This window comes from Castor canadensis, chromosome 16 (genome assembly GCF_047511655.1).
Source record: "Castor canadensis chromosome 16, mCasCan1.hap1v2, whole genome shotgun sequence".
In the NCBI taxonomy this organism is placed as follows: Eukaryota; Metazoa; Chordata; class Mammalia; order Rodentia; family Castoridae; genus Castor; species Castor canadensis.
The window spans coordinates 38,602,132-38,673,278 of NC_133401.1; the positions used below are offsets into that span (position 1 = coordinate 38,602,132).

The 71,147-nt window shown below is 47.1% G+C and overlaps 1 protein-coding gene and 1 long non-coding RNA gene across 2 annotated transcripts; one reads left to right on the plus strand and one right to left on the minus strand.

The window, feature by feature from the left end:
- Positions 1–399: 399 nt before the first annotated feature.
- Positions 400–14,145, minus strand: Stc2 (stanniocalcin 2). Its single transcript, XM_020183618.2, has 4 exons — positions 13,586–14,145; positions 11,554–11,696; positions 8,597–8,808; positions 400–3,110 (listed from the first exon to the last, which is right to left on the minus strand). The coding sequence occupies exons 1-4, from the start codon at positions 13,734–13,736 to the stop codon at positions 2,708–2,710; spliced, it is 909 nt and encodes a 302-aa protein (XP_020039207.1). The 5' UTR covers positions 13,737–14,145; the 3' UTR covers positions 400–2,707.
- Positions 14,146–17,776: 3,631 nt separating this feature from the next.
- LOC141418166 (uncharacterized) lies at positions 17,777–46,365 on the plus strand. Its single transcript, XR_012442881.1, has 4 exons — positions 17,777–19,208; positions 21,476–21,707; positions 22,274–22,588; positions 44,961–46,365. It is a non-coding gene; the product is annotated as an uncharacterized lncRNA (long non-coding RNA).
- The last annotated feature ends 24,782 nt before the right edge of the window (positions 46,366–71,147 follow it).

Below are 71,147 nucleotides of genomic sequence, written 5' to 3' on the forward strand. Positions count from 1 at the left end.
TGCTCTTCTTGGTCCTTTCCTTTCAGAATAACAGGGCTATTTATTGATACAAAGGAGAGGTATTCAGATGATCTTGTTAAGATGCAAAGCTCAAAATAAGCAGTGTATTTTTTATTTGCAGATCCACATCCTTCCTCAAAGGAAGACTCCTGAGTAAAATTGTACGAAGCCCAAGGAGAGGGCCTATTTTTAATAACGACTTTGCTTACATTCTAGGTTGTGCAAAAGTTCCCATCAGTGTTAACAGGAATTTGAATAATTTTGAGCAAAAGAACCTGAGAACAAATACTGTCATATACATCCAATCATCGCATAAGGAATCAGAATGAAATGATATTTCTGACTTTTGAGGAAAAAAAAAAACCCACGGCATGAAGAATAAACAGATCAGTCAATGGGTTCAAATGAATGTAATAAGCAATTTTATGTCTTTGTGGGGAAAACACAGATAATAAATACAAATGACAAATATTTACAATAGAAGCAACAAATGGGACGTCAGTAGGTGAACACGTAAGACATTTACACATCCAGCACAGGAGGGCGAACAAATGAACCGAGGACCCAGCAACGCGGGAGAAGTTACTGCTTTCGCTTTAGAGTGATGGAAGGAGAAACTGTCAACGTGCCACAGTGGCCATGGCATCGCCGCAGTTTATGTTAGGTTCCCACGGCAGAGCCTGGCATACCGGACCTCTTCCCTGACCACACGAAGGGCACCAAGTCCTGCTCCACTGTTTGCTGCAGCCCAGATCTTTTGGGCACTTTATCTGATATGTCACTGATTTATTTCCAACATGGACTACGCAAGACTGAGAATGGATTCTGAGTTTATAAATTCTAGTTGTGTTTGGGTGAAGGGATCCTCTAGAACAAATCATTTAAGTGTAAACAAATTTAGTTCTGTCTCTGGCCTCCAGTTGCTTCCAGAGAGAGCTAATGGAGTAGACAGATAAAGCAAGATGCACATTTTTTTGGCCCAGTCTCTAGAGTAGGGATCAACAAATGATGGCCTGTGGGCCAAATCCAGCTGAGTGCCAGTTAAATAAAACTTTAGTGGAATTGTGTCTTTGGCTGCTGCCTTTGGGCCTACTGACAAAGCCAGTTAGTTCCATCAACAACTGAATGCAGCCGGGCACCAGTGGCTCACTCCTGTAATCCTAGCTACTTAGGAGGCAGAGATCAGGAGGATCAAGGTTCGAAGCCAGCCCGGGGAAATAGTTAGCGAGACTCTATCGTGAAAAAAAAACATCACAAGAAAAATGGCTGGTGGAGTGGCTCAAGGTGAAGGCCCTGAGTTCAAATCCCAGTACTGCAACAACAACAAAAAAAAGAAGCTGAATGGACCATAAAACTGAAAGTGCTGTGTTTACTCTCTGACCCTTTATGGAAAAAGTTTATCCACCCCTGATTTAGAAAGACCTGGCCCAGGACACCTGTCTTCTACTTACAATAGCAACACCTGTTTGAGGACTGGCTGCGACAGGATAAGCTTTAATTTGATGGCAGAAATGTTTTAGGTAACTCCTATGGGTCTCCTTCCTATCACAATCCTCTCCCCTTCCCATTATATTTGAGCTCCATCTCTCCCTTCTGCCTTTCTTTTGCCACCTTGACTTCCCTCCTCGTTGCTAAATTTCCAGTTAGGCTCTGAAAAGTTTCTGTCCCTCAGTATCCTCAATGTCAAAGGGACAGTTACTAAGCTGTCTCCATTCTTGTCTCTCCTTTTCTATCTGACACATACAGGCCAAGTTTCCAACTTGGCTTCACAATATCACCTGTAGAGTGCTCATGGACCTTAGATGAAGGTCAAGGAGAGACAGAAACTTCTAAGGGAGTCTATTAGACATCCCGCGTGTGCTTTTTCCTCTGGTATGAGCTCTGACCCAGGTGGGGTCGAGCCTATGTCAGACACAGTGCTGCTGCGTTTGCTTTTAAACAGCACTTAAAACATTCGGCCCCGAAGCTGACCTGGGGGATTAGATTCTTCCCCCTTTGAGTAGGTTTCATGACCCAGTTGCTTTGTGTTTGAAAGCCATTTATTCAGACGACAGATATGTAGATGTAATTAGATAAATAAAAAAAGTGAAATTGAGATTTGAAGCAGTGGTTAAAATAACACAGGGGCCACTCCCTCAGACAGTGTCCCCTAGACAGAACAATGGCTCAGAAAAACAACATATAGAGAACACACTCCCCCTGTCTGCCTCAAGCAGTTCCGAACCACAAGGTCCCATGCGTGACACTGAATTTCAGTGTGGCACCAAGCACCACCATGGTCCCTGCCTCTTTTCCACCCTTCCCCTGCATTGCCAGCCCCATGTTTCCCACTCCTGCCCAGGGCGCAGACAGCACCAGAAGCTGAGGGCGAGGCCTAGCCCCCCTGCAAGGTCAGCCGGGTGGGTGGTTAGCTCTGCCCTAACCCTCCCCCTCACATCCCCCATGCCAGAGTGCACTGAAGCCCGCCACCTGCCTGCTCCACAGATGGAAAGGGACAAAGTTACAAGGCTCCCTTGAGTACACACCGCTGACACCCTGCAGCCCCAGGAGTCTCCGTCTCACCTGTTCAGACACCTGCATGAAGTCCACAATTCCCACAAAATCCTGCGTGTGACATCCGCCCTCTTTAATGGTAAATGTTTTGGAATGTCCACAGATAAGAAAATGGACAGCGTGGAGAAAAGATTTCATGGTCTGGTCTTTCATTTCACCTCCGGATATCAGAGTACTCAGATTGCTCGTCCTCCCACTCACTGCTTCCAGAAGGTCCCTGTGTGCCATGGCCCCCGGCTCTGCCCCGGGCATGGGCATTTGGGTGGCTCTTGTTCCCTCTCTCACCCTTGGTGCCTCTGCTGGCCTCCCTGCTGCTGGGATCTGAAAAGTGGTGGCCTGTGTCCCCATGGTGGGCCCTGGAGAGTCTGGCTCTGTCCCCGACGGGATGGTGCTCAGGTGGCACTGTGGGAGGTCTCTGGATGGCTGAAGTGCAGAAGCTCAGGATGGAGCACAGGCCTCCCCAGTTCTGCTCACACTGAGCCTGGACACTGTGGGTGACAGCCTCTTTCACCTCCTCCCCACAGGTCAGCAGCAGGTTCACGAGGTCCACGTAAGGTCTAGAGATAAGAGCAGAGGGAGAAAGACTAAGCATGGAACAAGTCCAGAAGGGGGCGTGAAGAGCTGTGACAAAGGCCATGCAGGAGACATGGGGCCAGTGCTTAGGCTGGGTTTGGTGGAAGACCCTTCCGGCCTCCACCATCATTTGTGGATGGCCTATGGCAGGCATGGGAGAGTCCCAGGTGTGGGAGCAGTTATAAAGACAGCCTGAGGACGAAGGGACAGGGAGAACTCACAGAGGCACGGGTAGAAGCCCAGGGCGGAACACTTAGGTGAGCATTCCAGGAGCGCCCTGTGCAGGGTCCAGATGACAGAAGCTAGGTGGGTGGGTGGGACTGGTGGCAAGCACTTGGGCAAATGGTGGGGAGCCTTCAAAGCAAACTGAGAGGAAGTCTTTTCAGTCAGGCAGCCACAAGAGTTCAGGTTTGGGGAGGGCTCCTGAATGGTGTCCATGAGCCCTGCTTTGCTTTACAAGGACACCATAGCTTCCCCAAGTCTGTCTGTTTTTCCTGGGTGCACTTTCCTCTGCATCTGGAGGCCTCTGCAAGAGTGGAGAGGGGCTTGGGCTCTCTGGGTTATCATGTCCCATGGGACTCTGCCTGTCTGGGTAGCAGAGGCAGAAGCAGGGGAAGCAGCCACCCAGCCATCTCACCTTGTCAGTCTGGGCTTCCCAAGCATTGCAGTAAGGGCAGGTGGTCAGGGCTCCTGTGTCTGAGATGAGGACCTCTCTGTGAAATAAGTACACTCAGATCCTGGGGGCAGAGCAGCCCTGACCATTCTTTAGGAAAACTGCCTAGAAGCCTTTATTCGAGGGTGGAGGATGTGTGCAGAAGGCAGGAGCAGTGGGCCTGTCTGGTAAAGGGTGTTCTCAACAGCGTGCTCTCAGGGCCCACTTGCTGAGCCTTTCTGACCTCACTGGTCTTTTCTGGGGTGAAGGGGTGGGGTTGAACTCAGGCCCTGGCACTTGCTAGACAAGTACTCTACCACTTGACATCCCTACCCCACTTCAGGTTTTTTTTTTTTTTTTGGTGCTGGGATTTGAACTCAGGGCCTCCACCTTGACCCCCTCCACCAGCCCTTTTTCTGAAGGGTTTTCTCAAGACAGGGTCTCACCAACTATTTGCCTGGACTGGCTTTCAACTGAGATCCTCTTGATCTCTGCCTCCTGAGTAGTTAGGACTACAGGCATGAGCCACAGCACTTGGCTTTTAGCTTGTTTTTAAGACAGGTTCTTACACTTTTGTCCAAGCTGGCCTCAGACTATGATCCTCCTGTCTCTGCCTCCCAAGTAGCTGGGATTACAGGCATAAGCCACCATACCTGGCCTTCACTGTCTTTTTTAAAACCCCCAAGCAAGGGAGCAGGGGGAGGGGGAGGGTATGGGATGCCTCATACAGCTAACTCACATTCTTCAGCAGACCTCAGCTAGCAAGGTTCTGGATATACTGGCCTTTGGGAACCCTGGGCCAGGAAGGCTTGGGGTTGGGTTGAGAGGAATGTTCTCGATGATGGAGCTTGAGCTGCTGTTTTCTTTTTGGTGGCACTGGGCTTTGAACTCAGGGTTTCACACTTGCTAGGCAGGTGCTATACTGCTTGAACCACTCCACCAGCCTATTTTTGTGATTTTTTTTTTTTGAGCTAGGGTTTTGAAAACTATTTGCCCAGGGCTGGCTTCGAACCATGATCCTCCTGATCTCTACCTTCTGAGTAGCTACAATTATAGGCGTGAGCCACTGATGCCTGGCTTTGAGCTGATTGTTAAGGTCTGCTTATGCCTCTGACTTCAGAGTCTGAGTGCGGCTGATGGGCCTGGTGTTTACACTCTGGAGACAGGCATCCCGCCAGTGACAGTGTGACACTGCCTCCTTGGGCCACCCTGAGGAGGGCCTGCCTGCAGCAGCACAGGACTAAGCTCTGTGCATGTGTGCCTCCTCCCAGCACTGCCTCGGGGGCCCAAAGTCCCTAAGCCCACCTGCTAAGTGCAAACCAGGTTTTAGCAGCTAGCTATACCTGCTGTCCCCTGGGGCCAGCTGAGCACACTGAAGGAGCTGTGTCTGTCTGTTTGGGATTTGAACAGATTCTGTGCTTCAGGCTTCTTTTCTCAGAGTAAGGGGATGCCCCTGGGAATACACAGCTGGCCTTGGGACCTCCTCCACCTGGGTGTTTGACTGCCTGCCAGGTGAACTTTGGAACCCCAAGGGGGATCCAGATCTCAGAAGGCAGGACTGGGCCCTGCTCTCCTCTCCCCTCGGCCCCCTTTCTTAAGAGGAAGCTGTATGCTGCGGGGATGGTCGAGTATGCCAAAGTGAGTTAATCTAAGCCATGTTTCAAGCTGGCACAGTGCCTCCTCAGCTGTAGGCTGGGCCCAAGCCCGTGTCTAATGACAAAACCCAGCTCACTCAACTGGGTGTCAGCGAGGCTGAAGGATTTAAAAAAAATTCTTGGAGGGGGTGTGCCTAAGGCTCCAAACCATCGGTGGCTGCCAGCACCGAGTGACAGAGTGTGCAGAGGCCATGGAGGTTGGCTGCTGCTGGGGGAGGCAAATGATAAGGAGAAAGTGGGGAGGGCAGGAAGGGGGAAGGGGAGCAGAGCAGAACACAGTTGAAGAGAGCTGTTTTAACCACATGTGTGTATTTTGGGGTGGTGTGGATTCTGGGGTGACTGATTCCTTCTTTTTAAATTGAAAAGTAAATTTGGTTCTCATTCTCATTTGTGACTGTGCCATATATTCTGAGATGGTCTTCTTGATACTTGGGGACTAAACAACTCAGGCAATTTAGCTTGAAGTACAAGCGGTTACACCACATAGCTAAGGCTTCAGAACAGGTAAGGTGGTTTCAGGGAGCTGAAGTTTGGTGACAGTCATTGCCCAGAGGTTCTGGCTTCACAGGAAAGAAGACCTGCAGTGACCACATGGTGTGTTCTTAAAACACACTCACAGTTCTGATCAGGGTGGGCCACCTGCATCCCACAGCAGGGCAGAGTGGGCCAAAGGCTCATTCTTAATGGGGAATCCTTTGGAAAGAAGGACCCACTGCTTTACCGGCCATGTTCCCATAAAAAGACACTAGAAAGCCACAGGTAGGAACAAATTCTACCCCAAAGAAGACTTTTTTAAAAAAAACAACAGACTTCTTCTTGCAATGTGGAAATGTATCATAGACATACACAGACTCCCATCACCAACTCTTGAGGCCAAAAAACTGGGAAAGGAAAGGGTGACAGGGACAGTGGGGTAGGGCAAATGAATTTTACGAAGTTTCTCAGCTATGGGCCATTTGCCTTTTCTGGAGTACCTCTAAGGGAATTTCACAGTGCTCTCTGTGCACAATGGGAGTATATTTGAGAAAAGGAAAAAACCTGCCATATTTGAAGACCAATAAGGACCTAGCAGGCCTAGTAAGGCCAGGATAGGCCAGGAGCAGGAAGGACTGAGTTTTGACAACTGTCTTATTTCTCACAACTGGTTTAGTCATATACAGTAAGCCCTCTGCATCTAGTTTCAACCAACCAAAGTCAAAACTGTTTGGAAAAAAAAACCAAAAAAACTTCTCCTGTACTGAACATGTACAGACTTTTGTCCTGACGTTATTCTTAAACCAACTATCTACAAAGCATTTACACTGTCTTAGGCACTATACATCATAAACAGACGGTTTAAGGAAGACAGGAGGATGTGTGTAGGTTGTACAAAAACATTATGTTATTTTATAGAAGGGACCTGAGAACCCAGGGTGGAGGGGTGTCCCGTGGATCATGAGTGACAACTCTGTATCACCGATTTCCAAGCTAAAAAGTAGGAATCAGACCTCAGAGCAAGTTTTTTTAAGCTCAGCTTCACTGTTCCCTGCTAAGTGGGAATAGTCATATCTATATTATGTTGTTGGGAACAACATATGTGATGATCTATAGAAAATCCCTAGCCAACAGCCTGGCACATTGAAAACCAGTTACTATTATTGTTGACGCTCTTGTTGCTATTGCCTGTTTATAGGTATTTGGAAGAATAAAAGCATTTCATAAGGCATTAGTATGACTCAAGGAAAAGGCAACATAATTTTGCCTTTTTTTTTTTGGCAGTACAGGGATTTGAACTCAGGGCCTTGCACTTGCTAGGCAGGCACTCTACCGCTTGAGCCACTCCACCAACCTTGTTTTGTGTTGGGGTTTTTTTGGAGATAGGGTCTCCTGAATTGTTTGCCTGGGTTGGCCTCAAACTGTGATCCTCTTGATCTCTGCCTCCTGAGTAGATAGGATTACAGACATGAACCACTGGTGCCTGGCTATAATTTTGCTTTTGATAAGAGCTGCCTGCAGAGTTTCACCATGAACCTTATAATCCTAAACTGGAACAGGGGTTTTGCAAGACACTGAGGACCTTATAACCTAATGGGCAGAGATAGGAGATGGCTGTTGGCCTCCACCATCTAGGTGGCACAGGTGGGGTGGGGGTAGCCTGTTAAGTGGAATGAACTGAGAAGCACGAGTTCATCAAACTGTACTGATCGGCCCAGCGAGTCACTATGGAAAGTGGCACCAAGCTGGCCATGACATGGGCTGGACTGCTCCCTCAGCTGGTGACCTTCTGCCTGCATCCTGGGGGAAGGAGACAGTACAGCCTTCAGGGCTGTGGACCATACTTGATGTTAGAGCAATCGTGTACAGCGTGCTTTACTACTCTGCAAGAGACAGGATCCCATATAACGTTTAAGGAATGAGAGGTCCTGAGTTTATCACTGAATTACGAGTTGTCGAAGAAGTTAAAGCTCACGTTTACCTGTTTTAGCATAAAAAGGTAAATGTGATTACAGTTTTTGGTGTTTGTTTTGTATGTTCTCTGGTAGGGAGTAAATTAGTTAGAGAAGGTGGATTGACCTTCTAAGGGAAAGGAGAGCCTGTGGAGGGAGGAAAAAAAGTGATTGCTCTCAGTTTGGGCTAGATTAGAGGCACTAGACTGTACTGCCTGGATTCTAGTCTCTTCACCTCTCACTAGCTATGTGTCCACCTTAGTGGGTCTCAGTCTTCTCAGCTGTGAAGTGGACATGACAGACACACCTCACTTACAGAACTGTTGTGAGGAACAGGTGAAAAATTCACTTGGTAAATGTCAGTAACAAATGTTGTTGGGTATCAGCGGTCAAGGACACCATCAAAGCTATTTGGAATATTAAGAGACCTGTTAGGACTTGGCTAAGGGGAGGACCCAGAGTGTTTCTGATGCTACACGTTTTATGCCGAACAAAAATAATGTTCTGTTTCTGTTGACTGTGATTTCAAAACTGACGATGGACACGGCATGCATGTTTCTTGAAAGCCAGTAGGAAAGGGGGTTCCTAGGGGAGTTGGTGTAGCCTTCTGAGGTCAAGTACAACCGTTTCCACTTGAGGGGAGTTCAGCCTCCAAAAGCAAGCTCCACAAACTGAATGCAACAGCTGTGGTCACCCCTTGCGCCCCCCTTCCAGGTCTCCCTGGAGGCGGTACTCACTCGTGCAGCAGTAGGTCCTTGAAGTGGATCATGTCCACTATGACCCGGATGTTCTCCTGTGCTGCGGAGCACAGGTTGTGTCTGAGGTAGCATTCCCGCTGCAGCTGGAGCACCATCTCCTTAATGGCCGGGCACTTGCGGCTTATGCAGCCGAACCTGTGCCGCAGAGCGTGGGCCTTACATCTTAAGGCATCCTTGATGAAAGACTTGCCCTGAGAGTGGAGAGGAGGGGACAGACACAGAAGATGGAGACTCTGTCACACGCCTGGACACTTATGTTCTTGGGCTTTCCAGGAATTTTATTTCACCAACAATCCCAAGGTGCTGCCTCAGACTGCCATCTGCTAGGCTACATCGGAGGTACATCCAGAGTGACATGACACCTCCGGCACCAGGCCAAAGAGGATGTTAGCCCTGTCCACCAACAGATCTGCCTCCTTCCTCCCCAGCTGCATTTGGAGTTTCCCTTGAACCGAGGCTTCAGTGGCTTTCTGTTCTCATCAGGGCAGCCCGCTGTTAGCTGCCTCGGGGTGACTTCTTTGGAACACCAGGGGAATCAGGCCATAAATCCTTATGGATCTCTGCAAGATTTCTTCCCAAGTGGAGGGTGTCAAGTGACACACTTTCCCTAGGACTCTGGGAGTGTCACCAGATGGAGTGCTTGCTCTGTGGACCTCCCTTCTGCCCCAGTGCCTCCAGTTCAGACTCTTGTCTCCTCCCATCCTCCAAGGAGGCACATTCTTTGCCTTTCAACTGTTAGGACTGTTAGGATTATTGCCTCTAAAAGGCCCGCCTGGCACCCGGCCTGGCAGCATGTGAGTCTGAACGCCCAACTGACAGCCCCTCCCCCACGCCCCTGCCTCTGAGAGGCCAGGCAGCCAGGCATACATCTGGCCCGCAGTTCTCTTTCCTGGCAACCCCATTACACTGCTTATCCTAGAAAGGAGACAGCTGTTGGGGGTGTGGAGGCAAGCTCCAGCTTTTGCTCCCTTATCAACCTCCCTGGCTCTGAGGCATTGTGGGATACCTAGACAGGATTCCCTGCCCCGTCCATTACTATAGAAACAGGCTGTCATTGGCGAGGTCACCCCTCTGCTTTTAGACAGGCCTGGAAGTCACTGAGTTGGGGAAAGTAAACGTGTTTAGGTTGGAAGTGGGAAGCCAGCCAGCACATTTACTTTGGTTCTCCTGTTAGAAGCAACTGAAATGTCTACAGATCATGTCTGATGACTGAAAACCATGTGGCCCACGCATCCTCCCAGTGGCCTCCTCTTCTTTGACTCTCCAGCAGGAGCCAAATGGGATGGAGGGCAGGGTGTACCAATTTATTAAGAAGTTAATGTACAACAAGGGGATTGGACTATGAGCACATGATAAAAGCGAGAGCACACAAGGGAGGGGTGAGGATAGGTAAGACACCTAAAAAACTAGCTAGCATTTGTTGCCCTTAACGCAGAGAAACTAAAGCAGATACCTTAAAGCAACTGAGGCCAATAGGAAAAGGGGACCAGGAACTAGAGAAAAGGTTAGATCAAAAAGAATTAACCTAGAAGGTAACACCCACACACAGGAAATCAATGTGAGTCAATGCCCTGTATAGCTATCCTTATCTCAACCAGCAAAACCCCTTGTTCCTTCCTATTATTGCTTATACTCTCTCTACAACAAAATTAGAGATAAGGGCAAAATAGTTTCTGCTGGGTATTGAGGGGGGGAGCGGGAGGGGGTGGAGTGGGTGGTAAGGGAGGGGGTGGGGGCAGAGGGGAGAAATGAACCAAGCCTTGTATGCACATATGAATAATAAAAGAAAAATGAAAAAAAAAAAAAAAAAAAAAAAAAAAGAAGTTAATGTGTTGAGAATCAACTTGAGAGGGTTGAGAAAATATTCGAGGGCCAAGGCAATGTTCGTGGTGTTTTTCCCTCACATCCTGTGGGATCACCCCTCAATAGACATCTTTCCTCCGGATTTCCTATTATGTTTCCTAATTCCAGTTAATCCAGAAAGGATTCTTCATTAGGAAGCCTCAAGGAGTTCAAAGTTCTACCTCTTTCCTCCCCGGTTTCTGTTTCCCCTTCTGCTACTTCACATCCTCTGCAGTTTCAGATGCCAGCCCTGCCACATCCCCTTTGGTTCCCAGGCACTGCTTTGTCAGGCTTTCTACAGGATGTCAGTGGACGGTGACTGGTGACGTATATAAATCATGCCTGAACTGTTGGCCTCCTCCAAACGTTGTCACCGTGCTTCAATGACATGGGACAGGAAATTGAGATATAATGGGGTGTTTCAGCAGGGCACACAAGGGCCAGGGAGAAAATGAAGGTAAGTCTAATGCCACGTGACATTTGAACAGGTATTTGGGCTGTTGGTACTGGAACCATAATATTACTTGTTGGGTTCCTTTCCTGCCCTGAGCAGCAAACTCAGCTTTTCTCTTGGGGCCCTGAGGTAGCTGAAGTGGGTCAGACACTGACTATAATTATTATATAGAGCAAAAGGAAAGTGTGCAATGCAACTCATTCAGGATTTTTGACTTTTCATTGGGAGAGCAGTCTGCTAACAGAGAAGGATTATGCTCATTTGGAGGACCTGAATTATCCAGCTTGCCTCCCCACACATACACTGCAGATGATGGGGTCTCAGTAAGTGAAAAGAGCTTTTGGAAGGTGGAGTTGGGGTCCTCCCCCTGCTCCTTCGGGGTTCACTGCTCCTACTGTAATGGGCTTTGAAGACTGAGTTTTGAATGGCCAGACACAATGTATCACCTTAGAAGGTTTTATCATTTACTGTAACTTCAGCATGTGGTTTGTGTAGGAGTTAGCCTACATGGCAGCAACATGTACTCCTGGAGGGGCCACACCACAAAGAGCAGCTCGGGAGATCTGGCAAGTCTCTTTCCAGTAAGCTTTTCCAATGCTGTGTGAACCCCAAACATTCTTCATGCTCATATTGTTTTTACCTGGGCGTCAAATTTTCCAGCGTTGTGCAGAAAAGTCATGCAAATCCCATGTAAGCCCCGAATCTCACAGGAGTTGTTTTCGAAACATTCGAACACACCACATCCCACGTCACCGGCATTGACCAAACAGTGCTGGATCTCAGCTAAAATGAAAATGACATTCAAATATATACAAAACCCTCAGCCAAATAAAAGTTAGTAAAGGGGAAAATGTTACTAATGACTGTTTCAGCATCTAAACGGCCAGAGAAACAAAATTTCATCTTACTGCTACTCAGAAATATTGGTACTTGTAAAAATTAGCCCCAAATTACAAACATCACAATCAAAAGTTAGTTCTGAGCATTCTCTTTTATCCTTCATCCTTTCCATCTTATTAAAGGATTCGTGGGAACGCTTGGTTTGAGAGCAGAAAACAGCTTAGCCTTTTAAACCCACAGACAAAACCACGATTTTAAGATGAACACTGAATTTCATCAACAAAACGCCCTTCTGCACTTAGATTTGTAGAAGTTGCAGCCATTAAATCCCAGCCACTTCCTTCCTGACCCCCAAGAGAGCGTCCAAAAAAGCAGTTTCAATTCAGCTTTATGATTCAACACCTAAAAATCAAAACAAAATTCCTATTAAGGCAGTGCCTCCAAACCATCCGCATTAAAAATACCAGGCTAGGGAAGCTGCGGCTTTTGAGCAGGGGGATGGAGTCAGATGGGGCTCGCCTTGCCATCGCCACTATTCCCGTTAGAGGTCCCTTTTAATTAGGGATCGGGTGTGAGATAGCACTTAATCCCCGTGGCCCTGGAACCTGCTGCCCTCTGAAAGGCCAGACAGGGGAGTTAACTGTCAAGCTGCCTTGTACTTTTTCCCTCCCTCCCCGCCCCCCCCCCCGATTCTCTGATTTAAAACGACCACAAAATTACATCAGAAAAGTATATTTTGGAAGAAGGGCGGGGTCGGAGCAAAAAAAAAAATCCGCATTCAGATTAAATCTAGCGAGAGAATGAGGGGCGTGTATTTTTTTCACCAACTACGGAGAACCACGTTCAGCTCTCAAAGAAAGCGCCAGAGAGGGGGAGGGGTGGGCGAGGGTCTTAGGGTGCGGGTCCCCGGCGGCGGCATGTGGCAATGGGAGGGTTGGGGATGACCCCACGCGCGGCCCGGCAGGACCGCTATTCACCCACTTGGGGCGTCCCTTCTGGGCGTTAGTGCATTTCTGCTCCGGCCATGAGCGCACGCACGCCGCGTCCGCAGCGTTCGCACGACCCCCCAAAATAACAGCGGGGATCAGGGGACGCAGAACGGAGCAAAGAAGCTGTACGTTTTTTCTTTCTCTCCCCGGAGCTGAGAACCGGGCCAGACCGGTGTGCCTCACGCCAGGATCGACTCTGCAGCTTGTGGGTGAGCAGACAACCGGTGGAGGAGAGCCGACGCACGGTTCGGGTCGTGTCACCATTTCTTCGCTTGCTGACCTGGCCAGCACCACCGAGGTACACTTTGCGAACCCCCGTCCCCTTCCGAAAGCAATGATCCCAAGGGGAAAGTTCTCGCTGCATTTTATCTCGCCAGCAAAGTTCTGGGTTGTCGAGCATCTTTGGGGGTTGGTGGTGGGGGGAAGCTCGCCAGCTTTGGAGAAGTTCTCCAGGTGTAGGGCGCAGCCCAGCTCCGGGGACCCTTCGTGCCTCCCATCGGCCAGCCGGGATGGAGAAGTATGGTTTGCAATGGGATCTGGGACTCGAGGACAGGCGCTGGCAGTGACAGGCACTGCCTTCTTTCCCCTCAACCCCGAGGGAGGACAGCAACAAGTCCTGCCCCAGCCATTTCATCACCCTACTAGCACGTGCGGATTCCGGGCGATCCGAGCCCGGAGCAGACCTCTCCTCGCCTAGCGCTCCCCTCTGCACGTCCCGCGCCACGCCGAGAGTTTGCACCGCCCGGGGTGGGCGCCCGATTCCCGGCGAGACGCCCAGGGCGCGCAGCGTGTGTGCAGTGTTCCCTCCCAGCAGCTCCTGGTCGCCGGGGCGCACGCATTTACCTGTGTTCTGCAGGGACAGACGGCCTTTCTGCTGCGAACCCCTGTCTTGGGGACCTTCGGGCGGGTTCGTGGCGTCGGTTCCCCGCGCCGGATCGAAGGTGGCAAACACCAAAACCAGGGTCACGAACTGGCCGAGCCGCTCGGCACACATGGTTCTTGGTATAAACCTCCCGCCGGGAGACCTGGATTCTTTGTGCTCCCCTCCTCCTCCCCTTCCTCCTCCGCCGCTTCCCCTCCTCCTCCCACTCTTCCTCCTTGCTCGCTTTTTCCCTCCTCCTCGCCGCTGCGGCTTGGATAGAGGTTACCCAGCGCCCTCCCGTAGCTCTCCGGAGAGCATGTGACCAGGCCGTTAGCAGCGCCGCGAGTGCCCGGCAGTGGTAGGGATGGTGCCTCAAATATCCCTGGAAGCTCTGGTGTCACTTGAATGAAGGAGTCGAGCAGGTGTTGTCCCGGCGGCTGGACCAATCCGAGACCCCAGCCCGTTTGACAACACAACCGGGAGGCGGGGCCTGCGCCAACTACTACAGGAGGAAGCCGGGCGCCACTGGGAGCGCCCGACAAAGTTGCCGACCTGGCGGCGGCCACGCGTTTGCATGCGTGTGTGTGTGAGCGTGGCCGGAGATGCGTGCGCGTGTGCGGGTGCTCCAGGGCAATGGCCGTACGCACTTCAAAAAGAAGTCACAGCGGATTCCAGCTCGGGTTGCAATTAAAAAAAAAAAAAAAACAGGCCAGAGGGGACGATCTGCGCTGGGACGCGTCCCCCAGTCCCTGGCACGCATCGGGATGTGAAACTTCCTCTTTCCACCGTTTGGAATTCAGTGAGAGCCTAGCCTCGAGACCTTGATAGATTGGAGCAGATACCTGGACACAGTGATGATGCGGGGAAACTGAATACGTGGGAGAAATTCCTGGCGTCGTGACGCTAGGCATAAAAAAAAATATGACACCTTAAAGATGGGAGTAGAAGCACTAACTAAATTATTTGGCCTGAGCAACTGCCCCGCCTTCCCGCTTTCTGGTTGCTCCATTTTTGGTGGGCTGTGCAACACCTGGAGTATCGTGTCCCGACCCTCCCCCAATCCAGATGGATTCCAGGCTAGGCTGCAGAGATTCAGGTGACAATCCAGACTTGCATCATTTCCAGGCGGGTGGCAGGGAGGCCCGGGCAGCCCTGAGTCAGCCTGCTGCGGAGCATCGCGTGCCCCAGAGACCAGATCTTGAAAGCAACTGTAGGCGTCTCCAAACACTTCCACTTCCCCGAAGCGCTATTCGCCGCCCGCTCCGGGTTCCCTTTACTCTTAAATCATCTGATGGAAATGGTAAAAATCAAAAGCCAAAAAGTCAAATCCGGGGAAATTCTCTCCCTCTCTTCTCGCGTCCTGGTGGAACCACTTTCCCTAAACACCGCGGGGATTAGATTGTCCCCGGCTGGAGGAAGCAGGGAGAAAGTTGGGCGCCTTTTGGAGCGTCTCTTCCCCCTGCTGTGTGTGTACGTGTGAACGCTCACGTCTCCTTCGCGCTGGGATGGGGACAGGAACTGCTTCTGGCCTCGTCAACCCGACGGCGCAATTCGGGGGGCTAGCAAGGCTTGGGGAGGGTGGAAAGCCGAGCGCTGCAACCTAGCGCCCGTGGGTATGCACCCGGTGCCGGCACGCCCGTGCTTCTCCCCCTCAGTCTCCATGCTTCTCTTGTTGAACAGGTGAGCCCGGGTACAGGCTCTCAACCCCCTCCCCCCCGCCCCGCTCTACCGCCCGCGCACTCTGCAGTAATGCATCGGGGAGGTTTCATCACCCACCGCCCGTGGCTAGGCAGCGCCGGGTCTCCGCGGTGGGGCGCACTGCCTGACATGCCTGGGGGAGGGGGTACAGAAACACGTGGGCAGGTCATCCTTCATTTGCTGCTCTGCTTCTGAAACTTCACTTCCCCAGGACCGGCTGTCCTGGGGTGTGGGGAAGGAGGATGCTGGGGGTCAGGGTGACCGCCTCTGGCCACAGCTGCCCTAAGCATCCAGCAGTCCTGAGTCAGGAGGAAGGAGGAGGAGGAGGGTAGGGATGGAGCCTTCCTAGTGGACTTTCCCAGGGCCAAAGTGCCCAGGAGCCTCTGTCAATCGTTCATGCCCAGATTTCAGAGCCCCAGGAAATGGTCTCTCTGAAGGTCCCAGCGCACTGTACTGTGGTGGTGGGAAACCAAACATTCAAGGCATGATTCAAGCAATGACTTCCTGCAGCCTTGTGTCTTCTGCGGAAGGCTGTGAGGGCCTCTACATGAAAGATGGACCATCTACTTTGGTCACCTTGCTTATTTGAATAGTCAACTTAGCTTCCTTTATGAGTTTATGAAAAACCATCTCCTGTGGATCCTTAATAACAAAACAAGCGAACAACACAGCAGTGTTCTGGCCTAGTTTAGCTCCGTAAGACCCTGAATTTCCTACAGCTTCCTTTGCACATGGCCTCTTTTGTATGTGAAAAAGAGCAATACTAGCTTTAAAAAGGCATCTGTCACTTGATGAGAACCAAATGGGAGATTCGGGGGCAAGGAGAGTCAGTTGTGTCAGACATAAACTCCTGGGCACCTGGAGCCAGGCAGAGAGAAGTGACTGGTGCTGGCCTCTCTCATGTCTGTTACACACTGTCTTTTGCCACTGTGAGGCCCTAAACCTGTCCTCAGTGGACCTTTAAAAAACAATCCATCTTGAGGCTGTTTGCTCCAGCTTTTCAAGGGACATTCATAGTTCCCACTGGAGCCAACTGTCTCTCGAACAAACAGAATATGGCTCAAAGAAGAAAGGAGCACAGATGGGCGCTAGTCCTTAAAGGTTTACCTCTGAACCTCTTAGCAAAGGCCAAAACATCCAGACAAAGATGCTCACCCCAGTCAGGCTGTGAGAATTTTGCAGAATCACTAGGCAGCTTGCTGAAATAGTAGTGCAGGCCATGGGCCCAGCATAGAAATGGGGCTGGGGGCACAAGTGGATGACTTTGTTGTGACCTCCCTACCTCCTGCTGATTTCTCTGTCACTCAGGCCTGGCTTGGCAGACTGTGGCTGAAGAGAGTGGGGTAAGGAGAGGACAGTAAACATGATAATGTTCACTGTGATAAAGCTAATGTGACTTGAGGACCAGTATTGGGCCACTCACCAAGGATGAAATTTTGGTCTCCCTCTAGCCCTGAAGTTCACCCTATGTGGGGAATTAAGGTTGGGAAGAGCAAGGATCTGCTCCAAGATTCAATAGAGTCCGGCTGGGTGGGCATTCCTTTTCAGCGTGAGGCATGGAATGATGGGGAGGCAGACATGGCCTGCCTTGTGACATCCAGGGGCATCTGTGGTTGAGGCCTGAGACTCATGTTTTCCTTTCTAAATCTGCTTCACCAGTTTTCTTAACTCAACCAAAGAGGGAAGGCTTGGGGAGAGGGTATTTGGTTAGCTTTTGAAAGATGGAGGAGGATAGTGACTAGAGGTGGCAAGGCAAAGGCAGCGGGGAGGCCAGCAGAGGTAAATGCATGGAGGGGAGGGGGGATCAATTTAGTGAGACCTGCTGGGCCATGGTGACAAACAAGATGGAAGGAGGATCTTGTTCTGTCATCCTTCAACCAGATTTTCTTTAGGAATTAAGGAAGGTTCTGGGCTCAGCACTGACACTGTGGGATGTGATGAGAACAGAAAGGAATGAGTTGGAATTGTGAAGTGGATTGTGATGCCCAGCAGGACAGGTGTTCTTGCTCAGGTGTGAGCAGGTGGGACTTTAGAGGATGGATCCTTTCTTGCCTGCTCAGGCAATGACCACAGGTTGACACTTGCTATTTCAGGCTTTCTGTAAGTCCCAGAGTCTGACTGGTGAACAGGGCTTACACGTGGGGAGCTCCACCCCCCACGCCCCGCCCCCTGGGGCAGGCTGTCTGTGCTGATGGCACCACCTTGTGGTCATAAGGGGAACTGTCTGATCAAACAGTTTAGCCTCTTGTACCTGGCTCAAGGGCCTGGCGCACTGGTGTTTGGGTTATGCCAGCTTCTCAATTTCCTCAGCAAGTCAGTTAATACTGAGTTAGGTAGTCTTCTCTCAATGATACGCTTTAATTATCTCCATCAAGAAAATCTCTTTCAAACTGTTTTATTTTCCCTCTTTCTCTGCCATCCTTTTGCTGGAGTTCTTTGTGAACACCAGTCTACCCTAATTGTGGCTGTTATGTGCATGGGTGTGGGGAAGAAGAAAGTTATGTTGGTGAAACTGGATAGTAAAAACAACAAACATGCTGTCAGGCATCCACAATTCTTGCAAGAAGTGGTCTCTTCCAGTCCTTATCATTTCTTACCTTTTTTTTTGCTCAGCACTGGGGTTTGAACTCAGGGCCTCACACTTGGTAGATGGGCACTCTTACCACTTGAGCCACTCCACCAGTCCTTTTTTGTGTGTGGTTATTTTCAACTATTTGATGGGGCTGGACTCCAACCAAGATCCTCCTGACCTCTGCCTCCTGAGTAGCTAGGATTATAGTTGTGAGGCAATCATGCCCAGTTCCTTTTACCTTATTTCATTAAATTGAGTTCAAGATAAAGGAGACTATGTATTGGGTTGGTGGAATGGCTCAAGTGTTAAGAGTGCCTGCCCAGCAGGTGTAAGGACCTGAGTTCAAACTCTAGTACTGCCAAAAAAAAAAAAAAGAATATACCCTTAATATTTGAATTTGTTTATTATTACTACCTCAAAATTATTTTCTACTAATTTTCCCTGTAAAAATATAGGACTTTAACAATGATAGAGTTAAGAAGGACTTTGTGAGACTGGTCTGGAAACCTACCATTTTATTTTTGGTGGTATTGGGATTTGAATTCAGGGACTCATCCTTGCTAGGCAGCACTCTGTATTTGAGCCATGCTCCCAGTTCTTTTTTGTTTTTGGATAGGGCATAGGGCCTGGCAGTTTTTGCCCGGGGAACTGCCTCTGATAGAGATCCCACTACCTTTGCTTCCCTCACAGCTGGGATAAAAGGCATATGTCACTATGCTCAGACATATAATTTTTTTTTTTAATCTGGGTGCAGTGGTTTACATGTTTAGTCCCAGCTACTCAGAAGGCTGAAGCAGAAGGATTGTTTGAGCCCAGGAGTTCAAGGCCAGCATGGGCCTTGACCCCTACCTCAAATTTCTCTCTCTGGAGGAAAATATATTCTGAGTTCCTCAAACAATCAGCTTTCTAAGTGCTGGAATAGAACCATTTTGTGAATTGGCCATTTCCTCTGTGTCATCAATCAATAGTCAAACCGTTAGTGGATTGACCAGAAATATGAATGATAAAAAGAATTTTTTTAAGTCCAAGAGAATAAAACACTGTATCCCTCACAATAAGTCCCTTTACTGGAAAGAACAGAAGGCAGTAAACATTGGGTGTCTGCTTGTGGTTTGAGTTGTGTTAGTGCCTGCTGAAGCCTGAATAGTATCCCAGAAGCCCTCTCTGTTTTCCTTGGGTAATCATTTTTGCTTTCTCATTGTATGCAGAGACAAACTCAGGGAAAAAAGTATCCCCTCACTGTTTGGATTCAAGGGAGAAGGTTGGTGGAGCCCAGAGGTGAGGGAGCACTGTGGCTGGGGATCAGCTTTGGTCTGAGAACTGCTGGATTTCAGGTGGGTGAAGGAGAAATGGTTTTGTGGGGGAAGTTTTCCAGCAAACCAGGTTTTTATTGACTTGTTTGTTTTGCTTTTTTGTTTTTGGATTTGGATTGAGTTTTCTGACCAGGTCTATCTGTAAGGAATGCTATTTTCATGACTTGTCATTTTCAGGAGTCTTTCAGACAAAAGGCAGAGGGCTGGGATGTAGCTCAGAGTGAGAGCACTTGCCGGGCATGAGCAAGGCTTCAACCCCCTTCCCCCAGTGCCTCAAGAAAACAAAAACAAAGCTGGAGTTAAACTCATTCTATTTTAGAGCTACTGTGTTGGAACTCATTGCAACCTTATAAATCCATGGATAAATCATAGGATTTTGTGATTTTAATTTTCTTATATATTCAAAAGTTTCCATTTTATCATCCTAAGAACTATTTCATCATGACTCAATTATTGCCAATTCTGGTAGAAATTACTAAACTAAGACGTACAAGAGGCCAGGCTCATGCCTAGAATCCTAGTTACTTGGGAGGCTGAGAGCGGGAGGATCAAGGTTTGAGGCCAGCCCGGGAGAATAGTTCACGAAGCCCCCATCTCTGAATAACCACAGCAAAATAGACTGTAGGAGTGGCTCAAGTGGTAGAGCACCTGTTTTAAAAGTACAAAACTGAATTCAAACCGTAGAGCTAACAAAAACAAAACAAAAACCAACACCAAACCAACCAACAAACAAAAAGAAACAGAGGAAGAATGGTGGAATTGCCTCGAAGGATAATGCAATAATGAGAGAAAACATCTGTATGGCACGGCCTTCAGGGTTTTTTTTTTTTTTTTTTAAATTACACTGCCCCAAGTATTACATCCTCTCTAAGAAAGTATAAAAGAAGACAGGGGACACTGTCTTCATAGTTCTTCTTCTTGTGATTACTGTCTATTTTTGCTTGGATATGCTATAATTTAATTTATATATAAAAAGTGTATATGTTTATGGGGCATATTATTTTTGCTTTTGATAAATACAGTTTTGAAGTTTTTATCCTCTGCCCAAAATGCTAAAGAGAAGAAACCTGACAAAGAGAAGTGTGCAAACACTCTCACTCACCTGTCCAAAATGGACTCAGAGACTCTGAGGACAGTGTAGGCAAGACTTTAATGGCAGTCCTACAAGATCAGGTGGCTGGTTAGCAGAGACCCGGAAGCTCTTACACTGCACTATGTTGTCTAGGGCAGAAGTCCCTCCCCCAGTACCTCATTGGCTGGGAACTATGGGAAGTATGTTTTCTCTGACATCACCTACATTTCCTATTGGCTTATTTAAAATATGCCTCCCTTGGGATTGGTCAGATTCTAGAGGCGGGCTTAAAGTGGCATCCTCCTTCCTTTGTGGCGGGAAGGTCTCCCTGCGATATGTGCCAGAAAGCACTTTTCCTCCTTCTATGGTGATTTACCCCAGTTTGAGCACCCTTATCGGCTGGCCTCCCCCAGCACACGCAAGCTGATACACGAGTGAAATGCCTTGCTTGAAAATGGACCCCCAGTGACTTCATTGTCAGGCAAATGCGAAGATGAAGGCAGAGAGGCAGCGGCGCCGCACACTCCCGAAGTGGAGAACGTGACTATGGGAGCAGAGTCGCAGGCTGTGAGTCTTACATGGGGGCAATCTAGGTGACTGTCTCAGATTAAAAAATGTGTGCGTAAACAATACATTCCTAAGCACAAAATGAAAACTGGGTATTTTCATCCAGCTAGTCATTCGACAGGAATGAGTTCGTCATGTAATATTTTGCAACAAGAACCTGGACTGTCCTGTTGTTCCTAAAACAATGAAGCCAATGTACTTTTAAAGGTTTTTCTTTTTCTTTTTTTTTTTTTTGGTGGTACTGGGCTTGAACTCAGAGCCTCGTGGTTAATAGGGAGGTGTACTACGATCTTTTTGGTTTTTACCTGCTTCTTTATCAACGTTTACTTGATCTGTTTGAAATGGACAGTGGCTGGACAATGACTAAGAAGGTGACTGGAGAGGAATAGCTGGTGTAGAAATGAACAAAAAGTGGCTCCACTAATCCTTCTAGTAGCGTCTATGAACGTAAAAATGAAAGTATGTTGTACTTGTGGAACAAAGAGGATGACTGTTTCCCTGGAGGAATGTTTTGGACTCTCAGAGTTTCAAAAGTTAGGTTGCTTTATGTTGCAAGTGAAGGAAGAGCCAGAAGTAACCATCAGCTAGAACTTCCTAGAGATTTTCATGAAACCCGAGCTGAGTCTTTATTTTATTTTATTTTTTGTAGTACTGGGGCTTGAACTCATGGCCTTCGCCTTGAGCCACTCCACCAGCCTTAATTTTGTGAAGGATTTTTTGAGATAGGGTCTTGCAGAACTATTTGCCCAGGCTGGCTTCGAACCGCAATCCTCCTGATCTCTGCCTCCTGAGTAGCTAGGATTACAGGCATGAGCCAGTGGCGCCTGGCCGAAATGAGTTTTTATAAGATGGATCTGCCACAGGTTCACTCATGATACCTGGTGAGTAGTTAGTTGCATCAGAAAATGTTACACAACTGAGCTACTGAGTTGTCACTAGACATGATTTTTTGGGACCACTGACATGGTGTTTGGAATCCACTTTAGACCGAAACGTTCAGGACTGTAACAGAGCACCTAAACACTAAAAATCTTAAGCAACAAAGGCATGCACACTGTTCCCCACCCAAGGAAATCCTGTGGATGTGGAGCTAGTGTAGGCACAGCAGGGGCTGGGGTAGGGACCCCAAGACGGACACCTTGAGAAATCAGAGGAAAAGTCAGAGATGTAAAGCAAGAGGTGATTTTGAGAAGCTGGGGGTGGGGAGGACACAACAAAGTGGCAAAACAACTGACATCTGCCCAGGAAGCCTGCGACAGACAGAAGCTTAAACTTGTCTCTGGCCAGCCCTTTCCCCATCCACTCACACAGCTTTCTTGCCCTCCTTCTCCAGCACGCCCCCATCCCCATTTCAATTTTGCTGTCCCTCTGCTCATGCCAGCAAAGACCCAAGAGTCATCCAGCTTGGAGTTTCTCCTTTCCTCAGTGCCTGTGTTTCTGACTGCAGAATCTCACCATTTCCAGCAGTGGTCACCTCCACCTTGTCCTGCTGCAGGATTGGCAGCTGGTCTCCCCTGTCACCTCCACCATGACCACCTTTCCAATCCAGTTCTCTGCACCACATCCAGACTGATAAACAAACCACACCAGCAAACAAAGAAAAGCCTCAACCAAATCCTAAGTCACTTGCTTAAAGCCTGCAACCTCCTTCGAGTAAAGTCCACGCTCCCGACCATAGACCACGGACCGGGAGGCCCAGGGAGATCTGCTCATAGGACCCGCGCTCACCCCATGGTTCCCTTCCAGCACCTTCTGCCATACTGTAAGTAGGCCTTAGGGGCCTTTGGTACTTACTGTGCTCATTTGTTTTAATTGTTTCTTTTCTTTTTTTTTTTCCCAGTAATTTTTTACTAGGATATATTTGTTGTACAGGGGGAATTCATTGTGACAACTTCAAATAGGCTTATATTGCACATAAGTTAGATTGCCCCCACCGTCTCTCCCCCTCCACCCCCTCCCCACCCCACTTAAAGCCATTGCAAGAGGTTTCTTTGTTCTTTGGTTTGTTGAACCCCTTCCATTGCTCTCCCTTACCCCTTTACCCTCCATCCCTCCCCCCATTTTCAATAGCTTTAAGTAAGTCTGTATATTCTTCCTCTTACCCTGCACGAATTATCAGCTCCCCAATGGAGAGGACATAGCCTGCTGTGTTCAATTGCATAGCCCAACACCTACCACAGTCCTCACCACTCAGCAAATCAAATGTGTGTGTCTATGTATTGGGTGACACAATGCATCCGAACACAGCTGGCACTTTCAGAGGGGGAGCCCAGCTCAGAGGGGTGGGAGAGGTAGTGAATGGACAGGGCCATCCTGGTGGGAAATCACGGGCATCCTCCCAGCTTGGGTGCCATCCTCAATCCCACACCTGCTTTCCTCTGAAATACTTGAAGGCTGAAGGTGCTTCCTACACCTTGTCACCTTAGACTCTGCAAACTTGGGAATTGTCATTTCCATGTTACAGATGAGACCTTCAGCTCCAAGGTTATCTGGGGCTCAGACAGCTCAGAGTGTCCATAGGCAAACAGAACCCAGATATTCAAATCCCCAGATCTTTGGGGTTTATCTGGGTCTAGAGGCCATGACTGTTCACTGTAAGGATGGAGATGTAGATGATGGTTCTACAACCACGAGGAGAAGTCAGCTCCCTGGGGGAAGGTGGGAGAAAAGGGGGCTGGCCAGAGGGGTGGCCAGTGAGCAACGTGGGTTTGCTATCAGCAACATCATGGTGGTCCTGTAGGTCTGGTGGGTGGTGGGTGTTTAAGAGAATGGAAGAAAGGATCCCACTTTGTGGATGACAGCCACACAGGAAGTGTTTCAAGTAAAAAGAGGGTTATCTATGGGATGCAGGTGTGTCTAGGGGTAAAGGCTTTGAACCTAGGCACCTGAGGTATCCCAGTCTGATAAGGATTAGCTGTAGGACCACGGCCAGGTTACTTAGCCTCTCTGGCTTCACATAAGCCCAGTACTTCCTAGGCTGATGTAGATTCAGTGGGATGGTGTGTCCAGACCTCTTACTTAGCGCTGACACTGCAGGCACCTGGGGACTGTTTAAGACCTATTAATGGCTGAACCACACCTTAGACCAATTAATCAAGAAATTCTGGGGGTGTGGCCCATGCAACAATAATTTTTCAAAGTTGCTCAGGTAAATCTGATGTGTGACCAGTGACTAGGCATTGTTTTCCTCCTTGATCTCAGCAGGGATGTTGGGACTGTAGGTGTGGCTCAAGTGCCTGCTTTGCAAGCTTGAAGCCCTGAGTTCAAACCCCAGTCCCACTGGAAAAAAAAAAATCCCTCTAGTCAGCAGGGATGGTGGTTGTGACCTTAGGGTCTAAGTAAATTCTCAGAAGGTAAGGAGTGAGTTCCAGCTGTCACCTCCTCCCACCTGGGTCTGTGGCTCCACCTGGGCTGCGAGACCAGGGCAGAAACCCTGGAGGGGGAACTAGTTGGGTCATAACTGAGCACCTTTCGATTTGCAGGTAACCGTGTGCAGAAACTTACCACACTGGCTTTTTAAAAATGCCTTCGTGGGCCGCCATAGTAGAAAGAGAAAGTCTTTCATTTGGATGTGTGTGCCAGTCCAAGTGGTATTTTTAAAAGGTTTATTTCTGTGTGTTCACACTGTTCTTGAATAATGTTTCATAAGTACGGTCAAAGATAAAACTTGCAGAAAGCTTGAAATCTGGTCATGCATATTTTGGAGTTGTGACTGTCTTTTGACCAGCCTGGGGGCTGTTTGCCAAGCTCTCCCCTGCCTTGTGTTTCCTTGGAGGACTTCCTTGTATCGCCTCACTGACTGGGAAACTTCCAAACACCATGAGTGAAGGGTGGTGCCCCTCCCCGTATCACCCCTGCCCCTTCTCTCCAACTGGGCTTGTGTGGACACAGTCTCAATCACTTATTCAGCAAATACCAGGTCAGTCCTTTGATTTTTGAGGTCCTGTGCTGGTCTTGGGGATACAGTGTGGAGTCAGATGGGCAAGACAGCTGGTTTCATGCAGCATTCGAGTAATAAGGAAAGGGACAGTGACAAGGACTCGAGTTAGCTGGGGTGGTCAGAGAAGTCCTCTGTGAACCAAGGTCATTTCTACAGAAACCTCAGTGGCACCAAAAACCAAGTCAGGCAGAAACAGAGTGTGTGCCAAGGCCCTGAGGTTGGTGTGGCTGGGACCTTGTGAGTGATATAGGGAGTGGCAAGGGAGAGTAATTCGGGGCCATTGGCCAGGGCAAGGAGAATGGGTTTTCCTGTTAAATATGGAACTCTGGAATCCTGCAGGAGTGTGCTGGAGAAGAGCAGGGTGTGGGGTGGAAAAGGCAGGGGCTGGGGTGTGCTGGACAAAGGGAGCTCTTTGCCAAAGGCTGCATAGGGGCATCCTTTGTTGGGCTGATGTGTAGCACAGCTCAGGGCTGCACATTTTCCTCTGTCTCATGTCTCTGCTCCTCTTTGGGGCTGGACCTTCTCTGTGTGTTGGGACCACCTGGTAGGAAATCACCTCCCTAACTCTGGAATGGGCCACCTCTACTGTCCAGACACCAGTCCAGCATGAATTCCACACTCCTAAGTCCCTGCTTGCAGAGGAGGGTCTGACTGACTCTGATCCCTACTCTCATGCCTTGTGCTCAAGGAGGTGGGACTATTGCTATGAATTTGTCAGCTCCTGTCCACTTTGGGACCTTATGGATTATTCAGGGACAGTGATTCCTTAAGATAAACTTCATGGTAAGCAGGATACCAACAGGCTCCCATAGATGTCAGCTTTCAAGTTTTGAGGTGGCTGGGTGAGGGTGCTCACCTCTGTAATGCCAGCTACACAGGAGGCAGAGATGGGAAGATCACAGTTCACAGGCAAAAAGTTAGTGAGTCTCAGCCCCTCCATCTCAACAAATAAGCCAAGCAGGGTGTCACATGCCTGTGATCCCAGCTACACGAAAGGCATAGATAGGTGAAGCCTATCTGCCCATAGTGTGACCTTGGCCAGGCCTGGTCGAACACAGTGAGGGCCTTTGTGACCCCTCAGAAGCCTTGCTATACTCCTGACGGGGGCTGGCAGGCAGGGGGAAGCGTGTAGGAAATGGTAGTCCAGGACAGATGCTCACACCTTTAGAAGTGCAGTCCTCTGATGTCTTTTGGTGCCCCAAGAATGTCCCCAGAGGCCTGAAGTGGCTTTTTGGGATCCAAGGAGCCAGAGTTGAAGGAATGTTTCTGCCCCCCTGCCCCATGTCCCCAGCACCTCTCTCTCACCCCAACTGCCTTGTGTCTGCCTTACACCACCTGTGCTCCATCTCAGGTGGGATCTGCTCTTACTAATCAGGGAACCCTAAGCTTTCTGGGCCAAGGGTGGTGCCGGGCCTCCCCTGTGTCACTCCTGTGGCCCTTGTACTCTAGACTTCTGGACAGAACCAGTCCGTGGTGATGGTCTGTTCTCAGTGAGTGAGGAGCCACAGCTCTGCATTAATGCATTTGACACCCAAATCATAAGTCACCAGTCACCTGTGGTGACCCATTCCTTGTGGTGCGGCCTGTGCCTGCGCACCATGGGGCCACAACTTACACACTTCTCTTTGACTGGCTCCTTTTTCTTCACTTAGAAAACTCATTCTAGCAGGAGCTTTCTATCCCAACTGTATGTGAAATCCGGCATCTCTTCCCATAAGTAGAAGGTGATGGTGAAGTTAAAGGTCCTGACTTCACCACACTGAGTCTTTGGAGGACATCTTCCAGCCACATCTCCCCTCCTGCCCCCAGTGCCCCACTGACAGCTGGGTTTGAACTCTGAGCCTCGTGCTTGCTAGGCAGGCTGTCTACCACTTGAGCCATTCCCCCAGCTCTTTTTGCGTTAGTTATTTTTCAGATAAGGTCTTGGGGCTTTTTTGCTTGGGGCCAGCGTTCGGGCCCGATACTCCTGCCTCCACCTCTGCATAGCTAGAGTAACAGGCACATACCACCACACTCAGCTTTTTTGTTGAGATGGGGTCTTGCTAACTTTTTTCTCAGGCTGTCCTGGAAACTCAGTCCTCCCAGTCTCCACTTCCTGAGTAGCTGGGATTACAGATGTGTGCCACTGTGCCTGGTTCTGACTGTCTAGTTTGAATCTAGCTGTGCCATTTGGTAACTGTGTAACCTTGGGCAGGTTAACCTTGCTGCTCCTCAGTGTCTAGTACCTATCTCTTCTTGGTGGGTATGTAATTAAGAGACTGGGCAGGTTCGTGTGTAGTCTGTGCAGTTGTGGTATACACATTGCACATTAGTGTGGATTCCTGGCATGTCTGGAGCTGCTGTCTCCACTCCCCTTTGCACTAGGACAGGGTCTGGAGCTGAGAATCTGATGTCAGTGCTTGCCCCTCCTGGTGCCTCTGCCAGGCTCATCTTCTGGGGTCAATTAGAGCCCAGGTCTCCTGTCTCCTCTGTGTATGTGTGTGTGTGTGTGTGTGTGTGTGTGTGTGTGTGTGTGAGAGAGAGAGAGAGAGAACTAATTTGCACAGGCTCCTCCCACCCCCATTGAATTTGATATTTTTTGATATATTTTATTTTAATTGATTTTTTTTTACATATTTATGGGATATGGTGTAGCATTTCAATACCTGTACATAGTTGTGTAATGATCAGGGCACATTTATTATTCCTTTGTGTTGGGAATGTTCAGAATCCTCTCTACTGGCTATTTTGTGGGGGGTTTTTTGGCAGTACTGGTGTTTGAACTCAGAGCCTCATGCTTGCTGAGCAGGTGCTCTATCACTGGAGTCACTCCACCAGCCCTCTACTGGCTATTTTGAAACAGAATCAATTGCTGTCCACCATGGCTAATACCCTCTGCTGAAGAACATTAGCAGTCATTCCTGCTGTACAACTGTACATTGTCCCCATTAGCCATTCTTTATCCACACCCCTCCTCACATCCTTCCCGGCCTCTAGCAACCACTGTTCTACTGTCTCTACTTCTCTGAGGCCAACTTTTTAAACTCCTACATGTAAGGGACAACATGTGACATTTGTCTTTCTGTGACTGGCTTATTTCACTTAACAGCATCCTCCAGTCCATTTGTGACAAATGACCTGAATTTACCCTTTTATGGCTGTATACTATTCCGTTGTGTGTATATACCACATTTTCTTTATTTATTCATCCACCATCAGTGGACACAAAGTTGACTTCATAGCTTGACTATTAGAGTGAATAGTGCTGCATCAAACACGGAGTGCAGGTGTCTCTTCTGCACACTGACTTCATTACCCTTGGATGCATATTCAGTAGTCCCTGCCCCATTAGCCCCCTCAGGTAACAAAGCTCTGCCTACCCAGTCCTCCCCAGCCCAGAACCATGCACCTTGACCTTTGTCCCAGTTCACTGTTATCTTCATCCTGCTGTCCATACCTTTGCTTCAGTATCCCCGCAGCCCGGCCCTCCTCCATACTGTCTAGGATACCCTCTCAAGTCCAGTTCAGCCCACCCATCCTCTCCTGGAGGCCTCTGCCATTAGCTTCCAGGCCCCAGAGGGGCTGATACCATGTGTCTCTGTCTCAGCCCTCTCCTCCACTGCCTCCCCTTGCCCTTGGCTGTGACCTTTCTCTTGTCTTCCCCAGAGATCGAAGGTTACCCGGGCATCAGTGGTTTTCTATCACCTGTTCCCAAGTTGTCTGCCTGGTCCCCACCTCTGCTCTTGAGTCCACTTCTCCCCAGTGGAGAGATCTCAGTCACACACCCTCAAAATGCCCAGGGCCAGACTGCTTGCCCTGCCTTCCAGTCAGCAACTCCTGATTGTTCCCGACTGCCCACAGGACGGGTTGTCCTTTTGGGTTCAGGCTCAGCTGAGCTGGCTCTGCTCATTGACCCCTCTCACCCCCCTGGAGCCATCATCCATTCTTTCCTCCTCCCCACCCCACTGCCTGCCTACCGCCCAGCCCGGCCAGACGGTACTGCCAGTCCCGTGGGAAAGTGCTAACCACTCCCAGGGGCTGCCCTCACCACAAAGCTGCAAAGCTCCAAGCAGGAGGCCCCAAGTCCTCCAGAGGACACCCACTAGCAGCTCCCTTGGTGGCCTGTCTCCATGCCTTCAGCTGTCCTGCCGACCCTTCTCTCCCCAGCCGACCTTCATCCCCTCATCCTGCCTTTGCTGGCTCCTTGTTGGGTGCTTCCTGGGACGGTTCACTTCATGTGTCAGCCCAGCTCCTCTATCGAATGCTAATCCAGGTGTTCCTGTTAGGTGTTTTGTAAATGTGATTGAATCCCCTATCAGTTAACCTTGTGATTCTGAGAGTGGGCCCCACCCCATTTCTTTTCTCTGAAGAAGAAATTCCACCTTAAGACTAAAGTGCCTGAGTGTCCAGCCTGCTGACCTGTCCTGCAGGGCTCAGAATGGCTGGTGTCACAATTGCATGAACCAGTTCAATCTCTCTCTCTCTCTCTCTCTCTCTCTCTCTCTCTGTTTCTGTCTGTCTGTCTCTGGGTTCTGTGTCCATAGATTTGAGCAAATATGGATTAAAAATACAGCTGGGTACAGTGCTCATGCCTGTAATCCCAGCTACTTGAGAGGCTGATTGGGAAGATCACAATTCAAGGCCTGTCCAGACAAAAAGTTCATGAGACCCTCATCTCAACTGCTAGTTATGTTCGGTGATGTGTACCTGTTAACCCTGTTACACAGAAAATGTAAACAGAAGGATCAAGGCCCAGGTCACCCTAGGCATAAAGCGAGACCCTGTATCAAAAGTAACCGAAGCAACGAGGGCTGGAGGTATAGCTCAAGTGGTAGAGTGCCTGTCTAACAAGTGTGAAGCCCTGAGATAAAACCTAGTGCCACCAAAAAAAAAGTAATATATGATATATATTCTAAACATATAAAAGTGTGTCTGTACTGGACATGGGCAGATTTTTCTCGAAATACAGTGTAACAACTATTTACATATCATGTAATTGTGTTAGGTATTGTTAAGTCATCGAGAGGTGATTCAATAATAAAACGGTTCCCATTTTGTACTTCTTTGGATCTTCTTTGGCTTCCAGGAGGAGCTAGGTTCTCATCAGGTGTTTGCTGAATAAATAAATGCCTGAGAATCTGGGTGATAAACTGAGGGAGGGTACCTCCTGGATTTTCAGAGGGGGGTCAAGGGTAACCCAAGGTCAGACTTCAACAGCTACTAATTCAGAGGTTTATTCTTTTCAAATTTGAGGCCCAAAGTTCTAAAACTGTATTTCTTCCCTCTTGTCACCTCTCTAGCTACCTCCATGTTTAGAGATCTTAGGGGATGCACACAGCCTCCAAAGTCACATGCTGGAACTTAACCCCCAAGGTGGTGACAGTAAGAGGTTGAGTTCTTATGGAAGGGCTCAGGGCAGAGAGAGTGCCTCTGTTGTCCATGCCTCCTGCCTTCTTCCTGTGAGAGCAGAGCCACAGGTGCCAACGTGGAAGCAAAAGTCAGCCCTTGCTCTTGGCCCCTACTATTGTGAAAAATATTCCCATTCTTTTCCAGTTCCTCAGTCTGAGGTGTTTTGTCATAGCAGCAGGAATGGCCTAAGCCTGACGATGTGCTCCTGACCTTTCAGACATTCATTTGCTGGGCAGCAGTGGCACGCTAAGAACTGTGTTTTCTACAGTTGCTTCCCCAGTGGCTGTCCCTAGGGTGTCTCCAAGTCATTCCAGTTAGAAAACCACTGAAATCTACACAGCTTAGGAGCCAGTGCAGGACAGTGTATCCTGGAGGGCATCTCTACAATGCAGCTGACCCCTTCTGTGTCACAACGTGCCTCAGGGCCCCCAGCAAAAACCCACTTAGGATGTCTCTGCCTTGAGCAAGGGAACTTTTCATTTTTAACACAAGCCAAGGTCTTCCTGGAATTTATTATTTAAAAAAATTTTTTTATTAGGCTATGTTCATTATATTGGGGGGATTCAAGGTGACAATTCTGATTAGACTCACATTGTACATTGGTTACATCGCCCCCATCATGTCTCCCCTCAGCCCCCTCCCCACCCCATGAACTTGTTTTAAAGGCCCGCACGTAACCCCGAGTTACCTCTGCTGGGATGTTTTGAAATTGACAACCGCCCATGCGTTCTGTGTTAACCAAAACCACCACCCTGCTGGTGGGCGAGGCGGGATTAATCAACACAGGGAGGGCAATGGACTTTTGAAATGGCAAGAAAATTCCTTTTATTTTGTCGAGTTTTTTTTTTATGGAAAGGTCAAATAAATGGAAAAATGTCCTTGACGAGGAGTTATACTTAGGGTTTACAAAAAAGCACACTTTGTTGATAAAATATGAACTGTTTGAAAGATTTATAAGTCTAAAATCCTGCATAGTCCTTCAGAATTCGAAGCAGCAGGAAGCCACTGTGGTATTTTTAAACCAAGTATTTATAAAAGTAATCAGGCACTCTTGATGTGGAATGGGGTGGGGACCTGGTGAGGAAGCTGTCCTGGAGCTGTCTTAAAAGCGAGGTGTGTAATTTGACACAGAACGAAGGGTGAGGACCATGAACACACAGTACCTGTGGGCCTCCCTCGCCTCAAAGAGCTGGGGCAGGGACAGAGAGCCCTGGGCTGCTGTCCCGGTGGTGGCCTCCTCTACCCTGGGAGGGAGGGCAGCTCTTGGAAGCCCATGGGGCAAGTGCTCAGGTAAGGCAACTAATTTCTGAACTCCCCCAGTCTCAAACTCCAAGGCCCTCTCCAACTGATTACACGCAAACGGGACAGAAAACACATGTTTCTGAGAACATTTTGGTTAAAATTAAAAATGTGGCAGAGCCCGTGCCAATAATTTACTTGAGAATATCCAAACCAGATGCTGCTAGCCCGTAATTCCAAATAATTTGCCAAAATTATGTATTTACTTTAATCCCGGAGATGAAGTTAAAATATGCATGGTTTTTGTTATTTGTGATACAAAAAGAAAAAAAAAAAAAACCCTGATGTGACTTGAGCTTACACCAGATAGAGAATGAGAAAGGATCAGGCTGGTGGCTCAAGGACTCTGGAGTGTGCAGATCTGACCCAAAGGCCACCAGCCACACATCCTTAAAAATGGAGCGCCCAGGAGGAAAGTGAGGACTGCTGAGTTTGTCAAATCGTGAAATGACAACCTTGAATGAAGACAGTGTGTCTTCTGGTGACAGTCCTGGGCACATCTCTTGTGGATGCCATGCCAGACATCTGGATGAAGCTGGAAAAATAATTCAGTCAGCTGTCTGGATTTCTGTTCTAGTTATTGTTGTTGTTCTTAGGTGTTTAGGGTGTAACCAGATAGAGCAGAATCCTGCAGGCTCTGAAGCCTGGGTTCAAATCCTGGCTCTGTTCTTCGTATGTAAAATGGGTACAACAACAGGATCAAGCTTGTGAGCTCACTGTGAGGATGACAGCTGACCCAAGTACTTAGCACAGTACCTGAGCATAGTGAATGCTCTTGGTAAATGTCACTTGACTCATCTTCATGGTGTCTGAGACCTAGCAAGGGAGATCCTTGCATTTATGTCCTTGGTCCTTTTGGCAAACGAGAGTGTTCCTTGGTGAGGGTAAGATTTTATTTTTTCTTTCTTGTGGTAAAATATGTGAAACATAAATTTTAGTATTATTTATTTATTTTCGTAGTACTGGGGTTTGAACTCAGGCCCTTCACCTTGAGCCACTCCACCAGCACTTTTTTTGGGTGCGTGATGGGCATTTTCAAGATAGGGTCTTGAGAACTCTTTGCCCAGCCAGCTTTGAACCATAATCTTCCTGATCTCTGCCTCCTGGGTAGCTGGGATTGCAGGCATGAGCCACTGGTGCCCGGCTGAAATTTACTATTTAAACTATTTTGGAGGTGTGCAGCTTGGTGGCCTTAAGGATGCTCACATTATTGTGCTGCTGTCACATATGCAGAAGAGAACTTTTTTACAATATAAAAATGTCTCTGGAACCTGTGGCTGGGTGTCCTCAGCTTTCACATGGCCTCATTGCCTCTCACCTGAGTTGTTCCTGCGGCTTGGGGGTTGGACTTTCTGCTCCCCTCTGAGCCACACTGTTGCTGTACACCTGGCCTTGGTACACCAGTCCTTCTAAAATGCACATCTCACCTGTTGACCCCAGCACCTCCCCAGCCCTCAGCCCTCAACCCTCAGCCCGGCCTCCTTAGCCTGGCATTTAAGACCTTTGAGGCTGCAGTGCTGGCATCAGGGCTCAGGAAGAGCTTGGGGCTGTGAATACACCCTGCCCATTTTACAGATGAGAAGGATGTCTGCTGCAGCAGTGTGCTGCCTACTTAGGCTAATGGGTGAGCTTTGGACTTGGCCCTGCCATGCACTGTTTGGGGAGCACCAGGCTCCAGGAAGCATTCCCTGTTTCCAAACCTCTGCTTGGGGTTGGTGCCTGCATGGGAGGTGGTGCCACCGATGACAGGGGCTGCAGGAGACTGAGTTCTAGTCCTGCCTCTGCCCCTGCTTTTTAGTAGGGTTCGCCCTGCTGGGCTTCTGTCCCTGGGCTGCATTGTTTTCTGAGGAAGGGGATATAGCACTGGCTTCCCTCAGAAGGACAGAGAGAGAGGGTTAGGGTTAGAGGGACGAGGGGAGTCCCTATTCACTGTTTCAGCTGGTGACCAGCTCACCCCCAGAACAGCCCAGGGCTTGGTCCAGAGCTAGTGACATTTGAGGGTCATTCCATTGCAGATGGTGCTCACTTTCCTTGGGCTCCCTGCTCATCTCCCCCAGCCCATCAAGCCTTGCATTAGCTACCCATGACCTGTTCTGTTCTGCAGGTGACCTTCTGGGGAAGGGACCCCTTTCTTTGGGATGCTTTAAAAAATCACCTAAACACTCCTGTCTCTCACATTTGGCCCTGTTACATAGGAAATGATCCCAGAGTTTTCTGTCTGCCTTAAAAAAAAAAAGGGAGGCAAGTGGTAGAGCACTTGCCTAGTAAGCACAAGGTCCTGAGTTCAAATCTCAGTGTCCCCGCCCAAAAATAATTGGACAAGTAGCTCCTTGCAGGGTTGTACCCCACCTGTGGTGGAGCTGCGCTGCAGGCTCTTCCCCATTTGACCTGCTTTCTGGGTGGTTCCACTCTCACACAGAAGCAGAGTCTTCCAAAACTGCCCTTGGGAGACCTTGGCTGTGCCCTGGAGCACTTTTATACTTGCCACATCTCTGAGGTTGTTGATACCAGGATTAGACAAGGAAGATCCCTGCTTGCTAAGGACTTTCTATGAGGTTTGGCTTTTCAGTAGTTTGTCAAGTTCCAAGAAAACCTCAAAAAGGGGAATGCCCTCCCAGAGGCTATGAAAAGTACCATCTAAGGGACAGACTTGAACATGTGGCCATTGTCATAGCAAAGAGAAGCCAGCCCAAGAATGTGTGGGCTGTCTTTCTGTGCCTGGCTTATTTCATTTATCATAATGTCCTCCAGGCTCATCTGTGTTGCCGCAAATGACAAGATGACTTCATTCTTTTTTATGGCTGAGTAATATTCCATTATGTCTATTTAACCACATTTTCTTCATTCATTCATCTGCTGATGGATGCTTCACTTGATTCCCTATCTTGGCTATTTTGAGTAGTGCTACAATAAACACGGGAGTGCAGACATCGTCTTACTCATATGTGAAAGCTAAAAAGGTTGATTTCAAAAGTAAAGAGTGGAAATCTTGGTTACCAGAAGCTGGGAAGGGGAGAGGGAAGAGGAGGATGGGGGAGTTGGTTAACAGGACAAAATTACAGTTGGATGGGGGAATAAGATCTAGCGGTCTATAGCATGGTAGATGACTACAGTGAACAGTAATGTACTGGATATTTCAAAATAGCTCTAAGAAGGGAATTTGGATGTTCTCAGCACAAAGCAATGATACATTTTTGAGGCAATGGATACACTGCTCACCCTGATTTGATCAGCACATGCTCTATACAGATACAGAAATATCACATTGTACCCCATAATATATGCAGTTCTGTATCAACTTTTCCTCCCTCCCTCCTTCCCTCCCTCCCTGGGATGGAACTCCAGGGCTCCCACACTATGCACACTATGCAAGTGCTCTACCACCCAACCACACCCCAGCCCTATGTAGCAATTGTTTTAAAAGAACTCGGTGGGTTCAGTTTGGCAGCTGATCAGAAGAGGAGTTGACGGGTTGGCCTCCCTCTACCCGTGGCCAGTGCAGGCTGTGTGGGGCTACCTTGGTGCTGGCTGACCAGAGGACGCTCAGGAGGTACCCTGATTCTGTATCTGCAGAAGAGCAGGACTAAGCATGCTTTCTTCTTGTCACTCTCTGAGGAATGTATGAAAGGCCAGGTTGTCCCACCGAGAGAGAGCGGCCACTGCCCGTGCCTCTGGCAATCACATCCGCTGCCTGGCCACAGCCTTGCTCGTTGTCAGTCAGTCAACAAGTCGTACTGAGCCCCTCTGTCCATGGGGCCCTGTGGGCACCCAGGGAGAAAGAGGAGGAGACATTTGTGTGGCTTCCAGCATGGCTCTGAGGGCTGGCCCCTGGAGCCTGTGTATTTCCCTGAGGAATTTGGCTGGCAGGTTGGCCAGGGTGCTGCTGGGAAAACACAGTGTGTTTGGGGAAGGTCTGGCCAGTTGGGCTTCTTATGGCTGTGGCCACTTGCCATGCCTGTACACATGTGCACACGCTCCCTGGCATGCACATAATCGCGCACACGCGTGCATACCTGTGTACCCCCCGACAAGCATGCATGCATGCACAAACTCTCTCATGCACCTGCAAGACTGCACGCTCGCACATGCTCACACACGTGGACACACATGCCACACGCTCTTTCTTTAAGCAGGCAAACAAACGCTAAACGTCCTACTTACAGAAACAAGGAACCTAGCAGAAATTCATAAAAATGTATGCCAGCTCATCCCTACCTGTCATTCAGCTGTAAGAAGACAGGTGGATCCTCCCTGTCACCCTTGCTTGGCGTTGAAAACTGCCTCTCTACATCTGCCTCTCTGGGCACTGTCATTTAAAGTCAAGGCATCTGCTGGGTGCTATGGCTCACGCCTGTAATCCTAGCTACTTAGCAGATAGAGATGAGGAGGATCTTGGTTCGAAGCCAGTCCAGTTCGCAAGACCCTATCTCAAAAAACCCATCACTGAAAAAGGGCTGGTGGAGTGCCTCAAGGTGTAGGCCCTGAGTTCAAGCTCCAGTACTGCAAAAAAAAAAAATCAATTAGATAAATAAATAAAATCAAGGTATCTGGAACCAGGCTGCCTGGATTCATAGATCAGCTTGTATTTCTTAGCAGGGTGACCCGGGGTAAGTCACTAACTCTTTGTGCCTCAGTTCCCTTGTCTGCAAAATGGGTACAGTCCCTGCACTGTTTTTCTGGGGTGTTGTGAAAATTAAATGTGGAGCTGTGCCTGGTGCACAGTACTTGATAAGCATGGGGCAAGCCATTCCCTGGAGAGGCTCTGTGGCTATCTTGGGCCTTCATCCTCTACACTCATTCATCCCTCGCCCCTCAAGTTTTGTCCCTGGGTGGGGGACACTCTTTCCATGTGAGCTGGGGCAGAGGACGCACATTTTTTTCTACCTGGCTGCCTGTTTTGGTTTGTACCTTTTGAGCCACAAGTGGGGTTATTCCTAATTTGTAGCACATGGTTCCTTAGCAACCTTCTGTAATTTAGATTTGGGACAAAAATACTTTTGGTTAGAATTTCAGACATCTTAATTCATTATAGACCATTGCTTAAAAAAAAATACCATCATTTTCTCACTCCTTATTTCAAAAGTCATGCAAATTTATTGTAAAATATTTAGACTCCCCAGATAATCAGAGAATGGAAAGCAGCCTTCTGTTCACATCGGGGCAGATTCTTCCAGGTTTAAAATTGTGTCTATACATATACTCATGCAGAATGGGCACATCCTTTTTGTAAACGCTCCCCCACCCCCATTTCCTGATGTCCATCTGTCTGTGATGTTTTAAACAGATTTTAAAAAGAATATAATGTTTCAAATTAGATAAAATGTGACTCCTCCAGGAAAAACACATTTACCTGGCTCAAGGTGTGTGCAGTGTCGGTAGCAATGGTGAGGAGGTGTGAGGGAAAGTTAACCACCCGGCACAGTGCAGGGAGTACCCCAGTCACACCCTCCTGGGCCCTGTCTGGGCTGGCCCAGCTGCTCCCCAGGCCAACTTTTCCCCTGCCGGCAGAGATGGCTTCAGGCCCAGGTGCAAAGGAGATGGTTGAACAGTCTGTTGCTACTGGCCTTTGCTGATGCTAAGACCATCATAATGAAATGTACCCTCCACCTTGAGGCCTGGGCATGGGGTAAGGGCCTGTAGGGCTCGCTTCCAGGGAGGCGGGCAGTGGTTGTGCACATAATCACTGGAGAGAAACTGTACGAGTTTAAGTCCCATTACTCACGCTCATAATTTTGTGACGGCTGTGGTTTGTGTCTCCCTGTTATTCAGCTTTCCATGACTATAACAAAATACACGAGACAATCAACTTATAAAGAAAGAAGATTTCTTTTGGCTCATGAATTCAGAGGTGTCAGTCCATGGTTGTTGGTCTCATTGGTTTTGGACTTGTGGTGAGGCAGCAGGCTTTGGCAGGAGTACATGATGGAATAAAGGTGCTTGCCTCATATCCAGGAAGTGAAAGAGAGAGGGAAGGAGGGAGTGGCAAGGGTCTATTCCCTTCAAGGTCATGTCCCCAATGACTGGAAAACCTCCCACCTCTTAAAGTTTCTGTCAACTCCCCAAAGCGCCAAGCTGGAGGACCAAGCCATTAACACATGGGCCCTGGGTGAACGCTCCAGATTCAAGCTATAGCACTCCCCAAATTCATGTTTTGATGGTATTTAGAGGGACACCTTTGGGAGCTAATTAGTGTTAGATGAAGTCACGAGGGTGGGGCTCCCGTGATGGCATCAGTGGCTTTCTAAGAAGACCTGAGGTCTCACTATGTGACATCCTCTGCTCCGTTGTGCTGCGGCAGGAAGCCCCTCACCAGATGCCAGCACCTTTATCCTGGACTTTCTAGACTCCAGAGCCATGAGAAATGACTTATTTTCTTTATAAATTATCCAATCTCAGATATTCTCCTGCAGCAACACAGACTAAGGTAGTGGTGATGGCCAGGTGACTTACTCCTCTGTGCCTCAGTTTCTTTAGTACAAAATGGAGGTTAGAATTGTGTCCATGGCAAGTGCCATTGCACGGGTTAAATTAATCTGCAAATACGGAACAGCCCGTAGTAAGTGTGGGATGAGCTTTCATTGTAGCTGTTTTCATTGTGGGCCAGTGATTCTTTACCTTTGTGACTAGTTAGAATCTTCCAGGAGTGCCGGGTGCAGTGGCTCACGCCTGTAATCCTGGCTACTCATGAGGCAGAGAGCAGGAGGATCGCAGTTCAAAGCCAGCTCGGGCAAATAGTTCGTGAGACCCTATCTCGAAAAATCCCTTCACAAAAAAGGGCTGATGGAGTGGCTAAGCAGATAGAGCATCTGCTTAGCAAGTGTGAGGACCTGAGTTCAAACCCCAGTACTGTCAAAAAAAGAATCCTCCAGGAGTGCGTGGGGTCCCCACCCAGACCAAGAATCAGAGTAGCTGCCTGGCCTCACATAACAAGGTTCTGCTGAGTGATGGTGATATGCACCCCAGGAGTACCTAACACAGGAGCTAGTCTCCCCAGGCCAATCTTTGAGTGGCAACACTACTTCACTCTCCCAGTGGGAGACCCATTGGCAACCTGGGAGTTAGTTACCCAGGGAAGGATAAAGTTTTACCCTGGTAGCTTAAAAGCTACACTGTACATTGCTTCCTGAACCTACCTGGTGACTGGAATTCCGTAGGGAGCTCAGAAAAAGCCACAGGTTCTTAGATTGGACACTTGGAGAATTTAGTCAGTGAATCTGCAATGGGCCTCAGGAGTCTAGATTTTTTTTTATTTTTAAAAGCATTTTAATAAGCCAAGCTAGGCTATATAACAAGACCCTGTCTCCAAAAAAGAAAAACAACAAAGAGCGGGTGCAGTGGTTCACCCCTGTAATCCTAGGTACTCAGGAGACAGAGATCAGGAGGATCACGGTTTGAAGCCAGCCCCAGGCAAATAGTTTGTGAAATCCTATCTCAAAAAAACCCATCACAAAAAAAGGGCTGGTGGAGTGCTCAAGGTGTAGGGCCTGAGTTCAAGCCCCAGCACCGCAAAAAAAAGAACATTTTAATTGACACATAGTTATTTATGTTTTGGGGGCACAGTGTGACATTTCCATACACGTACACAATGTGAAATCATTAGATTAAGTTAATTGGCATATCCTTCACTCCAAACACTTGTCGTTTGAAGTCCTGTCTACTAGCTATTATGAAATGTCCAATTAAATTTAGCCAACCATGGTCACTCCCTGTGCTGTAGTGAATTAGATGGCAGTGTTCCTGTACCTCTCACCATCCTGTCTCCATCTCCCTCCCTACTCCTTTCCCAGGCTCTGCTAACCACAATCCTATTCTACTATGAGATCAACTTTTTTGATCCACATATAAGTGAGGTCATGTGGTATTTGCCTTTCTGTGTCTGACTGACTTCACTTAGCACAATGTCCTTCAGTTCAATCCATGTTGCTGCAAATGACAGGATTTCAGGAATCTAGATATTTGAAAAGTTCCCAGGACAGTGATTAGAACAGCCATTGCCAATTCCAAGTTCTTCTGCCTCTCTGAGTTTCCCCAGCTGTAAAGTGGAGGATAATGGAGTGTCTTGCTGTGGTGACGATTTGATGGATTATGAGAACTCAGCCTTTATCTAGACCTGCTGGGGCCTCACAGCAGACAGGGTGGACACAGGAACAGTAGTGGAAGGTGGCTGAGTGGGCTCACACCTGTGTTGTTGACTTGGCGGTATGTCTTGGACCAAGCTGGAAGGGCCTGGGATTCATACCAGCTGTGGGTGACCAAACACCTTCAGTTTCCAGCAGGACCAGCCACCTCTTCTGAGCTCCCAGGGCTCCAGATGTCCTCTTGGGGGACATTTCTCTAGTGTATTAGTTTTCTTTGCTGCTATAACAAATTACTGCCAGTGGAGTGGCTTAAAACAACACAGACTTGCTGGGTGTGGGTGGCTCATGCCTGTAATCCTAGCTACTCAGGAGGCAGAGACCAGGAGGATCATGGTTCAAAGCCAGCCCAGGCAAATAGTTTGTGAGACCCTGTCTCAAAAAGACCCTTCACAAAAATGGGCTGGTAGGGTGGCTGAAGGTGTAGGCCCTGAGTTCAAACCCCAAACCCAACCCCCCCAAAAAAAGAAAACCCACAGACTTACTGTCTTACAGTTCTGGAGGTTAGAGGTTCAAAACAGGTTTTACTGGACTGGAAGCAGTGTACTGTTTTGGAGACTCTGAAGAGAATTTATTTATTTGGGTCTTTTCCTGCTTCCAGAGACTTCCCTGGCTATGGCTGCCTTCCTCTTCTTCAACGCCAACCTGGGTGGACTGAGCCCCTCCCATGAGTCACTCTGATCTCTTCTGCCTTCCTCTTTCACTCTTTTTTAATTTGGTAGGACTGGGGTTTGAACTCAGAGCTTCACATTTGCAAAGCAGGCACTCCACCACTTGAGCCACACCTCCAGTCCCTCTTCCACTCTTAAAGACCTTTGTGATTCCATGGGGCCTGCCTGGGTTTTGAACGTATACTGACTAGTAACCTTAATCCCACCTGCAACCTTTAGTCCCCTTTGCCATATGAGGTGACCTTCACAGGCTCTGAGTGTAAGGATGTGGACATTTTTGGGACTGTTATTCCACCCCAAATCTACTGTTTCACACAATTCTTCAGATGTCAGTGAAATACTCATTGCCTATTCCTACACAGGTGTGAATTCCAAGACTGAAATTGTGACTTGTTCTCACCTGAGGTGTCTGTGATGGTCTTCAAACTTGGGTACCCCTTGGGTACTCCAAGGGGTGTGTGGGCAAAGGTAATTTCAAAACAACTCATGTTTAGCCCCCCCCCCCCTTTTTTTTTTCAATGCTGGAGATCGAACCCAGGGCCTTGAAGTGACAAATAGTGACAATCAAAATACTGGTGTTTCTGAAACCTCCAGGTTTCCCCTTGCTCTAAGACATATTCTCAATCAATAGCATGAACTGGGTGTGGTGGTGCATGCCTGTAATCTCAGCACTCAAGAGGCAGGGGGATTGGGAGTTCAGTTCCAGGCTGGGCTATATAACAAGATCCTGTCTCCAAAAAAAGAAAAACAAAAAAAGAGCCAGGCGCCAGTAGTTCACACCTGTAATCCTAGCTACTGAGGAGGCAGAGATCAGGAGGATCAGGGCTGGAAGCCAGCCCTGGGAAAATAGTTTGTGAGACTCTATCTTGAAAAAGAAACACAAAAAAAGGCTGGTGGAGTGGGTGGCTCAAGAAGTTCAAACCCCAGTACTGAAAAAAAAAAGTATGTGTTCATTTAATACTTGGATGCTAATATTTGTCATATATTAATATATTGATGTTACCTTGATCAAATGTACACAAATATTAATTGCAATGATATGCACTCCAGAGGAAAAGTGTAATGCTTATAGCCTAATGGAGGCAAGAAATAAAAAGGGAATTAGATTTTAAACTCTTGTGCACTTTACACATGCATAGAATTATACTAAGAATCATGTGATTATAAGAAGCTTTGTAGCATAAAATTATATTAGCATAAATAAATTTGATTTCAATGAGGAAAAGGAAAAATGTAGAATTTTCTGACTCATAAAGAGTTTGTTCATGTATTTTTTTTTAAATATAGCTGATGGTGGGTATCAAATTGCTACAGTATTTGGATTCTATTTGAAACATTGAACAGAGTGATGTAACAGTTTTATTTATAAAATGTCAATATTTACAATACAGTGGAAATTGCACCCTTTGTATAATTTAAATTTATGATAAAATTTTAAGATGTCAACCCAAAAATGTGTAAGACCCTACAAAGTGTGTGAAAATTTTTTTAAGGGATGTGAGCTTAACAGTTTAAAAACTGCCTGCCCTGTGGCACCTATGTATAGTAGGTGCTTAAAACTCTTTGAATTTAGGGGTTGGGTGAGTTGGTGCACACCTGTAATCCCAGAAGGTGGAGTTAGGAGGATCTCCTGAGTCTCCTCCTGAGTCTGAGGCTGGTCAGGGCAAAAGTGCAAGACCCTGTCTAAACAAACTAAAGCAAAAAGTCCTGGGGGTGTGACTCAAGAGGTACACTGCCTGCCTAGCAAGCTCAAGGCCCCAAGTTAAACCTGTCTCTCTCTCTCTCTCTCTCTCTCTCTCTCTCTCACACACACACACACACACACACACACACACACACACACGCTGAACCAGGTTGGAGTTGAAGAAAGAATCTGTGAACATTAGAGAGGCTCAAATTAAAGTGGTCATGCAAAAGCTTGAAGTTAGATAGTTGAAAAATAGGAACTCTGGGGTTCTAAGAAATCATCAGCTTCCTTTCTCAGACTGGAAAGTTGGGGGTTGGTGTAAGGCAGCAGAGAAAAATGTGATCTTACGGAAAAGACTAGATATTTTGGTTGTTCATTCATCTAAACAGTCAACGAAACAACCAATCATCTGTCCATCCATCCAACCAACCAACCATCTGTCCATCTGGAGGCAGTACTGTTTTCTCACTCCCTCCTTTGTTAGAACAAGCTTTCTCTCACTCTTGGTTATTATTGAACCTAACTAGGGCTAACTGGGGGTGACTGGAGATTCAGAAAAGACACAGGATAGAAAGACAGACAGAAAGTGGGGTTAGGTGTGTTGAGCACTTGGGTGGAGATGCACAACTCTCATTGCTTCTTTTCTCTATCTTTATTATTTAAGTCCTAACTCCTTGCAATTCTTTAAAACCTTGTTCTAAAGTCTTCTTTAAAACCTTGCATAAAACCTCTTTCCTTAGACTCACACTGTCCCATGTTTTCTTTTAGCCATTCCTTAGCATAATCTTCTCTTAAAGTCTTTTGCCCCCAGGCTTGCGCTGTCCCATCTCTTCTTTAGTTTTCTTAAAGCCTCCGTGCCCAGACTTGCAACAGCCACACCTGAAAACTGCATGTGCATAAGTCTTGGTCCTCTATCTTACACTTTAAAGTTCCTTCTTTGGCTTTTCTTTAGCTTAACTTTCCTAAGGCCTATGTTAAAGTTCTCAGTGCAGCCGTTCTATCAACCCCTTTAGCCATTCCCTTCAGCAATTTCCCTTTAGCAATTCTTTTCCCTTCCAAAATCTCCCCACACCAAAAAGCCCAAAACAATAACCAAAGCCAAAGCTCAAAAAACCTCCAAAGTAAAAGCAAAAAGCCTCAAGCCCTCCTTCAGCAGGCCTCCTATACCCAGCAGCAAACAGGGTGGAGCAGAGGCTCTTGGGGAGGGTTGTGACATTGTAACAGGAGAAACTGCCTTCCTGCTTCTCCAAACATAAACAACTTAGGAGACGCAGCTGTTCTGCTTTTCCCTGTTTGTGGCCAGGGCTGTGCCTATCTTGGCCTACAGATGAAAGCAGTTAAGCTGCATCTCGCCTTGCCTGTGCCCAGTTCTCATAGGCTTTCCATTATCTGCTCTCCACATCCATCCATCCATCTGTCCAGTCAACTAACCATCATCCAACCAACCAACCAACCAACTTCTGTGGGTGGTAGGTCCTAGGATAGGGTCTGGGGCAGAGGTTGGAGGAAGCACAAAGTTGAGTTAGCACAGTTCCTGCCCCTGCAGAGCTGCAGTTCCCAGTGAACTACAAATGTCTTGGCCCTTCTGACTTCTCCTGGACCCCCCACCTATGCTTTCTTCCATCCACTTTAGGTTCCTAACTACCTCATAGGAATGGGTGTGGCAGCTGCAGGCCAGCACCTTCCTCTGCAGGTCCTCAGAGGACTCCCACTCCCTCCCTGACCTGTGCTCCCAGTGCCTTAAGCTATCGAGTCCTCATTAGCAGGAGCAAGCCCATTTTTAGTAGTGATTAGTAGAGGGAAAAATGTCACTAATCATTCATGATAGATGTCACAAGACCAGACAGATGTTAAGACCAGATAGTTTTAGCTCAGGAACTTTGTAGATGGAAGAACACTGGATCATAAGGCAAGGATGCTTTTGTTGGTTGTGCTACAATGTAAAAGTTCCAAAAATGGAGCTTGGGGCATGACACAAGTGGTAGAGTATCTACCTAGCAAGTGTCAGGCCCTGAGTTTGAAATCCAGCACCACCAAAAAAATGGACAAGCTGTAGTTTCTGTCTCTGGAGGTTATAATTAAAATATAAAAAAAACTCTGTGTGAAAAGAAATAAGACACAGATTGTTTATACTCCTGCCCATAGCACTCCATCTCTTGATAGACAGACACTGGGTAGGGAAGGCATAGGAGGTGATGTTCTGTCCTTGGCCTCTCAGGCTCTGCCTGTTTCTCTGCCAAGGGGACCAGTGGGGTTCCAGGGTGATTAGTGGGGAGGAGACAGTGGAGAGTGCTTGGGAGGTAAGTAACCACTGGGAAAGAAACAACAGATCCTGGAAGTGGGTGTGGGGGATGAAGGAGTCAAGACCTTATTCTAGTATTGAGGAGAGTTTTTGCTGGGGAGATACTTAACTGGGTACCAGGAGGAGGAGGACACTAGGTGTTGAAAGGGAGGCTGAGAAGGAGGACACTGGGGAAAAACGATTGGTTAACTGTTGGTGTGTGTGTGTGTGTGTGTGTGTGTGTGTGTGTGTGTGAATGAGATGACCTGGGAGAGATGCTGGTAAAGATAATGATGCATTTTGTTATTTTTGGCCTCTAGACCTCATGTCCTAAAACACACCACTGCACTGTATTAGTTTGCTTAGGCAGCTGTAAGGAAGTGCCACAGGCTAGGGGCCCCCACAACAGAATTCCTTGTCTTACAGTTCTGGAGGCTGGAGTCTGGAACCCAGGCACTGGCGGGGTTGTTTCCTTCTGAGGGCTGTGAGGGATGACCCGTTCCAGGCCTCTCTCAGCTTTAGGTGCACAGCATTCTCCTTGTAAGCATATGGTGTTTGATTCTAGAATGTTCTCCAGAGGCCCTTGTGTTAGAGGCTTTTCCTCAGCAAGCACTATTGGGAGGTGGTGAAAACTCTGAGAGGTGGGGCATAGTGGGAGGTTGTAGGTCACTGGGGGCACGCCCTTGCAGGGGTTTGAAGGACTTCGGCCTCTTCTGCTCTCTGTCTCTTTCAGACCTGGTCATGACTTGAATGGACTTCCTTTACCATGTGCTCCTGCCATGATATCCTGTGCTACCATAGGCCCAAAGCATTAGTTGTGGCCTGGAACCTTCAAAACTGTGAGCAAGGTAAACCTTTTTGCTTTATAAGTTTATCATCTCAATTATTTTATCACAGTGAAGGAAAGCTATCACAGTGCGCTTATGTTCAAACTGTGCCCCTTTATAGGGATACCCACTAGACGTACTGGATTAGGGGCCTACGCTACTCTGATGGAACCTCATCTTAAATACTACATCTGTAACCACCGATGTCCAAATAAGGTCACATCTGAGGTACTGGGGTTAGCTCTTCAGCATACGAATTTTTGAGGGAATACAGTTCAACCTGTAACACGGATGTGGACTGATTACCTGATGCCCTGGCTTGCATTTGAGTTACATGCAGTTTTTATTCAATGAGTTAATGCACGTAATAGTGTAAAGGATAAAATATTAGTTATTGCTAAAATTATAGTAAAAATAATATCTTCCAGTTTAAGCTAAGGCCTGCTGTGTTCTTTGAAAAGTCTTTAAGATGAAATGTAAATTTAACCAGGTTTCTCTCTCCACTGCCACGCCCCCCCCCCCTTTCTTTTGATAGGGTCTCCCTATGTAGCCCAGACAGGCCTTGAACTCTCAGTCTTCTTGCCTCAGCATCACAAGTGCTGGAATTACAGGTGTGCACCACCACACCTAGCTCAATCAGGATATTTTTCTGCTTAAAGTCCTTCATCAGTTCATCATTGCACTTGAAATAAAATCCAGATCCTTGCTGTGGCTTCCAACCCTTCAGGACAGGCCTCTGCCCAACTCGCAGCGCACCTCAGCCCCTTTTGCTCACTTTGCTGCCGCCACGCTGGCTTTCTCTCTAATTTGGAGAAATTTTAACTCAGCTGCTTTCTGGACATTTGCACAGACTGTGGCCTTGGCCATCAGAACACTTTCCCTCTAAGCCTGGTTTCCCCCTCATCTGCATGGTGTGTCCCTTCTTATTCTTCAAATTGCATTTTAAATCTCAGCTCCTCAGAGGCCTTCCCCACCCCCCCCACCTAAAATAAGTTACCCCAGTAAGACATCTTACAGAGTGGGTTGGGCTCCTCCAAAAATATATCTATATCTAGGATCCTGCAAATGTGACCTCATTTGGAGAGTCTTGGAAGATTTAATTAAGGATCTTGAGATGAGGTCACACTAGATGATCTGGGTGGTCCCTAAATCCAAACCTTGACCTTATAAGAGATAAACACATGGGGAGAGGAGAAGGAGAGAGAAGATGTAGACAGAGGGTGGAGCAATGCACACTCAGGGAGTGCCTAGAGCCACCAGAAGCTGGAAGAGGCAAGGAAGGATCGTCCCTCGGAACCTTTGGAGGGAGCGTGGCTCTGCTGACACCTTGGTTTAGACTTCTGATCCCCAGGTCTTTGAGAGAATAAGCATACGTTTTCCAGTTTGTGCTAATTTGGTACAGCAGCCACAGAGAACTAATCCTCACTTATACAACTTATGTTCACAGGCCGGGTGACCTTCCTGTCTTCCATCAGCTGCATCTTCAACGCTGTGTCACACTCTCTGTCAGATTCTGGGCTTTGTACCCCTGTCACACCTGCAGCACCTAGCGTAGTGTCTGATGCACCCCAGACACTGAATAAGAATTTGCTGAATGAGTAAAAATCAATAGCACACCTCCTTGTTTAGAATTGAGAAAGCCTTGCCAGACACCAGTGGCTTATACCTGTAATCCTAGCTACTCAGGAGGCAGAGGTCAGGAAGATCATGGTTTGAAGTCAGCTTGGGCAAATAGTTGGCGAGAACTTATCTTGAAAAAACCTTCACAAAAAGAAAGCCTCTTGTGCAGGTGTTGGGCTTGCTGGAGGTTGTGGCTTCTCAGGTGCTCCATGTCACCCAAAGGCCCCTCTTTCTAGGGGGTTACCATTCCCTCTGAACTTGAACTCACACTTTTCAGTTTCTCTGATAATCCATTTTTTATGAAAAAGGAGGTTCTATGTCCTTGTCTGAACAACCCTGGACACAGGTGAGGGACAGTGCGACCAGGAGTATGGCGGAACAGTACAGAAGGGTCCAGGCGTGTTAGGTTACAGCAGGAGTCAATGCCAAAGAAAACACATTCTTTGAAGAGAAGGGTAATTGCTCAAGGCTTTGTCTAAACTTAAGGCAGTGGGGATGGGCATTTGAACTAGTTTAGTATTCATCGTAATATATGGTTCAGGACTCAATAACAGGGTATGAGTCTATTGAGGAATTCCACTGATCTCATAAACCACGGGAGTGTGGCTCGTCAGCAGAATGCAGAGGTTGGGTTACCACGCAGCTTTGTCACCCGGGTCCAGTGCGGGTTACTCTGAGAACGGAGCAGCATGGGCTCCTGTGAGCTGCATGCCGGAAAACCAGGGCTGAAATCACTTAAATGCAGTTAGCGCGTGTGTAAGAGGATTGTGTCCCAAAGTATAGCAAGGGTCACAGCGGGATGCTTTCATAACATGGTATTCACTAATGACATTTACATGCAAGAAAATCTGTAGAGATGGCATAAACGAGCAGGCTGTTTTCCTGGAACTCTGGGTGGAACTGTCACCAGAGGACAGATGAGAGGGCTCCCACAGCTTCCCAGTTTCCACACAAAATCTCAGGTCCTTGACAGCCACAAACATTGCAAAGCATTTCAAGGTGTCACAACAAGGAGCCTCACAAGGTAGAAGTTTCAGCAAGGATTTCTTTCAGTGTAACAGGATAAAGTATAGACAATGGGGTGGGGGGTGGAGAGGAAAAGAGAGAGAAGCATTTCCTGTCCATGCTGGACATGAGAACAAAGACTCAAAATGGTGGCCCCCATCTCTTAGTTGTATACTGGAGAGCTGGGAGAACACACGTGGTCAAAGATAATGGGTCTGGGTGGCTGAGATGGCTGACAAAACAAGGAGGGGTCATCCTGGCCCACCCAAATCACAGGGACAATAAATATGCTTTAGAATTCCCTTTGCCAGACAAGATTAGTCTCCACCCATCCAAGGAGCCTAGGAGCTGTTAACGTCTCAAAGAGGAAAGCAGAAGCAGGTAGCAATTCTTGGTCTCCCTGTTCCTGTACTTAGCATCTAAGAGACGGGACGGGGCCAGCTGCTCTGGCTCTCCAGCCTTTACTTCCTTGTTCCAATGTCAGAGTCTGGCCCTTTAAATATTTATTAAAATAGTATAATTTCCCTGTCTCTTCTTCTGTCTCTCCTGCCTCAGAACAATCTTTGCGTTCACCCTTGCATTGTGGCAGGCTGACACTAGGGAAGAGTGACAGTGCATACATAGTATGATCAGACCGTGAGTTGGTCAACTAAAACATGTCTGCAGCCTGTGTGAGACCTTGCTTTACATGCTGTTCTACTAGACCAAGGATTCACAAATGACAGCTCTTGGGTCAAAATCCAGTCAGCACCTGTTTTTATAAAGTTTTATTGGAACACAGCTATGCCCATTTTTTAAAGTACTGTCTATGGCTGCTTTTGAGTCACAACATAGATGTGTTAGCTTTTGATTGCTATAATAAGACACCTGAGATGAGAAGCTCCTGAAGAGTTATTAGCTCACGGTTTCCAGTCTGTGGTTGGTTGTCCTATTGCTTTTGGGCCTGTGGCAAGGCAGCACACTATGGTGGGAGTGTGCAGTGGAGTAAAACTGATCATTTGGTGGCCAGGGAACAAAAGAGAAAAGGGGAGGGAGCCAAGGTCCCACAATCTCCTTCAAGGGCATGTCCCCAGTGATCTAAAGACAGCCCATTGGGCCCCACCCCTTAAACTTTCCACCACTTCTCGGTGGCACCAAGCCATTGGAAACCAAGCCTTTAACACATGGGCCTTGGGAAACACTCCAGCTGCAGCAGCAGAGTTGAGTAGTTGTGTGAGAACAAAAGCCCTCAGAGCCTAAAATATATATGATTTGGGTTTTTCAGAACACATTTGCTGACTCTTGCTCTAGACTGTGGGCTTCCTGAGGGCAGTTGGCACATGAGCTAAACCCAGTCAGCATTTCCTTGTGTAGTACAGTAGATGTTATAGAGCTTGTGGTAGTTCCTTCCTTCCTTCCTTCCTCCCTTCCGTCCTTACTCCCTTTATTGGTTGGGGATCACCATGTTCTTCCCTTCCCATAGATTAGCGTAAGTGTTAAAGCACCTGGAGAAGAGACTCTGCCTCCATCTACCACCGGGTCCCACCATGCGCCCTTTTGTATTTCCCTTCCCATACTTTTAGTGCACTCCATTATACCCACGTGTGCTGTCATGGATTCTTCCATGTGGGATACCTAGAATCTGGAAATCTTCTGATCACAGACTACACCGTTGCTGTTAACAATCCTAGCACTTAGGAAGCTGAGGCAGGAGGATCAGGAGTTTGAAGCCAGCCTGGGCTACACTGTGAAACCCTATCTCAAAAAAGCAAATGAAAGGCCAGGGATGTAGCTTAGTGGTAGAACATTTTCCTGGAATGTGCAAGGCCCTGGGTTCCATCCTCAGCGCCACTCTCACACACAAACACACACAAAGAAAATGACATTGATGTGGTTCTTTCTTTTTTTAAAGTACAGTAGTTATATAACTAGAGTGTTTTCTAATTCACAACAAGGAACTTGATTAATCTGAAAGCTGTAGACAGAGGTATCAATTTTAAGACAAACAATACAGTGTGAGTAAGGCACTGAGTATGTTTGGTACAGTCACAGGTCATTAATGAACAATGTGTGTTGTTAGGTGGTTTTGGTACCTGATGTGAGGGAACTTTGTCCCAGTGATTATAGAAATAAAAACAGTACAAACTCTCAAGCAAAAGTGGGTTTTGTGTGTGTGTATATGTGTGTGTGTGTGTGTGTGTGTGTGTGTGTGGTACTGGGTTTTGAACTAAGGGCCTCACACTTGTCAGGCAGGTGCTCTACCACTTGAGCCATTCCACCAGCCCAGTTTTGTATTAGATCAAAAGTTTTAATTGGGCCCAGCAACGGTGTCTCATGCCTGTAATCCTAGCTACTTAGGGGACAGAGATCAGGAGGATCATGGTTCGAAGCCTGCCTGGGCAAATAGTTTGAGAGACCCTATCTTGAAAAACCCTTCACAGAAAAAAATAATGCTGGTGAAATGGCTCAAAGTGAAGGCCCTGGGTTCAAACCCCAGTACAGCAAAAAAAAAAAAAAGAAGAAGAAGAAGAAAAAAGTTTTAATTGTTTGGAAGAAGCATTGGTTGTGGGAGATTTAGGCTGTCGCCCACAGAGAAAACAGGCATTTATTAGGTTGTTGGAATAGTTTTGGGCTTGGTGGTCATGAGTGAGGCTGGCATTTTTTTTTTCTTTTAGAAATTGCTTCCTCACTGGTTAAGGGGACTTTCCCATGTCAGATACAGATGAGTGCCCAGTTTGTCCTTGGAGACTTTCTGCTGTCACCCTGCACCTGGTGAGCTTTTTCTCTTGTGATAAGATAAGGGAATAAAGGGCAGGCACGTTTAGTACATTGTTGACAAGGGAGGAGGGAAACTCTTGGTGGGTGCAGGTTTTATGGATTAAGGGCTTACAGCTGTGTCTCTTGTTCTCACCAGTGTCTCTGTTTATCTTTCACTTTCATCATTGTAGGAGCATCATAGTGTGTCCTTACACAAACCTAGATGGTGTAGCTTGGTACACACAGGTATGTGGTCCAGCCTGTGGACCATAGCGGCCTGGGCTGTAACCCCACAGTTCATCACTGTTCTGAATGCCGTGGGCAACTGTGATGCAGTGCCATTGTGTATCTAGTCCTACCCTAGGCACAAAAAGGTACAGTTATAATACTAGGCCAAAAGAAACTTTCAGCTGAATTATAATCACACATGTCCTTCCTTGTCAACCAAATGTCGTGATGCAGGACACACTGTGTTATCTGATCTGGGCCATCTCAAGGAAAGATACTGAAACCAGACTTTTGGACCCAAGGCCCAAACTCCTGGGCTTCCAGGAGTTTGTCAGGTCTGGGCATTTGCCCCTATGTGCCAAATAAATGGACATGGTAAAGGGCAGAGAAAGGAGATTTATTACATGGCCCAGGAGATGCTGTGGGAAGAGGTAAAGTAAGTGTTCAACCCATCTTTAGCCATCTTTGGTGTACAGACATGAGCTTTACCTTAAAGAGACAAAGAATTAGGAGCCAGGGTAAAAGGTATGCATAGTTAAACTGTCCCAGACACAGGTGTGTTCCAGTGGTGCGTGGTGCCTGGTTGGCCATTATCTCAGTCCTGTTCCGTGAGGGTTCCATAGAAGTTGACATAGCTGTTATCAGTTAGCTCCTGCTCCAAGGTGCAGCCTTATGAGGTAACTGTCCTCATTGTGGGGTGGTCTCTTCTGCAAGGCTCCTCTGTTCCTTAGAGGTAGTTTCAGTCCCTTGTCATAAAGATGTGATTGATCACTTCGGTTCTCCCTTGATTCCAAGTTGGCTTCAGGAGAGAATGGCTCAGAGCAAAGGCAACCAGGTACAAAACAGAGACAGAGATGTCAAGCTTTTCTCCTGCGTTTAGTTAATTCTTGGGCCCAAGTAAGAAGTCAGTGCTTTTCAGCAAAAGCAGTTTAAGCACCTCTTAATGTTGGAATGTTGACAGAAAAACATCTGAGTAAACATTTCTCAGCAATTTGTACTGCATTGATTTTGAACTCCAGAAGTTTCTGGTTATTTGAAGATAATGGACACAGTGAATCTGAGGCAGGCTAGAATTAGGGAAAGTTCGGGACTCTCAGAACATACTTGACTTAATACTATATTTCAGGTTGAACATTCTTCTCTTTCTCTGAGCCTTCTTTTCAATTGCAAATGTGTGTAGCTTATTCACATCCTAGCTCAGGTACAACTCAATCTGCCCTCACCTGGCCCAGGGGCCACCCGTGCCCGTCCTCACATTATTGATTGGGAATCACCAGGTTCTTCCCTTTCCATAGGTGAGCATAAATTTTAAAAGCACCTGGAAAAGAGAAAGACCCTCTCTGCTTGTAGCTTCTGTCTGCTCCCACCATGACCCCTTTTGTATAAACTTCATTACACCCACGTGTCCTGCCATGTATTTTTCCACGTGGGACACAAAGAATTTGAAATCTTCTGACCAGAGACTACACCATTGCCCAAAACAAACCCTTAAAGTAAATCCTCTTAAAATAGTGTTAATGTTCTTTCTTTCTTTTTTAAACAATTGTAAGACAAATATACAAATAACAAACAAAAACACCTTGATTGGACCTTTTTTAATTAAAAGCCACCTTTAAGCCCAGTGACAGTTTCTCAAGCCTGTAATCCTAGCTACTTGGGAGGCTGAGATCTGGAGGATTGTGGTTCAAGGCCAACCTTGGAGATAGGAGTCTCCAAAATCATCAGCAAAATGGACTGGAGGTCCACTGCTTTGCAAGTGGAAACTCCTGATTTCAAACCCCAGTATCCCCAGGAAAAAAAACAATCAAACTACCTTTAATGAACTGAAATGACATTGATTAGATATTGCAATAAATACAGCAAAGGATTATGTCAAGACTATGAAAAACACACAAATCAATAAGAAAAATAGAAGAACAGGAAAAGATACGAGTTAATATTTCTCAGAAGAGGAAGCACGGAGCCCATCAGTCTGCTCTGTGTCACTGGGATCAGGGAAATTCAGAACAGACCTCGGGAGCTTACCCACTTCCACCCTATCCATTCACCTGGGAACGCACCTTATATGTGACCAGAACTGGCTTGCAATTGAAACTCTGTACTAATTCTTAGCACATAGAAAGTGTGAATCCAGGGTTGACTGCGTGTGTGTGTAAATTTCCCTTTTCTTTCTTTTCCTTTTCTTCTTCCTTCTCCCCCTTCCTCCTTCCTTCCTTCCTTTTTACAAAATAATAAGGTAGTAATTCTTGATATCCAGAGTTTTATCATAAAAAAGGATCAATGTCAACAAAAATATTTGAGGACATCAAATTCTGATGCTGAAATAATTCTTTGTCAAAACTTTTAAGCACCATGCCTGCAGAATTTCTTTTTAAAGTATTAGTGAATTGACTTTGGTCAGATTCTCTTAGACAACAGCTCTGGGCTGATTTGAGTAGTTCTCCAGAATCACTCTCCTGGAACTCATGACTTTGTGCTCTCTTAGAATCTCCTCAGTGCTACTTTGCATTAAAATGACACAGCACTGTAGGGCACTTGCAACTTCCAATGACCAGGACAAGGAATTTAACTTAGAATTGCTGAGATAGGGGATGGAAGGAGGTTTGTTCACAAGGTGGCCCACAGTTGCTTTTGTCTCTCCAGGAAGTGTATCTTTTTGGTAAAAGTGCTCTGCTTTTCTTGGGGAAATCCACTGTTCCCCAATTCTCAGTCCTGTGGTTTGACTGAGGCCCTTCCCAGCCCCAATTCAGGTCTCAGGTCTGCCCAGTCAGAGCATTTGCATCTTCTGGCTACAGTGATAAGATAAATCCAAGATAAATCCATGGGTAACAAAGAAAGAGTACTATTTTTCACTCCCCTCTCCTCCCTCCCTCCCTCCCCCCTTCTCTCTCTCTCTCCATCTCTCCCTTTCTTCCTTTTTTTTAATTAGGTGCAACCTTAATTGGCAATTTCATTAGTTTCTTTTGGTACCTGTAACAAATTACTATAAGCCCTGGCTTAACGCAGCACAGCACAGCACAGCCCAACCCTCCTGTAGGTTAGAAATCCTGCAGGAGTCCTGCTGGGCTTAGGTGTTGGCAAGGCTGTACTCCTTCTTGAGCTCCTTGCGTTGTTCAGCTTCTAGAGCCACCTATGTTCCTGGGCTCTTGGCCCCCTTCCTCCATCTTTAAAGCCAGCATTGAAGGGTCAAGTCCTTCTCACTTTGCATCATCTGGTCCCCTCTTCTGTCAACCTCTTCCACTTTTCAGAACTCTCGTGATTAGAGGGGATCCACCCAGGTCATCCAGGATCGTCTAGTTTGTGATGAGTTGATTGGCAGTAAGGAGATCTCTGCCAGAGACAGTGAGGGAGCCATAGGCGTTAGTACAGAAAAGCACATATTGGGCAGGCACATTGCTGAGCATGCTCAAGTTAGGGTCACAGAGCACAAGTTCAAAACAGAAGATGGTGGACACAAATGGTTCCGGACAGATAAGTTAGCTTTATAACGAGTCAACAGCCTAAAAGAATACATTGGGAGGCTGGTGAAGTGGCTCAAGCGGTAATTATGCTTGCCTAGCAAGCATGAGGCCCTGAGTTCAAATCCCAGAAAAAAAATACCTTCGAGTGACTTGGGAACTTGGCTAGTCCTTCTGACTTTCTTCAAAGAATTTTAGCTGAAAGAAGAGCAACTTTGTGTACTAACAGTCTTTTAAAGGGGCAGTTAGTTAAAATTAGTGTGTCTAGGACTAAAGAGACCCTGGAAAACTCCATTATGATCTCCCTGTGACCTTAAAGGGCAGAAGGAAGGAAAAGCAAGACAGACAAGAAGGAGGAAGGACACCAGGAAGACTACTAGTAGGAATTTCATACCTCCTGGGTTTAAAAGGCACAACCAATCAGAACATCGTGGGCACAGCCAAGCAGAATGGTGCTTTCTGCACACCTAATTAGCATAGGGATTGAGCACCGCTCTGGGGTAAGTGGATAAAAACCTTCCACCATGTCCCTTCTCTGGCAGCCCTCTTGGCTTTATCCTTTCTCTTACTAAACCTGTCACCTATACACTCACCAGCTCACTCTCTACTGTCGTGGCATTTCTCACATTCATGAGACAAGGAGTGTAGCATGCAGAACCCTCTGATGCTGAGCTGAGAAGAGCTGTGACCTAGCCAGGGCAGGAGACGAGAGGATTCCAGTAGTCTCAAGTGGTAGAGCACCTGCCTAGCATGTGTGAGGCCCTGAATTCAAGCCCCGGTACTGTCAAAAAATAGACAAATAAAAGGGCAGTTAGTATGTATGGGAGTCTCTGAAGTTGACTGCTTTGCTTAGTGGCTGGCTAACAATTCCATTCTGTACTTTTTTACTTTGTTTCTTTTTTGAGACAGGATCTCCTGTATAGCCTGGGCTGGCCTCCAACTCATGATCCTCCTGCCTAAATCTTCTGAATGCTGGGATTACAGGTGTGCACCACCAAGCCCCACCATTCTGTGGCTTTCCTCTTGGGGTTGCTGAGCTATTGGAGGGTAAGCCTGGATCTTTGGTGGCCATCTTTGCTGCCATTTGGGGAAAAGCAGAGAGAGTTTCTTGACCTTTATTGAGAATTGGTTTGAGATTTTTTTTTCAGAGCTTTTTATTTTCTATTTCTTATAAGTTGAGTTGTATTTCTTTCACTTGTTCTCAGAGGAGACCACTGAACTAACACAATGGTGATTTGGAATTAGAGCCTGCATTTCTTTGTTCTAGATCACCACATTCTCCAACCTGGGTCCTTTAATAATTCTGCATTCAATTATTGAATAATTGAATTTGATTCGGCCCACTTCTGGATTTGTGGGCTAGTGAGAGGTGACACTCTCTTATGTCAGAAATCTCCACCTATGTTGATGGGACCTCCGTCTGTACCAGGCAAGTTGTTTATCTTGGAAGGCTTTTATTTCATGGAAGAGTGGATGAAATTTCCTTGGCCTTCAGCAGGCTTGTACACTACCTTCAAAGTGAAATTTCATGGCACAAGGGGACAAGGAACCAGAGGTGACATGGAGAACGTGAGCCTCTGTAGTGAGTTTGTGTGAGGGGACTATGAGAGGTAGGAGGGGAAGGAAAATACAGAGAATGAAAAGTATCAAAACACCCTTGTATATATGAATAAGTATAATGCACTGTACTGAAAGCTGTTGAATGTTAGGGAAGCATGGTGATAAAGAGCGAGTGAGTAATGGGTGGGAGTTAATTTATAAAGCACGATACATACAGGCCTGAAGTACCAAGGTGCACCCCTGTGGACTATCAGTATACACTTAGAAATAAATGAAGGAAGAAGGGTAAAAGAGTTCGGGGGTGGCTATCAGTGGGAGGGGTGGGCATAAGGAAAGGGTGAACAAGGGTGAATATGGTAGATGTATTTTGTATTCTTGTATGAACATAGAAGAATGAAATTGTTCTAGGAAGGGGGGAGGAAGAGGGAGAACGATGGTGGGGGTAAATCCAAGTAAGATACGTTGTAAGTATATATGTAAATGTCACAATGTATCCCCATACAACTCTTATATGTTAATAAAATTTTTAAAAATAAATTGAATTAAAAAAGAAGAAAGTGTGAGCCTTTGAAAGGAGTTAGGAGAATGACTGTGTGGATCCACTTAGCAGCAGAAATGTAACTCAGAAAGAAGCAAGGAAACATGGCTGGGCTGTATTTCCTGTTCTCCCTTTCTTCCCACATTCTTTGCCACTGACTGTGACCCACAGTGGTACAAAGATGCTAGCATGGTGGTTGTAGATTTGGAGATGAAAATAAGAAATTTGACCAACCAGCTGAGGGGTGCAGGAAAATTTTCAGTGTGAAACTACTTTGCATGTGTTAGTCGGGCAAGGTGAGGTTTTGCTGTAGGAACAAACAATCCCTAAATCCCAGTGGCTTTGAACCAGACAGGTTTGTTTCACACCTCCATTCCATGTCCACTGGGGATGGGCAATGGATTGGTACCCCGATGACAGAGCGATCGCCATCTTCAGTGTTGTCACTCAGCTTCCGAGATGGGATGAGTGTAATTAAATGACAGCTATCACTTTCACTCATGACTCACAATGGCTGGGGGTAGAAGGGAGAGGCCTTAGGGTCCTGTGTGCATGTCCCTCAGTTGCTGTACGAGAGCCACATGTGTGTCATGTACCGGTGAGTGCTCATGCTCTACTCTTGAATCAGTTTGTCAGGGTGCTCTGGAGGTAAATTCAGGCATGCATTTTGGCCTAGGAGCCAAGTGGGTGGGGGCAGGAGGCTCCAGGAGTGCTAACAGAGATGGAGGGAAAGGAAGGCACTAGGCATCCTAGGGAAGCAGCTCAGCTCCAGGAATCCCAATGGGAGGAGCAGTGTTTCCTGTTCTCAAGCCATGCAGCCTCAGGCTCACTGCAGAGGATGTCTCAAGGCTTGGGTTTTGGTGTACCATTGGCAAGGGGAGGTCACAGTTCCTTCACTGATAACCCCACTAGGACTGAATGCAATAGAGTATTGACTTCCCTGGAGTGAAACCAAGGTACTGCTTCCAGATAAAAGGGGTGAGCGATGATTGTTGATCGTTTAAAGATGTTCACAATTGCATTTTAAATCCAAATGGATTCTCACAACTGTGACATGGGTATTACCAATACCATGTTTTTGGACAAGAAGCCTGAGCCTCAGAACCTAAGTGACATCCCAATACCACCCAGCTACTGTTTTCATCTGCTCAAGCTGCTATAATAAACCACTACAAGCCAGGAACCTTATAAACAAGAGAAACTGATTTCTCGCAATTCTGGAGCTAAGACGTCCAGGACGAAGCAACTGGCAAGTTCAGTGAATGGTGAGGGCTTGCTTTCTGGTTCACAGATGCTCCTTCTAGCTGTGTCCTCACGTGGTGGGAGGGGCAGACTCACTCCCTGGAGTCCCATTTACAAGGATCAACTCCTAAGTGAGGGCTCTGCCATTGTGACTCAGTCACCTACAAAAGGCTCCCCCCCACCCCAATACCATCGGCTTAGAATTAGAATTTTAAAATGTGGGTTTTGGGGAATAAACATTCAATCCACAGCAGCTGGTAAATGCCAGAAGCTGACTCTGTGAGTCCAGAGGCTCTACCTACACCGCTGTCTGCTGTCTCGTAGCTCTGGTGGTCTTTTCCTTGCCTATTTTTATTGGCATTGAAGTGAGGAGAAAGAACTTGAAATTGCAGTTGACCTTGTGATCACTACCTGTGTAGAACATGTCCTAGTCTACAAAGTGTCTTCACTTGTGTGATCTCCTTGGTCCTATCTGTCTGTGGTGGGCAGGCTGTCGTTCATCCACTCACTTGATGATGACAGTTGGAAACTGGGAGTGGGCCCATTGTGCCGGCAGCCTTGTTGTCCTGTTGGAGGCGGTGGCCTGGCTGGGGCTGCTCTGTCCAGTGTAGGACTCAGATGTGTAGGACTGGCAGGCTCTGGTGGCTTGGAGCTGGAGAGCAGGATAGTGGTGGAAATGACCAGGCCCATGATGTGTGGGAACCAGAGCTTGCTCACTCAGCTTCGCTGTGCAAGTCTTAGGACGAACCCTCTGTTTCCATGTCTAGGCCTTATTATAGTGCACTCTATCTAGGACTTAAATGTAGTGAGGTTGGGAAGGGACGTGCAGGAAAGGAAGCTCCGCCCCCTGCCTCCCCTAACCTAAGAGCCCCTAGCTGATGTTCATGCTACTCAGTGGAAATCTGAGAATGTGGGTTTTTTTTTTTGCAACTTTGGGATGCTGTGGAAATGGGTTAAAAATAGAAGAATGGAGGGCTCTCAGCCTCCTGCCTGGATGTGGCCACATGCCCACCAAGGCTAGAGGCTGTAAGTGTGGTGGTTGGGGTTGACCAGATGTCTCTGGTATCTAATTGTCTGAGTTCAAATCCCAGCACCTCTACTTATTGCTCTGTGTCTCTGGGTGAGTTACTCTTCTCTCTGAGTCTGATTCCCCATGATTGAAGGTGGGCATGAGGATTAAGTGAGTCAATACACGGAAAGCACCAAAACAGTGGTGCATAAAAGGAACATTGAGAGGTGACATTTAATAAATAGTAACTTGGAGAGACTAAGTGACCTGTTCAAAGGTAAGAGAGGCAGGAGAGGAGGAGTCCGAACCAAGATCCAGATAGGAGGGAGTCCATATTCTGAGTGCCTCCTCCCTCCATGCTGTACTGCCTCTTAAAGTGGATTGGGGCCCCAGAAGGAAGTAGGATGTTAGTCGATGCTCCCCGTCACTCTCCCTTGCAGCTCTCAGGGCTTGTCATCATCTCATCTTCAGTGGCTTTCTTGCCTTCTTGAGGAGGCAGCATGATCTTGGTCCAGATCTTCTTAAACTTACCAGATCTTGCAGCTGTCAACCTGCCCTGGCCCTCAAAGGAAGCTCTCTGACTTTAGAACAACATGGACAGTCATGTTTTTGTACAACACATGTCTGCACTTGCATAGAGGAGAAAAACTCCCCACACAGCCCTTCAGCTTGACCCTGGTGCAAACTGCTTTAAACAATCAGAAGATGCATTATCCCATGTAATAGAAAGTCCAGAGGACTTTTGGGCTTCATGTGTGGTATGCTCAGGGTGCTCTCTGGTCTTCTCTGTGGATCTCTGGACTTAGTCCTCTCCACACATTGACTCCTCTTTGGGCTGGCTCCCTATGGCAAACAGGTTATATGCATGTTTCAGCCAGTTGCTCAGCATCTTCCTTCCAGTTGGGCAGCTTAGACCACACCCCCCCCCATTCTGACCCAGTAACTGTTGCTGGGACAATGCTATGTGCTGATTGGTTAAAGTCTGAATTTCTTAACCAATTGCTGAGAATCTCTTAGGCCAATCAGGGCAGTTGCTTGGTAAGGGTGAGTGCAGATTGTGAGGGACATGGTTTTCTCAGGGGAGGGTGAAAACCAGAACTCCGGGGTCTTTGGGGCTGGAAAAAAGGAAGAGTGGATTCTGGGTATCAGCCAACAGGGGCCACTATGGCATATGAGGACTGGGAGGGCAGGTTGGCACAGTAAGAACGTGCCACGTTCTGCCTGGGAACCCAGGAGAAAAGCTCTTAAGTCAAAACTCTAATAAAAACTTGAAGCCACCCCAATTTAATAAGAGAAAAGTACCACAGTGACTCCTCTTGGTGGAGCAGCTGTGGAGCCAGGTGCTTTTCCTACACCATATTAATAGTTGAGTGCTCCCAACACGCTTTTGAAGCTTGACAGTGAATGGCAGAGCCAGGAATCTAACTTGTGTTTCTGTGTGGAAGGAGCCTTGGCACCAGGTTTGGGATCACGTTATGAAGTCATCATCAACCCCCGCTGAGGACTCAGCCAGACACTTTGTCTGATGGATCAGCTTAAAATGGACAGTAACTAAGGAATGTTCCATTCATCACCATTCTCATTTTAGGGGCACATTGGTTTTCGTTTGATAGCCTTTAACAAAGACCTTTGAGGCTGTACATATGCGCACATGTGTACACTGTACACAGTGCTTGGGAAAGTGAGGAAATTAGTTGGATGAATCAAGTTTCTAATACTTAACAGGTCTGATATTTCCAAGTACAACCACACACCTTTTAGCCACAGGGATCTGTTCTGAGAGTGTGCCACAAGGTGACATTGTCTCTGTGTGAACAAGACAGAGTGTATTTACAAAAAGCTTGAGGTTACAGGTCAGTCACTTGATGTGGGTTCTATGTGACCAAGGGGTTCAGAAAACAAGATGTATGATACTTTTTTTTGTATTACCAGGATTTGAATTCAGGGCCTCATGCTTGCTAGGCAGGCACTCTTACTGCTTGAGCCACTCTGCCAGCCCTTTTTTGTGATGGATTTTTTCAAGATAGGGCCTCACAAACTGTTTGCCCAGGCTGGCTTCGAACCATGGTCCTCCTGATCTCTGCCTCCTAAATAGCTGGGATTAGAGGTGTGAACCACTGGTGCCCAGCTCTATGTACAAAACTTTTATGTGACTGGCAGGGCACTAGGTTTGTTTACATCAGCATCTGCACAGACACATAAAGCATTGTGCTAAGATGTCATGATGGCTCTGATGTCACAAGGTGACAAGAAGTTTTCAGCTCCATTTATCATCTCACACCACTGTCCTACATTGAACTGAAACCTTATTGTGTTCCAAGTGGCTGTGAAGGCCTACCCTGCCTTCCCAGAGAGTCTGATTTCAAAGGTCACTGCCCTCTCCCTGCTCAGGCTCCGGTTGTCAGAAGTGACTGGCAGGTGGGCAGGAAGTGAGGTGGAGATAGGGAGGAGGGGCACCCATCAGGGGTTGGGGAGAAGCTGGGAAGCTGGGAATGCTCCCAGTGCGATAGAAGTCCCCAATTACAGACACATAGTGTTACTCACAATTTGTCCCTTACCTGTTCCCAATTTGTCTCACTTGTCCTGTTATTTACTTAAGTTTTCCTTTAAATTGACTATTTTAGTGAAGTGAATTGTTCTATGTCACATCACTTCCCTAAATGAAAAAAATAACATTGCTTCCTATTGGGAGAATATGAATAATGAAACAAATGATTATTAAAATAAAAAGATGTCCTTAGACCGCCTAAGATGATTGGTATACATACCAGAACTTTTTTTTTTCCTCCAAACTTTAATGTACATCCAAATTGCCTAAGAACCTTGCTAAAATGAAGAATCTAATTCAGTCCAGCCTGGGGTGGAGTCTTGGATTTCTCGTCTTTAAGCAACAAATGGTAACTTGAGATTCAGTGGGTGGAATGGCACACTCGTGGGACCCTGAAGCTTGTTCATTCCACTTGGTCCCCCTCCACTTCCATATGAGTGGTGTGCTTTTTATTCCTCTTCCATCAAAGACAACTCCAAAAGTTACCTACCATGGACCTCATGAATGTGTAAGAGGTGCTCGAATTGCTTTTGCTGAAAAACACTCCCTACTTTGGCCCATGAATGAACTAAAAGCAGGAGAAGCTTGGCACCCTGTCTCCATTTTGTATCTGTCTTTGCTCTAAGCCATTCTCTTTGCAGTCACTTTGCCATCACCTTGGATTCCAGAAAGGACAGAACTGATAACATCTTTATGACAAAGGACTGAAACTTCCCATGAGAAACAGCAGAGATTTGCAGGACAGACACCCCTCCAAATGAGGACAATGACCTATATTGATGAGGCTGCATCCTGGAGCAGAAACAATCTTCTTATGGGAAGCAGATTGCTTCCTGCAAGTGATGACAGTGATAACATCTTCTACAGAACCCCTCTGGGACCCTTGGACTGAGACCAGAACATATCTGTGAGTGGGACTGTTCATACCTTTGTCCCCTGTCCCCAATTCTTTGTCTACTTAAACCTATAGCTCATGTCTGTATCTTGAAGATGGCTGAAGATGAGCTGAGTGCTTACTCTGTCTCTTCCCGTGGCAGGTACTGAGCTGTGTAATAAACTTCATCATGCCTCTTTATTTGGCATTTAGGGACAGGTGGCCGTACCTAGCATGTGGAATCTCAGGAGTTTGGGCCTTTGGTCCAAAACTCTGGTTTCAAATGCTGTTCATCCAATATTCCCAGCATCTGCTTTCTTCTAACACACCATTGCATTGTACTTTCTGATCCCCGTATACTTGGGTGGGGCCTGGTTCTGGTTCATGACATGTATTTAATTGCTTTTATCCTGTCTGGGATGCTGACTGACCACATCAGAGATGGCGGCTACTCTGTTGGCCTGGATACCCACTGGCAATGGACATGTAACATGAGTAAGAAACAAACCTTTGTTGCTAAAAGCCACTAGGATTTAAGTACTGTTTGTTACTGCAGCAAAACCTAGCCTAACCTGTCTACCCACAGCCTACCCTAGTCTTACCCACATTTTCCTTCAGCACTTTGCATGTTGGAAGTCTATTAAAAGTATCCATGTTAGGCCTCCTCACCGTGTGGGTTGGTCAAATGCCCAATGATAGAGAGAAACTACTTCATTTATGCCTCGTGACAGAAAGCAACCTACTTCAACAACATACAAGATCACTCCTACCTTCCAAACATGAAGTACATTTTTTCAAAATATTGCCATTAACAAAGATCAGAAAAACAAGTTCACATATAAAGTTTATGGCCTAGCATTTTGAGGCTGGAAGTAGTGTTACACGCCTGTAATCCCAGCATTCTGGAAGCTGAGGCAGGAGTTTGAGGCCAGTCTGGGCTACATAGCAATATCTTGTTCCCAAAAGACTGACTACATGTTCTGTGACTTGATACTAATTCCTTGATGCTAAATTAAGACTCTAAAAAGAAAAGGTATTTGTCAAATGGCTTATTTTCTCCCCAAATCTTCAACCACTATTTTTGTACCATTTTTAGTTGTGTTCAGTACCACAGGATATGATAAAAGAGGAAAAGACAGCCAGACACGCCTCCTTGTTGCTTTTTCTTTTTTACTTTAGTTATTATTATGATTACTTTTCCAGATAGGGTCTCATGCTTTTTGCCAGAGCTGGCCTCAGACCTTGATCCTCCTACCTATACCTCCCAGGACTGGCATTACAGGAGTGAGTTACCATGCTTGGCTTGTCTCCTTTCTTCTTAACTGAGGCATCACTGTGAGGAAGATGGGATTCTCGGGTTTGATGGGCATCTCATATGAGTGTACCAGGCATGTGCTGAGCCCACATTTTGCGCCAGGAGCTGGGAGGTGTGGAAACTCACTGGGCCCTCTAGGAGCCTCCATCTGGAGGGGAAGGGCCCAGGAGAAAGTTGATTATCCCCAGTTATGGAGATTGCTGTGGTCTGAATGCTGCACCAAACTCATGCAGACATTGAGTTGCCATTGGGATGGTATTAAGAGGTGACACCTTTAAGAAGTGATTAGGTTGTGAGGCTCTGCCCTCCTGAAGGGATTAATGTCATTATCACCAGAATGGGTTGCCATTGCAAGGACATGCTCCCTTTCTTACACACTTGCTTGTCTTTCTGCCTCTCTTCATGGGATAAGACAGCATGAAGAGGCTGGTACCATGCTCGTGGACGTCCCAGCTCTAGAATTCTGAGAAACCTCTTTTCTTTATAAACTACCCATCCTGTGGTATTTTATAATAGCAGCAGAAAACAGATTGAGACAGAGTCAGGGGGGTTTTGTGTTGAGAAGGCCATATCTGGGTCAAACCAGGCTCTAAGCTGCCAGTTCCCCAAGGCATTCAACAGCAAGCCCTGGAGCCATGGTGTTCAGCCCAGTTGGAGTGTGTGACAGGAGGCCTCTTCAGGGCTCTGGAGACACAAGGGGGCAGGCAGCCGAGAGGACATTAGGCATTTAGAATAGAGTTGGACAAATCCTGATCTAATAGGATGCCAAAAGAACAGGAAGATAAAGCCAGCTTGCTCTGTGGTACCAGGAGGAGTCTAGCAGCCCTCAGAGCTAAGGGGGCCAGGCCAGGACTGAGCAGAGCAGAGGCCTGGCATTGCCTTCCTTGCAGCTGGGCTGGGCATGGCCACTCTGGAGTCACTGCCTCAACAGAGCACTAAAGCAGAGTGGTAGATCCTAGGAGGGAAACCTGTGCCCATGGGGACCTGGGAGTGCCCCTTCTGTAGATCACTGTGCTTGAAAGAAGCCAAGGCCTCCTATCATTTTGTGCACAAACAACAAGCTATCTTCTGAAGAAGATGAAGTGAAGAGCCTTCTATAAAAGCCTATAAATGCTGGGTGCTGGTGTCTCACGCATGTAATCTTAGCTACTCAGGAGGCAGAGATCAAGAGGATCGCAGTTCGAAGCCAGCCCAGGCAAATAGTTCTATCTTAAACCCTATCTTAAACTATCACAAAAAAGGTTTGGTGGAGTGGCTCAAGGTTTAGGCCCTGAGTTCAAACTCTAGTACCTCAAAAAAAAAAAAAAAGGCCAATAAACATATGAAAACAGGTTCAACCTTTTCAGCAATGACAGCCATGGTAGGCAGTGATTACTGCGGTGGTTAGATTGAATTCTTTAATTTGAGCCCTGTGTTGTGTTCCTGCAGGAAAAGCATGTTTGAGGATGAAGTCAGGGCAGAGTAAGGAGAGGTCAGAGAGAGAGAGAGAGAGAGAGAGAGAGAGATCAGCCTAAACACATGTGGAGCCCCTGAATCAAACTGTGCCTGAAGCTATGCTCCACTAGAATTTCCAGTTTTGTGAGTCATTTTCTATCACTGATTGTGGCTCTACCCAACACAATCATAGTGATGCAGGAGAAAAGTCCCCTGATACTGTCATTTGTTGAGAACACACTGTTCTAAGCACGTTGTGTGCATTACTTCATTTAATCCTCATGAGCTTATAATGTAGGGCACTCTCATTTTACTTCTTTTTTGGTGGTACTGGGGTTTGAACTCATGGCTTCACACTTGCTAGGCAGGAGATCTACCACTTGAGCCACTCTGCCAGCCCCCCTCATTTTAAAGAAAAGGAAACTGAGGCAAAACAGTTTTCAAACCTTGCTGGCAATGATACTGCCACTTTTGGTGCCAGAGCCTGTCCTCTCTCTGGATGCAGCTGCCTTGCATCTTCAGGTGCAGCCCTCCCTGCACTGGACCAAGGCTGGCTCTGCAAAGCCAGTGGGTCCTGGATGTTTACCGGATGAAGAAAACTCACAAGATGCTCTCAAAGCCATCCTCCCTGACCTTGAGCAGCTGACAGTGACTTTCATGACGAAGTGCAGTGAGGTGGGATTGAATAGTGTTTACCATCACAACTCACTTCAAAGTCGGAGATGCAAGATGCCTGCTTGTTCAATGTGGCACTCTCTTCCACTCGTACCACAGAGGCTGGCTTGTCCCCCGCCCCATTTGTCTTCTCTGGAAGATGCTGGTACTAGAGGAAAAAAGTCAGCTCACTTCCTCATGCATCTTCCTTAAGCTATCATCCAGAAGGCGTGCCCCATTACGGAAAGGATATAACTGAGCCTAAATCCTATTTTGTTCTGTTGTAGCCCAACGTTTTCCGAGGTGGCTATGGTCCCCAGTGTTGTAGATAGCATTCTGAAACGATGTGACCTCTTGTGAAGCTGTAACATCATCCTAGTTTACAGTGTCCTGAAACCACTTGACTTTGAAACATTGATCCTCTGCTGCTCACCTCTCCCTTGCCATTGGTGACTGTCTCTAAGATGCCCAGAGTTTGGGCTGCACACAACACCCAGCATGGGAGGACAAGACGGTCTCATGCATATGAGCTCTTCTGCAAGCTGCCATCTCAAAGGCCAGTGTCTCGAGGATGACACTTCAGAAAAGGACTCACTGGTCTGCCACAATCCTGTCATCTTATGTCAATGCAGAGGGCAACTTTTTATTTACTGCATTTTGGGGGAAGTTATAACCCTTTCTGAAATAATTTACTTTGCACTTTACAAAGAACATTGAAGGGTGTGTGTGTGTGTGTGTGACTCTTCTTGTACTGTAAAACAGTGTGGAATTTTTATCTTCTCTGAAATTAAAAAAAACCCCATCTTTCATGAAGCTAAACTGTGAAGTCCTTTTGGAACCATATACAACATTTATTCTCAAAATATTTTACCCCGGGGGAGGGGCACTGAGAGAGTGTGGCTGAACTTTGGAGTCAGACAGACTGGGGTCAAATCCAAGGGTTTTACAGCTGTCCTCACTTATCCATGGGGGATGTGTGGTTCAAGACCCACAGCTGACACCTGAAACCTATTGAGCCTGATCTAGAGTCTGTTTTTTTCCTATGCATGCATACTCATGGCAAAGCTTAATTTATAAATTAGGCACGCACTAGGAGATTAATAACCACAGTAATAAAATACAACAATTAGAACAGCATACTGCTAAAAATTGTGCAAATTTGATCTCTCTCTTAAAATACCTTACTGTGTACTCAGCCCTCTTGTGTGTTGTGACATGAGGTTAATGACACGGGCATTGTGAAGTAGAGTTAGGCTGCTATGCAGGGCTTTACTTGGGCACAAGTACTGTGACACTATGACAGTTGACCTGATAATGGAGCTACTTTGTGACTAATGGGTGGGTAGCATATACAGCATGGATGTGCTGGCACAGGGATGATTCATGTCTGGTCAGACAGAGCAGGTCAGCTTGAGATTCATTACACTACTCAGAATGGCATGCAATGTAAAACTTGTGAATTCTTTATTTTTGGAATTTCCCACTGAATATTTTTAGGCAGAGGTTGAAAGTGAGTAGCTAAAACTGGGGGAGGTGAGGCCACCCATGGGTGACTTAGTACCTATGGGACTTTAGACAAGATACTCCATATTTCTGAGCTTCGTTCTCCCTTCTCCATAAAAAGAGGAAAGGAATGAAGAATAGGATGAGTCTCTGAGACCTAGGAGCAGGGTTCAGGTGGCAGCTGTTTTTATCATTGTCCTCTCTGGTGGCTTTCCTCTTGGTGAATTCTTGTAGGGACTGGCATGTCAACTGGAGGCAGAGAAGCAGGAGAAAAAGGTAGCATGATGCCTTGGGTCCACTTTGTGTCTGGCAAAGCTACTTACAAAAATCAGCACTCAGCACCTAAGTGCTAAGTGCAAGCAGTTGTTGGCTTTCAGAACGACCCCCTTTAAGCTGTAAGTGTTCCCAATTCATGGAAAACGGCTTCATTTTCATGCCACTGTGGACCATGTTCTAGGTAAACTGCCTTGACCCAGAAGAAAGGGCTGATCCCAAAAAGCAAAATTTCAGGTGGGAGCTGAAGAGATCTTCAGGAAAGAGGGAAGAGCCAGCCAGGAGAAAGGGGAGCCTTGGGGGTGAAAGTGGAGCCCCTGAGGAGTTCTCTCGTGGGAGGCATTATGGGGGTTGATGGGAGAGAAGGCACCCCAGGTCTGGATAAGAAAGGCTATCCACAAATGGTTAAAATATTGCTCACTTCTATTATATCATGAAAAAATGGCAGTGACCAGAATGGCCTGGATTAGGAAAAAAGGGTGTAATTCCATCTTGGGGCTTCTGGGGAACTGAGCTGTGGTTCTGTGGTTTATGATGTCACCAGAGCTCCTGGCTGCAATTACAGCCTTTTAATTTAAAGCTGGGAAAGTGGGGAGGCCGAGGGTCCTTCGAGTCATTCTCAGAATGTGGCAAGGATCCAAGGGTCAAGTTCAGTTGGGGGGTCATATTCTGGAGGTGACCCCTGATCCTCCTCAGTGGGTCCCTGGCCTCGGTGAAGCCATTTTCCTGCTCTGACCTCTGCTTCCTCTGTCTCCTCACCCCTCCCTTCTCATCTCCCCAAGTTGCAAGGCTTGATTTTTGCATGATTTATCATATAAAAAGCCCAAGTTAACCAAATTCCTCTGGCCTTCCTGCTCCTTTAGTTCACAGTTCATGTCTTTGCATCTCAAAATCCACCCAGCTCTGACTCCTGAAGGGAAGGAGGCCCTGCGGTGAGCTGGGTACCCACTCTGCCTCTTGTTCTGCCTGCTCTCCCTTTACCATAGCTGTCAAGGCAGGAAGGGATGGGAGACTGAGGCCTGGCTCCTCTAGTGGTCCAGCCCTGGTAGATGGACTGCTCCAACCTCCCTAAACATGATAACACATCTGTCCCTGGGCCTTCGGTTAATGTTGGTTCTTCAGCCTCTGTTTGGTTCATGAACCTTCAGGAATGTTTTCTGAATAGTTAGTGTGTGCTAGGACCTTGAGCTGAGATCTGAGGAAAAATGAGAAGCAAGATAGTGGGCTCACGAAGTCCCTCACTGTCCTCTTTGCCACAGCCTTTCAGTGAGACAGAGATCTGAGTGAGACTGCTCATACCCCAGTGCTGATTCCAATCCTGCCCTCCCAGGCCTTCCCCACCTCAGTGAGTGCCACCATGCCGCATTGTTTATCAACCTGGAAGCCCAGGAATGTCCTGCTTCATTCTCCCTTTCCCTCACTCCCAGCATCCTTTCTGCCTGTTTGTCAGCCAGTTCTGTTGTTCTGTTCGTTTCTTCCACAGAGACTTCTTTCTTTCTTTCTTTCTTTCTTTCTTTCTTTCTTTCTTTCTTTCTTTCTTTCTTTCTTTCTTTCTTTCTTTCTTTCTTTCTTTCCTTCTTTCTTTCTTTCTTTCTTTCTTTCTTTCTTTCTTTCTTTCTTTCTTTCTTTCTGTCTTTCTTTCTTCCTTCCTTCCTTCCTTCCTTTCTTCCTTTCCTTCTTTCTTTCTTTCTTTCTTTCTCTCTTTCTTTCTTTCCTTCCTTCCTACTCTCTCTCCTCTCTCTCCTTTCTTTTTTTTGTAGTACTTGGTCTTGAACCCAGGTCTTACACCTTGAGTTACTCCAACAGCCCTTTTTAGTGATGGATTTTTTTGAGATAGGGTCTTGCAAATTATCCACTCGAGCTGGCTTCAAACTGTTATCCTCCTGATCTCTGCCTCCTGAGTAGCTAGGATTCCAGATGTGAGCCACTGGCGCCCAGCTAGAGATTTCATTTTGTGGGGTTTCTGTTACCTGAGGTCATCCAGGGTCTGAAAATATAAACTGAGAAATTCTAGAAACAAATGATTCTTAAATATTAAACAGTTCATAGTTATAATGGCTCTGTTGTATTATTAGTGATTATTGTTGATCTGTTATTGTGCCTAATTTATGAATTAAACTTTATCATTGCTTTGCATGTATAGGAAAACAGTCTATATGGTGGTGTTCAGTGACCTGTGGCTTCAGGCATCCTCTGGCAGTTGTGGGCTGCCTCCCATATGTGTCCCCTATGGATAAGGGGCTACCATGGATGTGTCTGGAACACTTTTTAAAAAATTCCACCTGCATCACTTAACTTCATCAGCTCTTTTTTGTTTTTGGTGGGAGTAGGTTTTGAACTCAGGGCTTTTCACTTGCAAAGAAGGAGCTCTACCACTTGAGCCACACCTCCAGTCCATTTTGCTCTGGTTATTTTGGAAATGGGGTCTTGAGAACAATTTATCTAGGCTGGCCTTGAACCATGATCCTCCTAATCTCAGCTTCTCAAGTAAGTAGCATTACAGATGTGAGCCACCAGCTCAGGGCCACTCAGTGGTGCCTCCACTTCTTTGTGCTCCTCTCAAACCCAAGGGTTCTCAAAACCAATTCCCGGACCAGTGGAGTCTTATATCCTGGGAATGAGTTAGCCATGCAAACTCCTGGACCTTCTTCAGACCTTCCCTGCAGCATTTCTGGGTCTCAGTTTTGATAAGCACCCTGGTGATTTTGATATGTGCTCATGTTTCAATGCATTTTTCACTCAGATAGGGAGCTCAGCACTTTTTCTTTTGGTACTTAGGCTTGAACTCAGGGCTACATGCCTGCTAGGCAGGTGCTCTGCCAGTGCTTAGCACTTTTCACACACAGATAAGGGAACTGAGGTTGCTCTTACAGGGTAAATTCGACGGTATCACTTCCAAGCTGAAAGCCCTTCTGGAGCTTCTCACACCCGAAAGACCAGGTAGCTGTGGCCTCTTGCCCTGCTTCGCCTTGGAGATGCTTTTCCTAAGACTCACCTCCTTCTAGACAGTCTCACTTTTCAGTTCTGTGAACACACAGTTCTCTTTCCAGCCTCAGGGCCTTTTCACATGTGTTCTGTCTGGAGCACCTGCTGTGTCCTTATTTTACAGAGATAGCACCTTCACCTCACTCAGGTTCAGCAAAAACCTCCTTAGGAGCCCCCATCTTAACATAGGGTTTTCTAGTATTCCTATCTTTGATTGCTTGTACGTATCTACCATAGCAGCACAGGATTAATAATAACTATTGATTTTTTGTCTGTCCCTACACCAAGATGTAAGCTGCCTGGGCTGTGTCTGTTCATACCACATCTGGCATGCTTGGAGCATAGTAGAATGAATGAATGAGCATAGTCTAGTTTATTTTATTATTTTCATCAACAACGTCCTTAAGGTCTCAGCCCAAACATCACCTTTTTTTTTTTTTTTGGTGGCACTGGAGTTTGAACTCAGGGTCTCATGCTTGCTAGGCAGGGGCTCTACTACTTAAGCCACTCCATCAGCAGTTTTGTGTTGGGTATTTTGGAGATAGGGTCTCATGAGCTATCCACCCAGGCTGGCTTTGAACAGTGATCCTCCTGATCTCTGCCTCCTGTGTGGCTAGGATTGCAGGTGTGAGCCACCAGCGCCTGGCAAACATCACCTTCTCTGAGGAGCCTTCTCTTGTCTCCTGCAGTTGAGTCACTCCTCAGGGGAGCATCCCAAGTCCCGTCGTCTTGCCAGGCAGTTGGGGTGGGGCTGGCTGGCAAGAGCGTGGGCTTTGTGACTCAGATACCAGGATTCACAAAACAGCCTCCATCACTCCCTGTTTTTTTGTCATTAGGCCTTTCTGTAAAATGCCCAATTGCCAACACCCAGAATTGTAGCTAATTAATGATCATTGTTAAAGCACTAAGACTTGGGGTTGCTTCTTATGCAGCACAGGCTGACTGGTATATGGTCCAGCTGATGAGGGCAGCTCCTACCCAGCCCCAGCTTAGAGCTGCCATGCTGGAATAGGGCCCAGTGTCCCCATATTTTATCATGAGAAAAGAAAAAAATCCAAGGCAATTCTTATGTGAAGTATTTCAATTTTTTTTGATACTGGGGTTTGAACTC

Bases quoted from the DNA above. Each gene is read 5' to 3' on its own strand.
- Stc2 (XM_020183618.2), bottom strand. From the start codon at position 13,736: ATGTGTGCCGAGCGGCTCGGCCAGTTCGTGACCCTGGTTTTGGTGTTT. The intron at 11,697-13,585 runs GTAAATGCGTGC...TTTTCATTTTAG, and splicing joins TCTGTCCCTGCAGAACACAG to CTGAGATCCAGCACTGTTTG. The intron at 3,111-8,596 runs GTGAGTACCGCC...TCTTATCTCTAG, and splicing joins AAGGACCTACTGCTGCACGA to ACCTTACGTGGACCTCGTGA.